The sequence below is a fragment of the Lygodium microphyllum genome, chromosome 19 (genome assembly GCF_053477565.2).
Source record: "Lygodium microphyllum isolate KBCC chromosome 19, Lygodium_microphyllum_v1.1.10, whole genome shotgun sequence".
NCBI classification, from domain to species: domain Eukaryota; kingdom Viridiplantae; phylum Streptophyta; class Polypodiopsida; order Schizaeales; family Lygodiaceae; genus Lygodium; species Lygodium microphyllum.
This window is the reverse complement of record NC_141153.1, coordinates 73,430,495-73,502,583: the sequence shown is the minus strand read 5'-3', so window position 1 is coordinate 73,502,583 and position 72,089 is coordinate 73,430,495. Positions and strand designations below refer to the sequence as shown.

Here is a 72,089-nt window from a genome sequence, read left to right as displayed (position 1 = left end):
TGACTTGTCACTAGAAGAGGCACAAGGAGTGGCTAGATTTGTGGTTAAACTTGATAAAAGTGACATTCTAAAATGCACAAAACTAGAGAGGGTCTCTATAACTTTGATGAATAGAGCACTTTCATCAGATCATTGCAATCACTCAATGTCATTTAGTGTTCAATCGAAACACAACATCTAGTGGCTAGGAGCATTTGAAGTAGATATGGAGGATTTTGATATATTGTATTGGTTTTTCATTGAACACCAATACCTGATGTTATTAAGAGACAACAAGCACATGAGAAGAACTATTCGTTGAAGGATTTGGGAACTATAAGATTGAGTGGCACATAACTGGTGACTTAAAGACACTTAAATATATGTACAATGTATCAAAGGGAGCCAAATCCAGATCTCCTTGCCTATATTGCATGTCCCCAGCCATAGAGTTGAACTCAAGCAATTGAAATAGAGCTCCCTCTAGGCACAACAAGGATCCATAGTTTAAGCTAGTCCTAGATATTCCTTTACTGAATGCCCATATCTATACATTTCATGTGCTTTGCAGGATAATTAAAAAGCTTGCTCATCTTTATATAGGATTTGCATGGAAGTTGAAACCATTATCAGCTAGAATAGATGCTATAACAAAGATTGAAAAAGTCTTATCTGCAATTGGTTTGGATGGGTGGTAATGTTGTTATTGGACAAGATCTTCAAAAGTCTAAGGATGGCAATTATGTCCCCAAAAAGGCATCTATTGGTGGAGTGAAGGCTAGAAGGTTCCCAGGCTTTCATAGGAGACTTGGTAAGATAAACTCTAGGAATGGTGGCTCAACTATTAGATACAATCAGTGGAAGTCCCTACATAATGCAATTAAGGATCATGCTGATAATGGACGAGCTCGGAATAGAAAAGTCAATGTTTGGAAAACACTAGACAAAGTATTCTTTTATTGTGATAAAACTGAGTGGAATGATAATGATGTCAAAAGACTTCAAAAACCAATTGAATGTTTTTAAAAAGGCAATGACAGAAGTTTGGGGTAATCAACACTTCACTCACTATATGGTAAGAATTTTACATATATATGTCTCTTTATTGTCTGACTCATATAAGATTTTTAAATTAACTTTCTTTATTTGTTAACTATGCAGCATATTTTATACAACCATGCTCCATATTTTATCAAGAAATGTGGACGTTTATTTATCTAGTCAACCCAAGGTATGGAAAAATCACATTATCAAGCAATAATAAAATACTTTAGACACACAATACATGGAGGTGGAAGATGCGAAGCAAAAAATTTATCAGAGGTCTTTCAATGGTTCTACAGACAAATTTGGCACAAATTCAAGCTCAAAGACACAATTGCATCATGTAATATATCATCTTTGGCAAGGACTATATTCATTGTTACCCAAATAAGAAAAGAGGGATATTTAAACTCTTGTGCAAAGCAAAGATTTTCAGAATTGTTACAAACTAGACAAAGAGATGGAAAAAGATGGGTTTCAAGAAACCCTTAACATCTTTAAGTCTGACCCTACAAAAGAGTCTTTAGTTTCAAGCAATCCACTAGGTCCTCTAGAGGAATCTTTTGTTTCATCCCACTCAATGAGACCTCTACATTTCAAGAACTCTTGTTTCCTATAGCCTAGAAGGAGCTTCAAATTCTTGTCATCTCCAAATGAGAGCTAAGAACTCCAAAGTATCTTGCCCTAGATCCACTGTATCCGGGCAAGAAGCCAAAAACTCTTACAGCTTCTTCCTTCTCCACCAAATTTATCTTGTCTAAACCTCTATTGAAAACTTGGGATCCATTCACCTTGGAGATAGCTTTCAAAGCCATCATTGGTAATCTTAGAGAGCTTGACAACCTGCTATGATAAATTGTAACTATTTGATTATTTAAGCTTCCAATATAATGACCAAGGCCTTGACTTTTGCTAAGCTTCAATGGCCTTGAGCCCTTGGCTCTTCTAAGAAAGTTGTCTGCATCTTCAATTTCTATATGCACAATAAACCACAATAGTGTAAGATGTCAGTAGATAAATATCAAATAATATTTGTCTATAATGCATAACATGCTCTAATATAAACCGCAATGGATATCTTAGAATTATCTTTCATACCTTAGGGTTCTCATCTTCTTCAAGAAGACCATCATCATAAAGATTTATTGAACTTTTTGGTTTCTCCTCTAATGGAAACTTCAGTTTCTCTTCATACCCCACGTTATCAATACCAAGGCTCTATTGAATTTGTAATAACTCTTCCTCTGTAGGTATCCTCCCCCTTTTTATATTCCATAATCTAATTAATACATGAATGCAAGGCTACAGAGTTGTCTTGAAAATTCTCTCCCTCAACATCAAGACTTGCTAGCAATTCATGTTCATAACCTATAAAATTCTTATCATTTTGACCCCATGGTGCAAAGATTTCCAAGTAGTAATCTTCTCTAAAATCAAAAAGGTGTTGAATATCATTTAGCAATATATATCTCTTTTTTTAATGAGATAAGTAGAAAATGTTGGGACACATTAAAGAGGACCTATTTCAATCTTTGCACTCAACTCTATTTCCTTTTCTTCCACTTTTATAATATTCTCACTTTTAAACAAAGCAACATCAAATCCTTGCACTAACTGATTCTCAATATCCTTCTGAAACATTTCTCCCTTCTCTTCAACCTCTTTATCTTTGCTTGCAATATCCTCTATATTCTTCTCTTATATTGTATATCTAAAGAACTATCTATATATTAAAGATATATAAGAAATCCGATATCCTTCTGTACAAGAAGACATTCATGCTGATCAATAAGGCTAAACCTTGTTTGCAAAGTTGTTCTAGCAACATTGGTAGCTTCCATTACATCACTATAATGAACAAATCCCTCAATCTCTAGGCCTTTCACATGTCTATCATAAAACTCCCTATAATGGACAAATCCCTCAATCTCTAGACTCTTGCAAATGAAAGGGAACATTGAGCATATCTTTGATGTAAACAAATCCATATGAATTTTGTTGATATATTTGCAATCACACCCAACTTAGCCTCTTTGTATGGAGCAGTGTGGGCTCAAGATGTAGAATCCCATATGCACAACGGTGGAAAGTGCAGCCTAGTCTATCCCTATAAAGCATTGTACTTGCTCTCTTTTTAATGATATATCATGATGCTTTCCTCTTTCAATGTGTCATTGTCTGTCCATTACATAAGATTGTGTTTATGAATCCAAGCTTCCATCTTGGAACCCAATTCACTTGTGTAACAGTTGTCTACTCATTGTCTATGTCAACATGAATCTAACCTTCATCTTTTATCCACCATAGCTTCTGCCATGCTCTAGATCTGTCATTTCAACAAATTTCCAGTTGCATGGAGAAAATCAAAGAGCTTTTCATCACAGGCATCCTCCAAATCCTCTTCCTCCATTCCCTCTAAAGAAAACTTCCCTTTAGTCATCCTGATTACTCACAAAACCAAATCCTAAAAGCAACAAAGTCAATTTAGGGACACAATATACCAATCCACATCCAGAAGATTAAAGCAAGATTGCTTTAAAATTTTAGTCAAACCTTCATAAAATTTCTGACTACTTGATATTCTGTCAAGAACTCACTCTTGGCTTTAAAGTTTAGGCTCCTTATATTTGACATGCTCACTAACAAATTCTAAGGAAGGCTTCAATGATATCTTCCTCATCTTAAACCAACAAACACAAAATAATGTTATATTCCTCCTCTTAAACCAACATACACAGAAAAATGTGCAACAATGATACTTTACTTCATTCATCTTGCATGTCTAAATCCTTAAGATAGCACACATGTTAAATTGGTCAAAATATAATAGCACTACCTTGTAAAAAGCGAATTCGCCCTTTGAGCAGCAGAGGAAGCATGCAATTTCGTGTCTCATTGATCAAATTTTGTTTTACATTTAGGACTCATGAAATGCGACAACAATGATCCAAACCACTTTGCAATTTGATACATGTTTCATATGTCAGTCAATCCAAAAAACTTGATGAAATCATGTTTCATACATCCAAAAAATTTGTATAAGATAATGCGTCTAGAACATCAAAACCACGTCATTCAACATATGTACAAGATTAAACCAAGATTGATAGAAAAATTTAGTCAAACCCTTTATAGAATTTTTAACTTCTTAATGTATCTTTCTTCTCTTAAACCAACAAACACATAACAATGTCCAACAATGATACCTTATTTCATTCATCTTGCATGTCTAAATCCCTAAGATACCACACATGTTAAATTGATCAAAATACAATAGCAGTGCCTTGCAAAAAGTGAGTTGACTATTTGAGCAGCAAAGGAGGCATGCAATTTTGCATTTCATCGATTAGTTTTTATCTTACATTTATGGCTCATGAAACACGACAACAATATTCCAAAACTCTTTGCAAATGGTTAAATCACACTTCATACGTTAGTGAATCATGAAAACTATTTAATGCCTCGAAATTCAGGATTGCAGAGAAATTTTGACAAGAAAAAGTTTGATACTTGAGAATTGTATTTCCTTGTGTTGAGAATAAATGGATTTTTGTAGAAATACACTTGGTCTAGCCTTGTGATGCACACGAGATAAATGGTTTGTGGAAGACAAAACAAAATGCATGGAAAAAAATTTAACATAAATCCAACCTTGAGTTGTTGTATATATATGCCAACGGTCACCGCACATTTGTTCGAGAAATATTGAGAGCTCATGGAAGAGCTACATTTAAAATAAAAAAGAAGAGGCTAAAATTTATCTTTTACCTTTAAAAAGTGGAGCCATAAAAGTGTTATCATGCCAAAAACATCAATTATATGTGGCACAAGTTTCGAGGCAAAATGGACTACTCGTCACATGTGTCAAGTTAACTATGCATTATAGCAACCACATGTGCAAACAAACATCCTTTTAAATCCAATTTCTAAACCACAAATTTTTTTTTCAAAGATAAAGCTATTTCTATGCTCAATAACACTAACACAATGTGGCTTGTTGGGAAGATTTCATCACCCAAACCAGCATATGCACCAAGGCCTCAAAAATGTAAGTTTTTTGACAAATCTAAGCTAGCTCTGTATCAGTGTAATGAATCACCCTATATGCTCCCAAAAAGAGCATGATGTATGAAACGTGATTAGTCATGGCTCTCGCCATGGACAGTAGTTATTTTGCATTTCATGTGTTATCACATAGAAGGATAATTTTGCTTCTATTGATGTTGATAATAATTATGAGTGAGTCAACTATATGAGTAATGGATTATTCTACTTGAGGTTTAGATATTGATATTGGCATTCAAATTGAAAGTCCCACAAGGTTTTTTTTTCATTGTGGATAAGATTTAAATATTATTGATGTGAACATTTAGATAGATCTTCTCTCAAGGGTTGAACTCATTGAGAATAAGATTTGAGATTTGCTAGATGATCGTTTTTCTATCGCATGAGACTTGTAAAACTTCATGACATAAATAGTCTTTGATGAAATTTGTATCCAAAAAAAAAGGTGATGTGTGAAATGCGAGAAGGTGTAGGTTTCTCTTCTCCGAAAGGCCTAGTTCGTGTTCATACATCTTAGGCCTGCATTGTTTGATTGAAATTTGAGGTAGACTATGCGAGGACTATTTTTTACTACTAAGTGATTGTAGATGACATTATTTCAGAGATGTGGAGATTTTTTAGATATTTTTTATTTTTTCTGGATGTTTCAGATGGCTAAAATTAAGGCCACTACAAGGAAGCAAAACATAATCCTAAAGGTCTTGGTTCAAAGGTGAATTAGTTCTCCAAGACTTCCAAACTTACAAGGAAATCAAAGCCAAGGAGAAGGTTTTCACAGCATGTTAGATGCCTAAAGGAGATTAGAAGTGCAATGAAGGCTCTAGATAATGCAATCCAAAACTACCTTTTCAAAGGCTTGTCAAAGAAATTTGTGAAAAGCATAGTCTTGATAGTTTTAGATGGACTAGGGCATCTCTCAATTGTATTCATGAGGCTACATAAGATTTTTTGATTGAGCTTTTTCAAGATTCTTGATTTGTGTTGCTCATGCACATAGGCTTATACTTATGGATAAAGACACTATAATTGTCAGGAGGTTGAGATACAGGTTTTCAAAGGTCCTTGAGCTAGTCCCCCTTTTTTATGTGAAGGCTTTCAATATTTTAAATGTGCCTCCATATAGGAAAAAGAAAGCTGATCCAAGTCCTAAGGTTGAAAATATCACCCCCATGAAAAGGACACATGACTACATGAGAAAGAGGAAAAGGCCACAGAGGAGCAGGCGGATAAATGGAGGGAGTGTAAAAGAAATAAAGAAAAAAAGGAAGCAAAGCAACTCCCATCTTTTGAAGAAGAGCTATCTACCCTTCTTGAAATGGCTGACCCTAAGGGCTTCAATGTTTGTTGTTGCTTTTTACCTAGTGATATTAACAAAAGATATGATATGGTATTTATTTACTCTGACTGTGTTCAAATTCTCAAGAATAAAATGAGAAAAGTAAATGACTCTATTCTTCTTGTTGGGATGAGATATAGTATACCAAAATTTATTTTTACTCACTATATTTTTCTAGCAATAGACTTTCATGTTAATGCTTACTGTCTCCATTCCTTTGCTAGGTATGTAATGCATGAGTTCCCCTTTGATATACAACAAAAAATTGAGATTCTTGATCCATCCATCTCATACTATATGAGGAGTGAGCTTGATGCAAGTGCATGTGATCATTGGTTCAATCCAATTGACTTTGAAACTTTGGAGATTCTTCTAATTTCATACGATGAAAAGTAAGTAATTTGATGTTTTGTTAGATTTTATGAGATCTTGTTTTGCTAGATTATTGAAATATGATTGTTTTCAGTTCTCATTAAAGCCTAATTGGAATAGACCATGTGAAGAGGTAATGTTTCCTCATCAATTCTGCGAAAGGAAGTCATGGAAATGCCAAGTTGTAAGTTATATAATCTAGGGTCTCCTTGATATTTTGATATTTCTTTTGCAATTACTCTAAATTTTATTGTCTTTTTGGTATAGACCTATAAAAAGATTGATTGAAATGTTAGAGAAAAAGCCTCCCATGCCTTCTGATTTACTTGCAATAATGCAATATACACAAGTTGTGATAAGGTCTTGATTAATATGGTTGGAACATAATAAGAAAATTTATTCTGTAAACTACCATAAACAAGTTTCATAGTTTTACTTATATTGTTGATTGCAGTGTTCTCATCGAGATGATAGTCACTCTTGTGGTGTGGCTGGAGAGTAATTGAAAATGTCAAAAGATTAGTTAAGTTTATTTATCTCAATGATGATAAACTTATAACGGTAATGTAAAAGATACTAAACTTTAAGATAGATGTTTATTGCAAAATAGTCCATTGATCATAATAATATAGTCCATTGTAAAAAATCACAATGAATTAAAAATATTTTCTTACAAATATATGCCAATTTACAAGGGATTGCTATATAAGTGAGCATGTTTGGTATATAAGAGCAAAGGTCATGAAGTACATAATGGTCAATTGTATACAACTGACAAGAATGGACAATAGTGGGGGCTTGAACATTGAAGAAGAGGAGGTGCATATAACTACAGCAAGTGAAGCTATGCCTTCAACACCCAAGGCAAGCAGAGCATCAAAGAAATGCAAATGGACTCCTAGAAAGGATGTCCCTTCTCTTAAGAAAAGTTCTCAAAAAAAGAACTAGCTTTGCCTCATTGCTTATAAGCCCTTGTTGTGTGTATAAGTCATGGAGATAGCTAACAAACATTTACCACAAAAAATTTGTACATGTATTTTATATTGATAGTAAATAGATATTTTCTTCAATATCCTTGCATTGCGTATTCTTCTCTCTCCTCATTAACATCTGTAAAAAAAAGTTACAAATGTTTATTAATCAAGAAGTAAAATCAGATATACATCTAAGTGGATATAATATAATATAAAAACTTACTCGTTTGTTATTAAGTTGGAACACAAATGAGTACGGTAGTTCAATATTTTTATTCTGTAAATCCATCCTCACTTGATGTAGCATACATGATGATCTAACCTTTAGGAATGCAATAATGTACTCATTGTACCAAACATCAAGATCCACCATAGGATCTTTGCTAAAATTATCAAAATTTTGATCTAAAGCAATCAGACTACCACCAACATAATTCCATCTACTATAATAAAATCTAAGGATGAAATTTTGAGTAGCAATCATATATTTACAACCTATAGAATCTTGATCTATATTACATATACTTTTTCCTTCTATCCTAGTGTCCTATCCCTCATCAACAAATTGTATAATGTGATCATATGTTAGTCTCTTCACTGAAAGCATGGCCTTTGATCTTCTTATCTCAACACTAGAGTCAACAAATATATTAATAGGCATGAATAAAGTTACTTTGCTTAGCCGACTTGAGATATTAGGTTTTAATGCTCTATGTATCTTAGAAAATATTTTACATCTATAGCCCTCACTAGTAACTGGACTTGGCAAAGGCCACTCAAAGCTTGAAAAATCGAGCAAAGGAAGGGGGGATATTGATTCCCATTGGCTATGCTAAAATACATGGGGACAATGTAAGAACGGTCATAGAAGAATATTACATTCTCTATAAGCTTTGTCTTCTTTCTTCCTTTGTACATCTCTTCTCCAATCGAGCCATGCATCACATCAATAACATCAACAATATACTCGACCAGCTGCCATTCCTCAAGATTAGAGGGATAGACAAGACAAATGAACAAATGTTATAATGGAAAACATTAAACCAAGTTCAAGAAAAGAAAGACTTTAAGAATCAAATCCTTACAATCCGGTCTATGTATTGGAAGATTTGAAGTTCCAAGTTCCAAATATAGCTCTCTATGCATAAACACATGCCTTCCTCATCTGTAGAGGCATCAGCTCATTGTCCTCCCACTTATTGTTATCATCTTTGACATCCTCTATTGCTCTTTCCTCTTCAGAAGAGTATTGTTGCTTGTGAGCTCTTCTCAAAGTCTCCAAGGCCAATTGAGGTAGGGTCTTTGAGACTTTGGATGGACCTTTTTGGGGGGGGGGGGGGGGGGGGGGGGCGGAGGACATGGAGATGATGAGGTTATGTTGCTATTGGAGTCACCCTGTCGATTGAAATTGGGGATCTCTTTGCCTTGCCATGGTGAAGTGAAAAGTTGTCCTTGGCCTTGACCTGGTAGTGGATGTCATCGCACAATTTGCTTGGTGCAGGCCATGAGGTGGATTAGAAGAGAAGAAGAGAAGACAATAATAGAAGTATGAAATAGTAAATAAACTAAAAGAGCTCTATTGATATGAAACCTGGTATTAGGATTTAAGGGTAATTCACACATAATTTTATATACATGCCCATTGAGACCCTTCCCTTTACCTTGTTATGCGCCATATTGCATGTGTATTCATTGTAGATCTGTTTCGCCACTTCTTCTTACTATGTGCATGGATTTATTACCTCAGAGATTTAGCCAATGTGGTAGCCTTAACATTCTCCAATGTGATGGAGCGATTGAAGGTGCATTTATAAAACCAATCAAACATTTCTACAAGGTAGCTTTTCTTGATGTGACCACATCCATAACAAATGTTCTTGAAATATTTACCATGAGCCTAGTAATGAGACTTTTTCATACCTTGGGTACTCCACATTTCCAAAGACCCATATTTCTCCAAAAAATATGATCCATAAGGATATAATATGCTACAAAGCTATAGAGCATTGATATTAGATTTGGGGCGTCAACATATCCAAATATTTAAGAACATGCAAGTAATAGAGTTGAAGGTATACCATGTAGTGGTGGGTGATGTTGGTTTCTCCCCATGCATTGACAACTAGCTTTGTAAAATCATTAACCACTTTATGAAATTCAACTTGAGTGGAACAATCTGTTGATGGTTTTAGCATTATACACACTAGCTTATCAAAAGAATGCCAAGATGCATTCTTAAGACCAGGGTCTCTTTCCAAACTTGTACTGTATTTGCATAAATCTTTCCATAGCTCCCACTTTAAATTTGATGGCTTGCTAATCCTATTTCTCATATATCTTTTCACCTTCATTTCACTCATTGATATTTTCTATGTTACATGCATGATTTTTTCTGGTCCTTTTTAATATTTATCTTACCTCCATATACACCTAATGAATTTAATAGCTCCTCGACTTTCTCAATAGATGTTTTACATCTAGAGGGAGGATTCATTGTGTATACATAATTGGTATGCAACTTCAATAACTTGTCAGATATGTGCATGAGGCAATGCAATGTGAAAAAATGGACATTCTCAATGTTAATTGGGCATATGACTTTCCAAATCTTGTCAAGATGTGACCTATTTAGTGGTGCTTTTCTATTACAAGCCAGGGCTTCTCCCTTCCATGTAACAATATCTACAGTCTCAAAAAAATTGCTTGTTTTCATGCAAAATGGACAAGGCAATGATGATGATGCCTTAGTGTCACAATTAAACATATATTTAAGACTCTTCAAATCATCGCCTAAGTGCCAATCAATGTTGAATTCTCTAACTCCTTCCACATAGAGCTTCTCGCCACTTGTTTGCTTGGAAATTCTATCTAGATATGGAGTACGTTGAAAGACCCAAGAGAGAACATTATGGGTCTCCTTGGGCAGTTCGGCTCTACTGCTAGTCACCAACTTTTCTTTTCTAAATGCACACTAAATGGTTGGACAAGCATGTTATATTTTGCATAGGCCATGGCATAATTCATCAATGTAAGGCCCACCCTCTCCAACTTGCATTCATTTACGATTTAGCATTAGGAAAGCTTGATAACAAACTCCAAGATTGAAACAAAACCTTGCAACCATAGTTTGTACAAACTTAGGAGAAACAAGTGTACTATACTGAATCCATAATGTAAGATTAGGACAAGTCAATACCTTCCAAGCATTGCACCTTATAGAAAAAAGCCATGGCACATTGCAACTTAACCAGGTCAACAAAAATATTCTTGGAGTTATCATAGTCATAAGAAATCTTTCCAGCTTTAGTTCCCTCCACTTCCATTTTTTGAGTGATAAAAAAATACTTTCCCATTGAATTAGCAATGGATATATTTCGTGCTTTTCTTATAACTCTTAGCTGAGATGGATGAGGCAAAATCATGTGCTTTATTTTGCTATGAGCCAACATAGCTGCTACCATACTATATATAGCCTCATAGCCTTATCGACTAACCCTTACTGTATCACATGCTATTTGAACTTCGTCTACAGATAAACTATTAAGAATATCTATAAGAACCTTATTCAAAGCAACAAGCTAGAGGACTCGATATTGAGGGTCTCTCAAAATTCCAATAAAATACTTGCATTTTAAGAATGCCTTTAGAAGCTCCATTTGTTGATCCTCACCTTGGCCTCTAACATCATTGAAAATTTTTCTCAAAAAATATAGATATTTTTAGGGAATAAAGTAGATTCAAATTGTCTTTCAATAGAAAATAACAAACCTTAATACTTCAACACATATTTTCCATGCTTCACCATTCAAGGATAGTGATAGCATTGGAAGTAATCAACGTTTTTTTACCTTATAACCCATGGAAGTTTGCTTTCAACTTTGTAACTTTACTTCTACAATGTTTGTATCCTTCTCCATTTGCTCCAAAAGTGATTTTAATGAAGCATTCTCCTTTTCCAAGGTTGAATTTCTTTACGTGTCCATTACCATGTCTTGTTTCTTATCTTTATATTACTTTAATTCTTTTTCAAGCTTCTGCACTTTGATTTGTTGATCTTGTAAGGCTTTTTGCAACATAATTAAAGAAACTTTGGATTGATTGATACTATTGATGCATATAAATATTTCCATCTAAGTGTTTGCAATAACCTAGTAGACCATTTTCACAGTCCCCGACAAAAGTAAGTAATAAAATAGTGGAATTTAAAGGTGGATTTAGTCTGGTGCTAGGATCATTAGGATACAAGGAACTATCCACCCAAAGATCAACATTTTTCTTTTCCTCTAAATGATATTGAGAAGCAGTTGTTACATCTAGCCCATGCTTGCTATAAGGGGACTTTGCAATAGCATAGTCTTCATCTACTCGAACATACAAATCCACCTTTCTCTTACGATTGCTTATGTCCCTAAGTGGTTCCATTAGAGCAGGAGAGAAAATGAAGTAGATTAAGTTTTCATGGGATAATACTAATTTGGAAGGGTTAGAGTGCAAAAAAGTGCATGAAAAATGCTTAGATGGAAAATACCATGTTTTGAAAATGGGAGAAAAAAATTTACTTTTTAGTGTCAAAATTAGTCCACCTTGCTGATATAGCAATTAGGAGGAGTAATCAAGCATAAAGTAGGTATGTAACTACCTCTGAAGGGTCCCAGGTATCACATATGTAGATATTAAAAAATATGAGCTAATTTTGAGGGCCTTCAAGTATATAAAAAATAAAAATTTCAACTTGCAATATGATTGGGTGCCTTTTGAGAAAAAAACCCATTTTTTATGAAGATCTTTAAAAAGTTATTTTTGGGACAAAAATAAAATCAAGTTACTAATGTGGCACTTTTGAAAGAGTGATGATCCCTTCTTAGAGGATAAATTGACTTAGAGGGCCTTTAATGCATAAAAATATATAGAAAATAATTATTTCAACTTGCAATATGATTGGGTACCTTTTAAGAAAAAGAAATCTAATTTTTGCATTTAAAAACAATTAAAAGCTATTTTTTGGGGTAAAAATAAATCTGAGTTGCTAATGTGGCACTTTTGGAAGAGTGATGGTCCCAACTTGGAGGATGAAAAGGGCAAGTTATTAGGGTGAAAATAATGGGAGAACCCCCTCCTTTCTAGGTAGAGGAATACCACAAAAAGTGGATGAAGCCTAGGAATGTAGAGGGGCAAGTGACAAAAAGGCATGAAATGATGACCATTGAAGAAGGACTAATCTAACATTAAGGATTCCTAAATCAATTTCTTATGAGGCCCTATTTGAGTCCATATTCCCCCTATTGCATGGAAACCCTCAAAGATGCCACACAGATACTCGAGTTGGTGTGAGTATAGTTAACTAGAATATACTTCAAGCTTAGGAAAATCCACCAATTAAGCTAATACACTTTAATCTGACTATAGCCAAGATTGTAGCCAAATCTAATCATAGTCAAATGGATTCAAAGTTAGACCTCTAAGAGTCTTAAGGGATTGGCTAGTCAAGATTTTGAGAGTCTAGTTCAAGCTAAACTTTGTCATCATGTAAGGAGTTGAGTATGACCTTTTGCTTGGTCAACCTTGAATGCACAATGTACATCTCATCAAAGACTAGAGCAATGGTCTAGTCTTTCTTAGTAATCAAAGGGAGGTAATCTGTATTAAGATGGATCTTAAAAACCATGACTTGCCCCCAAGCTTCATAAAGTTTAAGAAGAGCAATCTGATATTCATATTGCTTAGGGCAAACTGTGAAGGCAAATCCAATGAGCCCATTGAGGGGCCTAGAACAATCAAAAAGGTGAATGTTGTAGAGCATGGAGAATCCCCTAAGCTCATATACGTTGCCAAAGACCTTAGTGAAGAGGATGAAGGAGAACTTGTGGACTTGTTAAAGGAATAGTGAAACGTCTTTTCTTTGAACTACTCAGACCTTAAATGGGTACCCTTGCAAGTCCTTACACACACAATTCTACTCAAGCTTGATGCTAAGCCGGTGAAGTAAAGACCATATTCCATGAATCCATGCTATGTTCAACATGTCAAAGGAAGAGATTGAAAAGCTATAGAAAGTAGGATTCATATATGAAATTGACCACATTAACTAGCTATCAACTATTGTTGTGGTGCCCAACAAGAATGGCAAAATTTGAGTTTGCATCAACTATAAGAAATCAAATATTGCTACTAAGAGAGACCATTATCCTCTACCTTACACTAATCATACGATTGAACTAGTAGCAATGAAGGAATCTTATAGCTCTAAGGATGGATTCTCAAGGTACAATCAGGTACATGTCCATTCAGATATACAATAAAACTACCTTTGCCATTAAGTGGGGAGTTTTTACATACATTGTCATACCGTTTGGATTGACTAATGCTCCCACAATCTTCCAAAGACTCATGTGCACTATGTTTAAGGACACATTATGGAAGTGTCTTGAAGTATTCATTGATGATCTTTGTGTCCATTCAAGTTGGGAAGAACACGTTGAGAAGCTTCAACTTGTCTTATAGATATGGTAACAGTATAACTTGTCACTAAAGCCCCTGAAATACCAAATTTGGGTAAAATTGGTTACACACACACACACACACACACACACACACACACACACACGAGATTGAAATTGAAGATATATTGCTAGAAGTGCATGGTGGCATTGTCAACAAACACTTTGATGCAAATACCACAACATGCAAGGTACTTCAATCCCAATTATGGTCACCCATACTCAAAAAAGATGTAGCTTGTTTTGTCAAGAAAGGTTACGAGTACCAAATGACAATACTACCTAAAAGATAAAATGGAACTCATGCCAATAATTTCCTACCTCCCTTTGAAAAATGGGGAATTGACTTTACAGGACCCATTAGCCCAACAACTGCTCAATACTCACAGGCTCGATACATAATTGTTGCCAGGGACTACATGACTAAATGGGCAAAGGCTAGGGCAATTTTCAAAAATGATGCATGGGCCACTACTCGATTTCTCTAGGAGTAGGTCATCTCACAGTACTTTAGTTGCCCCATTGAAATCATCAATGAGATCAAGGAAGATACTTCTTGAATGAAGTAATTGAGCATTTACTATCCACATTCTTGGTCATCCATAGGAAGTCCAACCCTTACTACCCACAAAGAAAATGGCCAAGTCAAAGCTACTAATAAGATTCATGTTAATGTCCTAACAAAAACTATATCATCATTATGCTCTGATTGGGATTATAAACTTATGGAAGCACTTTGGGCCTATTGTACAAACTAAAAAAATACATTGACCTAAACCCCTTTCAGACTTACACATGGTATTGATGCCATTATGCCAGAGGAATTCATGATTTCAAGTCTATCCATGGCATGGCAACTCCACCTAATGCCCAATAGAGACCCAATTAGTAGCCAAGATGCCCAACTTGTTGTTGTTGAAAAGGCTTGACAAAAGGCTTGATTTGACAAACATGTCAAAATAAAGATTCTTCGATGAGGGGGATCTTGTTCTTCTCTATCCCATAAGGAAAGTTGAACCTTTGAGGCCTCAGACTTTTCCATGTCTACATAATTAGCAACACAAGGAATGTGGAGTTGAAGACCTTAGATGGCCAACCCATTGGCTACTTCAATGGCAACAAGATTAAGAAGTACTACCTACTAGTGGACATCCCTCACATGACCTCACTTAGTAAAAATGGAAAAAATCTCTGAGGCCTCAAACCTCTTCGTGTCCATGTACTTAGCTGGACAAGGAATGTGGAGTTGGAGACCTTAGATGTAAAAAAACTCCAAGCACAAGTGTATACTGCATTATATGATGTCAAGAAGCATAATGTCAAGACTGTTTATCCATCGAGACAGACATAATCATGAAGTGCAAAGAGGCACCCTGTAGAGAAAATGTAAAAGAGGTTCAAAAAACCATAGAGGAAATGGTAAGAGACTTTAGTGCAACTCGGCCTCGACACTTACAAATGGTTATGGCTAGAATACTCGTGGCAAGTGCCTTGGTTTACGTGCAAGGAGTTTCCATGTCTTACACTAAATGCTTGAGGAACTTCGACCACTATATCGAGGAATAGGTAACATATTCTTCCATTCAAAGAATATATCCATACCGTAAAATAGCATTAAAAAGCCCAATATATGATGTTCAATACATGTATGTAGGTTTAAACATATGGTTTAGTATTCCATGTATGTTGGTCCAAACATATGGTTCCTCATTTTCAAGGTTTCATTGGCAAAATTGAAGGGCAATATGCACAATGTTCAATGGTTGTTCCGAAAAGCATAATGCAAGGAAGAGTGAGATCTTACTTGTTTCATTTGAAATGAAGTCTCCAAATACACACATCATAGTATGTCCACAAGAGCTACCAAGACAAGCACAAGCATTTGTGCCATGGAGGTGTGTATCCACTGAAGATAATGCAACTATGCAATACCGATTCATTCGAGCCTAGTGAGCCTCAAGCAAAGTTACAGATTGTAATATTCTTGCAATGGATTATTGGCTTAGTTGGTGGAATATTAGATACCCACATCGGAGACAAAACTTTGTCAGGATAAGACTAATCCATAAGAGTAAGAAGTGTGATATGTGGTGCAATTGTTTCCTCATGCTCCATACACTCTCATGTTGGTATTTGTGCAAGTGGTAGAGGACATTGCTCATATGCCAACCATGAATCTAGTAGAGTTAATGCATACAAGTCATTGGTTGGTGAGGGATCTAATGGGACTATCAACTTGTATGATGCATGTGTTAGTTATTGGTGTGATTGAGAATGTGCTCTACTACTACAAAGCACAAAACAACATGCATTCATTAGTAAAAAGTTCCACGGTGCAAGACCAATTTAGAGAAGCTTTTGAGTTGACCCGAGACTAAGAGCGATAGGATGGATGGTGAAGGACATGGAAGCTTGAACTGAAATGTATTAATAACCCAGTTTTAGCGACAACAATATAAATGTAGCAAGGAAACAAAAGATTAATGGAGGAAAGTGGGGTCAAAGGAAGAAAACACCTCTCATAGGCTTGAGTATGTGATTGAAAACATGCCTAGAAGAAAGGGCACAAGAAAACTAAACTTTAAGGGCCCTTTACCTTCCAACCAATCAAGGACAGTGTCTTTAAATTCTTATAAGAAAATGGTGGTGGTGGAGATACTCCTTCAGACACTATTTGGGCTATAAGAAGGATTCCAGCTCATAACCTTGTGCAATGTCAAGGTTGGTTGGAAGCCAAACAAGGAAAATACAAGAAACCAATAAAAAATATGACACATGGGGTGCCCGCATCTTCATTTTGGAGAATCATGGAGTGGTCCAACCAACTCAAGAGAGGAAGCTAACACAAATCAACATGGAATGCAGTGCCAATTCATGTGGTTCTACAATGATAGTGTGGACCGTACACGAAACATTTGTTCTTCCATTCATCATGCACAACCTAGTGTTCCACAAGTATGGCTAGTGGAAGGAGGCACAAATTTGACTACAAAACAAATCCACATGTTGGAGAGTGGTAGGTTTATTTTACAAAAAGCAGCACAACAAGTGGACGCTAATGAGGGCTCACGTAAATATTGAAGCAGTGTTTCACAAATCTCATGCAAAAGAATAGATTCAGCATTGGTTCTAGATGCAACTATGAAGGTTCACACAGTGGGGAAGCCCTTGAAACATCTCCGTCTTCCCCTCTCTTCTTCTCCTGTTCTCTTATTTTCTCTAGCTTGCGGCAATGGAGCTTGAAGCATGGAACTTGAGGATCGAGCTCACTTGAATCTTGCACTTGGATCGTGGAGCTACTAGAGTGCTTAGGAGAGGAGGCAACTCTATCGAGCATGAAGGTAAGTTCACTACGCTCGTAGAGAGAGATAGCGCGTCGGCTATATGAGAGGTAGCCATTAGTGCTTGACTTGAAACACTTGAACAATAAGTAGTCCGTGGGTCTTGGCGGTTGAGCGTGAGCTCCCAACACACGCACAGAGAGAGAGAGAGAGAGAGAGAGAGAGAGAGAGAGAGAGAGAGAGAGAGAGAGAGAGAGAGAGAGAGAGAGAGAGAGAGAGAGTTGTTTATGCAACATAGAGAGCTATTCATACATACACACACTCATAGAACTCATAGAATCATTTATGTAACATATAGAGTTATTCACACATACATAGAGAGAGAGAGAGGGGGGGAATGAGAAGAGAGAGAGGGGGAGAGAATGAGAATGAGAGAGCTGTGTTCATGGGTAGAGAGAGAGGAGGGAGAGAGATATAAGAATGAGAGATGAGAGAGGGAGGGAGAGAGAGAGGGAGAAAGAGAGGGAATGGAATAAGAGAGAGGGAGATTGAGAATGTATATGTATGTGAGGGGAGAGAGAGAGAGAGACGAGGAGAGCATGCCATTTATGGCTAGATAAAGAGAGACAGTGAGAACAGGTTATTAATGAGGAGAGAGAGATAGAGATAGAGATAGACAGGAAGGAAGAGAGAGGGAATGGAAAGAGAAAGAAAGTGGGTGAGGGAGAGAGACTTAGAATGTGTGTGTGTGTGTGTGTGTGTGTGTGTGTGTGTGTGTGTGTGTGTGTGTGTGTGTGTGTGTGTGTGTGTGTGTGTGTGTGTGTGTGTGCGAAGGATAATAGGCTATTTATATGTAGAGACGGAGAGAGATTGGGAGAACAAGTTGTGTACAAGTAGAGAGCGAGAGAAGTTAAGAGAGAGAAAGAGAGATAGATAGAGTGAAGGTGGCAGTGCTGGTGGTGGTGGAGCTAGCAATGGTAGTGGTGGCAACAACAACTCTAGTAATGGTGGAGGTGGTGGTGGTAGTGATGGTAGAAGTGGAAGTGGAGGTGGATATATCTAAGGGTGGAATAAGTGAGCTATGTGGAATGAATAGAGGGGCTACCTAGAAAAGGTAGCTCAAAAATTCATTTCTTGCCCTTCCCTAGGGCAAAGGAGAAGATAAAACCCACGATTGCATTTACAGAATGCATGACTATGTTGTGTGCAAGGAAGCAAGGATGGCTCAAGCTCATATGTTGTGCAAAATGTACGTAGTTATTGATGCAATATAGCTATATATGACTCTTATGTTGGTATTGCAAGGTTTAATCCATAAAATTCAAATCCATTATCACTTACAAAAGGCTTACCTTGCTACTCTTGAGGTGGCATACTAGCATTTTTGACATGCACCATATAGCTCCATGTGGGCATATCCATCACATTTGTCGATGAGTACCTTGGTAATTTATGGTACTCCCTCAGTGTAGTGTGTTTGTACGTCATTGTGTGCATGCCATGTCATGGAAGAGAAGGACACAACTCCTTGCCCAAGTAGATTGGCTTATGGATTTAGTTCAAGAAGAGGTGTATCAAATGATGACTCAAAATTCGTTTGCCATAAATAACTAAAATGTTCATGTTACAAATAAGAAGATTTAAATAAATTGGTGGATTTCAAATCAAAGAGCTACAATCTTTGAATATGAGGATGGAAAAATAAATCTACTTTAGATTTTCCTTAATGTTTGAGAGTTTGGGATGTGATGTATCTAGTTATTAGTACTTGGTTTATTTTCACACCCCCTACCTTGAAACAAGATGAACAAAAATGTTAGATTTATAGGATTTTCAAGTGCTCAAGTCAAGCTTTAGCCCTCATAGTTCCAAATGTGCATTCATACTTACACATGTTAGACAAATCAATCGTGAAATAGGTGCACACTTTGAGCTTGATAGAGATGGACATTCAAGAAAAGCACAACTTTACGTAAAACCATATAATAGAAATTGCTATTAGAGAAAGACATCACCATGTGGATATTTGATGTTCATCAAGGCTATCTTAGTTGCATAATTTACTAATATAAAAATTTCAACAAAAATATTACTAATTTAAAGTTTAATTTTTCTTCGAAGTCAACTTAAAGATTGAGACTTTATAATCACCTCAATGTTACATAATTATATTGTGAAGGAATAAACTAAAAAGATCAAAAGATTGTTGCTTGAGCAAAAGTTCTTTGCTAGAGATTGAAATGAGGAGATTCCATAAGCCCAACAATTTATACAAGTTTCCTTAGAGCAATCATAGAGTTTGAGATATTGCCGATCATTTGAATCCCTCAACAATGTAATTTATGCAATGAATTAGATAAAGCCCAATGTTTTGATAGTGTTTTTTAGGACAAACTTATGGATTAAGATTAAAATTTCTTTGAGTAATATATAATCAACCAAAACAAAACTTACATCTAATATATGCTCACTTTTGGCATGCATGTGTTGATGAGGTCTCACATCCACAAATGGAAAATGAGATCTCCTCCAAAATACACAACTTGGTCAAGAAGATCAATTTGATGCTCTATACCTAAGGTGGCTATGCATATGCATGAGATAGGAGGTGGTGATGGAACCTGTGGCAAGAGAAAGGTGGTGCTAATGGCGCCAATATTGGTGGTATTTCTAAGTAGGTAGAACAATAAAAAAAGGTCACAAATTCTCTCTCTTTTTTATCTTATTAAATATTTATATAAAATTTCATACCCAATTTGATGACAATAGCTTAGAACTAGGCCTTAGCATTATAAAGTTGGGACCCTTGTGTCTCCATCAAATTGAGATCCTATGAGAGGTCTCCAAATCTCCTATCTATTCTCTTCTTGGTATTGGATTTCACAAATATACTGACCAAGGGCTATTGGCCAAAGAAAAAAAGCCAAGCTATGCAACATTGCTTGCATCTCCTCGACCCAGTAGTGTGGAAACCTAAGCCATATTCTCTATATGCTTTGGTGTCAAGCATATCCTTTCTAGAATCCTAAGAGGCTTGCCTTTGCATAGTCACACATGCTTTACTATGAAGCAATCAAGTAATTTATTAGTAAACAATAATCTAAATCTATATGTGTACTAATCTATAGACCAATCTAGCTTAGATACTAATCAATCTATCAATGTATATAATATACCCACCCTTTGATTTTATATTTGTAATGAGAAAGATGCACAAGAACTAGAGGTTAGATACCTAGTCACACTAACTAGGGGATAAAAGGTGTAAGAGACCCAGTTTGGGGCATTGAAGTATAATTAGATTTGACTCTTCATCTTCTCCTTCGACTTCTATGGCTTCCTTCCTCGATCTCCCTCCCTTCTTGTCTTTCTCTCTCCTCTTGTAGTCTTTCTCTCTATTTCCTTCTTCCTCTCTTTCTCTCTCTTTTACTCATTCTCTCTCTCCTCTCAACTTCTCTTCTTTACAATTTATATTAGAGCTTAGTGCTTTGATTACTTTCTCTCTCATTATTTCAAATCTCCTCTCCCTTTTGAAACAATGAAAAACCATGTCTTATTACATATACATAGGAGTACTCCAAGTAAGGATGACAATTCTTGAAGACCACACAAGCTATGGCAAGAGACTTGGAAAAATCTAGATGCAAGGAGACAAAACTGGTAGCTCGTTTTCAACCCACGGTCAAAATTTAGAGGTAAACTTGCCAAGAAGGACTCATAGGAGTTGTGAAAGTCAAAAAATCTATTACAGTCTTCTTTCTCTTGTTCTTGCCAAGATTTTTCTCAAACAACCATGCCTTCACCTTGTCTCTTACTCTTCACGCTCAAGATCTACCTATGGAACCTTGGGGCAAGCATCCCATAGACCTTGCTCAACATATAGACTACCATATGTGTCATTTTCAAATAGGGATTTGGGTGATAATTTCAAATTGTTTTCCTCATAAGGTTCACCTAAGCTCCATAAAAGGCTTCAAGCTTTAGTAAATGGGGCACTAAATGGGATGAGAAGCAGACAAGGCACCAATATTTACAGCCCAATCATAAGGGAGGACTACTAAGACAACCGGTTGTGATTCAATTTGTTTACTCAAGTTGCAATTGAGGCCACTCGAGTTCTAGATCTTTCTTGAGAATGGACCATTTTTGTAATGCTCCAAAGCAACCTTAAGATGAAATAGCTTGTTGCTAAACTCAGATCACCTTCATCGCCGCTATCATTCCTTTGGTGCAGATATGGGTGAATCCTAGCCATTGCTAAAAGCCTTCTTATCTCCATTAGCTTCACTTGCATAATCAATATAGTAGAAATGTTCCAACTTCTTGACTTGCTCAAGAGTAAGTTTCATGCATGATGGATGGAACCATTTCTTACATTCCTCGCACTACACTATCGAGTCATCTGGATTGTATGGCATCTCACATTTATAGTACACAACAATATGATCATATGCAAATGCTCCAGTGGATGCTTTTCATTCAAAACAACAAAAACATTCATTTGAATCCACATTCTCTAATTTGGTGTTGCTTTTGAAAGTGTGCACAATGCATTTCCCCTCAATGGTGTTTGCACTTTGCCTATCAATATGATTGGACACAAAAACCTCATTGGAACCATGAAACTACCTTCAACCACCTACTGACTAGCCCAAGCTCCTGAAAAGCTAGAGGAGGAGGACCTTGTATTCCCATTCTTTGCATTTGCTAGATAAGTCCACAATTGAACGTGATGCTGACATACCAACTTGAACAAATCCTAATTGACCGATTGATGAAATGCCCATGTAGCTGGCTTGAGGTTGAGATGGTTCCTTGATATATGGAATACTATTTGGCATGTAGTAGAGGGACAACATATGGGCATGCTTGGCCTACTAATCAACAAGAGGTGAAACAGATCTTGGCATATGATTTAATTGCAATATAGAAATTTTGCAGGCTTCTTGCCCTCCTATTTGGCATATTCTACTACAGTGAACCCATCATTCAATGCTAAGGATTGAGCCTCTAATTGAACTAGGTTAAAAAATGTTGGCTAAAGCTATGAGAGGTGGTAATCTAAAAGAGAGGTGACCCTCCCTTACTACTCAAGACCTTGAAAGGGTGTGCACCACCTGACTTGGGGGAAATTTTGCCCACCTCTCATTGATCCAATTGATACTTGTATGTAGGTGTAGGTACATTCCATGCTCACCCCATTTTTTATGATATACCCCTAATATGAGGCACATTCATTGATAGAGACACCCATGTATGGCAATTGACATGTATGCAGTCAATGCTAGATGTATGGCACTACGGCTTCCATATGTGGTGTTGGCAAAGCAAACTAATCCTTGAATGTGCTTGGGATCATGGTCAGTATGCTATGTATGCCGTTTACTATGATGCTTAGACTCCTTAGCCCTTGAGCCACTCATATAGTGTGAATTCAAACCAGGATAGGTAGTGTTTTAGTTGTAGGAATTCAAGATAGTCATAGAAATCTTATAGTAAATTTGTATTGAATTTGTGAGGAAATCCTATAGCTCATCACAAAGAGGAAATCTTTCCTTTAATTTCAATTAAAAATATCTAAAGGGTATGGCTATTGTTGTGCATTGAGGTCACTATGGATAGGGTGGAGACCAACACAAAGATTCAATTATAGAATTCTCTTATCATTTTCTATCACAAGCCTTAATAGCTCATCTCAAATAGGGCTTTGTCCCTTGGATTTGAATGAAAAATCTCCTCAATTGGAGTTTCCTACTAGAAGTTATGCCTACTTTACTAATAGTGAGTCCTGTGGATCACACTCATATGGCTTGGTAGAAAGGCAAGAGCAAAGCCCATGATGAGGTTTAGAGGGAGAGTACTCTAGGGCCTCAATGAACGAGAAGCCCATCTTAGCACAAGATTTTAATGGTGATATGCATGAGGAGGTGCTTGATATGGACCCCTATATCATGCTCAATGACACCCTTTATCACCATGAGCTTCGTCACATGAAAAGGTACAATGACATGATTGCTAATCACCAACAAATGCTATCAAAATTTGATATTGCGATCAAGAAAATGACCTCTCCACACACCCTGTAGCACCTCACCACTCTCGTAGCCCAATTACCTACTACCTCAGCCCAAGATCCAGAAAACGAGTCCAAGCACAAACCATGGTGACTTCTCCCATTGGAAATGTATCATGGCCCATAGGGTATTATCGGAGCTAAGGGCATTCCCCCTACTACCACATATGAGGTGGGGAGCCCTCTCATATTGATGACAAGCCTCTCTTGAGCTCTCCCATTCTTCATGTAGCTAAACCCCCCCGGTCAGACCTTCACCCACCATTGGCAAAAGCTCCCCCACTCTCTCTAGGAGCCCCAATGGCATTTATATGGCCCAGCCCACTAATGGACAATATGGTTATCATGGGAAAAATGGGGTAAATGCACACATGGCATGTATGGAGAGCATGGTATGTATGGCAACATGGTATATATGGATAGCAAGGCTATCATGGGCAGCAAGGCCCCAATGAGCTCCATGACAAGATCATTCTTACTACGTACAATGGGCAATCACCATCCCCATTGGACTTGGAAGAATGGACCTCTAAATTGGAGTCATGCTTAAATTTACCAATGTACTGATGATCAAAAAATTATATTCACCTTGCTCCATCTAGAGGGATTTGCCCACACAGGGTGGTGCTATATCAGCTGTAAGAATCATTCGTTTATTGATTGGGAAAACTTTAAGATGCATATGATTTGACTGTTTGTATCCCTGGTGGAAAAAGAGTAGTTGGCAAGACAATGGTATCAGCTTTGACCAACGTAATCTCATAATGAATGAGTATATAAATTTCTTTATGAACTTGACCATGTATGTTGAGAGTAGTAGAAATGATGCAAATTTGAACAAATACATCTACGGGTTATAGCCTAGCTTGTTGCGGCTAATATAATGACTCAAAATCATTCTACCTTATTCAATGCAATTGAATTGGCTAAAATATATGCAAGTACTTTAAAGATGATAATTTTCAACAAGGTTTTGGACAGTCCCACACCCCAATGAGGCCAAGTCCCTAGAGGTGTTTTTAGAGGCAACCCCACGCCTAGTAGCAACCCCAAAATCCTTACTTGCCCCCCCTTCCATGCTACAAGAAAACATGGCTTTTTTGGGACAACACTTAGCTCTAATGGCGAGGGTAAAAATGCTAAAAACTAGCCCCAAACTATATCAACCCTAAGTGGTCCAAGTGGCCAAAAATTCATTTATCTAGATATTATGAAGGATCGGAAAGAAAAAGGCTTGTGTTTCAAGTATGGTGATAAGTACATGGCAGACCATGCCTCAAAATGCCCCTACAAGACAATAAAGGTCAAAGTTCACATCATGTATATAATGGAGGATTGGCAAAATGATGAGGAGAAATTATATGCCTTGCATACTACAAATAACTTTGCACATGCTTAAAATGAGGATTATGTAGAGAACTTGGACCAGGAGTATTTCTATGATTCAGAGTATGGGTTTTCCTTTGACATAGGCAGCTCCTCACCTCATGATCTTGGTTTGATCACCTCTACTATACCCCCCCTTTGCTCCATCTCCATGGACGTATGGATTGACTCTAGGAACCCCAACACCCTACACATTCAAGGAAGCATTAATGGAAAGCATGCATTTATCCTAGTAGATAGTGGTAGTCCACACAGTTTTGTTAATAGGTCAGTCATTGATCCATTGAAATGCATCCCTGTGGAGTTACAACATCCCCATAAAGTTAAAATAGCAAAAAATGCAAAAGAAATCAACACACATGTATGGCCCCAAAATTCCATGTGCTTGGCTGAAAAGTATGTGGCATCAGTTGATCTAATTGCATTCGACATGGGTCCCATTGATGTTGTCTTGGGTTGTGAACACTAGGGTAAAATTGCTCTGGATTTCTCTTAGCTCTACATGGAGTTTATGATGCATGGACAGCTCCTCTACTTAGAGGGAATTTGTGATAATATTGATTTTCAACTAATTACAGCAAAGTAACTCAAAAGGGAGCTCGAGAAATGTTCATATCAACACACATGTATGCTCCCAAGTTTCCCTGCGCTTAGCTAAAAAGTACGTGGCATCAATTGATCTAATTGCATTCAACATGGGTCCCATTGATGTTGTCTTGGGTTGTGACTAGCTAAAACACTTGGGTAAATTTGCTATGAACTTCTCTTAGCTCTACATAGAGTTTATGATGCATGGACAGCTCATTTGCTTAAACAGAGTTTATGATAATATTGATTTTCAACTAATTAGGCAAAGCAACTCAAAAGGGAGTTTAAGAGATGCTCACAAATCTTTGTCTTACACTTGAATAACGAAAATTCAAATAAGCTCTCAAAAGTCTCTAAGAATTCAACTTTGAAAGCCTTACTAGAGGAGTATAACCATTTATTTTAGATGCTTATAGCCCTTCCTTCCCCCTAAGAGGAAAGTGGACCACCCACTTGATATAGAACCCCATTCTAAGCTAGTGAACAAGCCACCTTATAGACTCTCCAAGTCTGAACGCAAAGTTGCAAAGCAAGTCAATAAGTTACTTGAGATGGGGTTTATGAAGAGAGTTCCTCACCCTATGTATCTCTGGTCCTATTAGTCATGAAGAAATATGGCTCTTTTTGCATGTACATTGACTGCTACTATAGGGACTTGAATAAGATCACATGCAATAACTGGTATCCTATCCCAAGGAGGATCAATGATTTGTTGGATGAGTTGAAAGGGGCATGATATTTCATTAAGATTGATATGCACTTTAGCTATCATCAAATACGTGTGCGGGAGGGTGATGGGGTCAAAATGGCTTTCACAATTGATTGTGTGCTTTATCATTTTCTAATGATGCCTTTTTGATTGAGTAATGCCCCCGCAACATTTCAAAGCCTCATGAGTAAAATCTTACAGCCCTTCCTTTTCAAGTTTATGCTCGTATTCTTTGATGACATTCTTATTTATTGTAGATCACAAGAGGAGTACTTGAGACGGGTGTTTGATGTCCTGAGAGAGCATAGGCTATTTGCCAAGGAAGTGCATTTTTATGCAAACCTCAATGGAGTACTTGGGGCACATTGTTAGTCAAAATTGTATACATACTCATTTTATAAATGTTTCATTAAGTATTATGCCACCATTGCAGCACCTTTGACAGACCAGTTAAAGAAGAAATCTTTTTTTTTGGGATGTTGTTGCAGATCACAACTTTAAACAATTGAAGGAAATGCTTACTTCATCCCCCATCCTCATATTCCCTAACTTCTCAAAATAGTTTACCATCTACTATGATGCTAGTGGGAGAGGTATCTGTATTGTCTTGCTACAAGAGCATGGTGTGATTGCTTTTGAGGTCGTAAGCTTGATGAAAAGGAGATAGAAATGAATGTTTATGACCAGGAGATGTTAGCCATCCTCCATGCTATTAAGAAATGGCACCATTACTTATATGGTAGTCAGCTTAGAGTGAAGAGTGACCATCATGTCCTCTAGTAACTTCCTAACTCAGTCTACTTGGACTCCTATAAGCAGAGGAGATGGGTGGCAACTTTGCAAAATTATGATTTTGACATCTCTCACACTAGGGGCAAAGACAATATAGTTCATTATCACAGATGTGGGTATGTAGAGTATCTTCCATTTCACAATTACATAGTGATTGGATTGAGGAGCTTTAGGAGACCTATTTCTTGAATGAGGAATTTAGCCACATATGTCAAAAATTACAACATAGGGTAGTGAACAAAAACTCCCAATACTAAAAAATGGCCTTATTGGCCCCATGGCAAGATTGTCATCCCCCACATTTCTCCCTTCACATGGAAGATCATGAAAGAAATGCATCCATGCTCCACATTTGGAGATTTTCAAAACATATGATAGGATTTTCAGTAGCTTTCACTGGAAGGGCCTATGGAGGGATGTCAAGGATTTTGTGGCCAGTTGTGTCCCATGCCAACAGAATAAGAACAACACATTAGACCAGCTAGTCTCTTATAGCCCCTGCCTATTCCTGAAGAGAAACTGCCTATTCCTAAAGAGAAATGGGCACATATCATTATGGATTTCATACTGGCCTATCCATCACCAAGAAAGGATGGAACAACATATATGTGGTAGTTGAACGACTCACTGACATTGCACACTTTATTCCCACTAAAACTCAGTATACTACATCTTAGATGGCCACTTGGTTTATGGAGCAAGTGTTTAAATTGCATGGGTTATTGTAGGTCACAGTGTATGACAGGGATGCTAAGTTTATGAGCAACTTTTGGCATGTAGTTTTCATATCTATGGATATCCCATCCATTGCATACCACCCACATGCTAATGATCGGATTGAGAGGGTCAACATATGGCTTAAAACCTACTTGTAGCACTTTTGCCATGATGTGCAACACAATTGGGATATGTGACTCCACTTGGCTGAATGCATATAATAACTCCACTCACTCTAGCATTGGAGTTTCTTCTTTTAAGGCATTATATGGGTATAAGATTTCCCTTCCTACAATCCTATTCAATGACAAGATTAACCTCCAAAGTAAAGAGGAGTTAGAGCACATGCAATCCCTTTGCAATACAAAGTGAATCTTTGAAAAGCACAAGATCATAGAAGGTTTATGATGATGAGAGAAGAAGGTATTTGGAATTCCAAGAGGGAGAGCCGGTCCTATTGAAAGTGTCTGAGTCCCACTACTCCACTCTCAAGGAGGGTAGCAGTAACAAGTTGGCCCATCATTTTTAGGACCCCTATCAGATCTTGAAAAGAGTTGGTTACTTGGCTTATCAATTAGAGCTTCCCCCCACCGACATGATTCACAATGTGTTTCATATCAGTCAGCTAAAGCCCTTCATTGGCATCTCAATGGACTATATGGAAGAGTTACCTCCCATAGACGAAAAAGGCATCATTTAGTATATCCTCAAAGCAATCATTGGGTAGTGAGATAAATACTTGAGATCTTGATTCATCAAGGAATACCTCATCAAATGGCAAGGTCTACCCCTTGAAGAAGCCTCTTGGCACCCAGCCACTATTGTGGAAGAGTTTCCTCACCTATAAGAGGTCCAATGAGCTAAAGACTAGTTGGATATGCCCTATTTTGACCCCTTACTACATGTAGAGTGCAGATTGTTTTAAAATGGGACATGTGGCATGTCCCATTTGGAGCAATCCATCAAAAGTTATGGCAGATTTGCCTCACCAGGCATGTGGTGGACAACATGCTGGTCCATAGTCTTCATGCCCTTACTTAAAATGAATTGGTGGCACTGTTCTCTTGTGACTATACCCACCACAATATGCATGTTAGCTATACCTAGCCTTATGCCCCGGATATGTGCCTCTCACCCCTACTATCAAAATTTCTCCTTCTATTGCTGATCAGAGTAGTAGTCTATAGCCCCACTGACTACCCACTCTAACAAGTCTATCTAGTAGTCTTTTGTTTTTTAGAGCAAAAACTTTCAGGATTCGGGATGGAGTGTAATGAGCAAGACACATGGGAACTAGAGGCTAGATACATTCTCTTCTTTACAATATTGATATATAATTACATATTGTCTACATTTATAAATTTCTACTCTATTTACCACTTTAAATATATGCTAATCTATATTCTACAAACTAAATCATAATCTCTAATCACACTCACACACACACACGCACGCACGCACGCACGCACGAGCTTAATCTTCCATCAAAAAGAGAAAGAAGCTTGGATATCACCTCTTTAAAAAATAACAAGACTCAATATTCAAATTGAGCCATGCATACAAGTTTCAAACTAATGTTTCCGTGTGAAATGTGAATATTATGAGTTCAAGGGAGCAAAGCATGAGAAGGATACATATGATCTTTGCCATCAATCAAAGCATTTAAAAAGAAGGCAAAAACAGAGAAAAGTAGGAAAGTGGAAAAGAGAACAATGAGAACAATGAAAAACCTACTATTCACAAGGAGGCACAAAAGCTTAAAGCTTGTGTGGAGCTATAGAAACTTGCTAATGGAGATAAGAATGAGAAGGGAAGTAGGAAAGAGAATAAATATGTCAAATATTCCAAGAGAAAAGAGAATGAAGCATAGTTCAACAATGAGATCATTCACCCTAATAAACCTCAAATAGCAACAATAAAGGTGGTAATATCTATAGGCCCATGAAGCCAAGACTATTAAAAAATCTCTTAAGAAGCTTGCCATAGGGTGCAAGAATACCTATGCACTACTTGGAGAGTTGATGGTAATATATAAACTATAAAATGCTATGGAGAGATCATCAAGTAGGAGTACTAGCACCATTACATGGTATAATAAGCATAAGGACAATTTGTGGAGGAGAGCTCATCTAAGTCATGTCAATGCATCCAATGGAGCAGCAAGTGGCTACCCTTCAAAAATTAAAGTCTCTCGTGCTATTTGATATTTTGGATTGTGATAGCTAGTGAAAAACCTCCACATTAAAGAAAGATCATTCTAAGAATTGGAAGCTCTACATCAAATCTGTTGCTAGGCCATCAAAGCAACATGGGAGAGATAAAGCTACAATGGCATGAGTTAACTGTGATACAATTGCACTTTGTAGAGATTATCTTTCCAATTCTATTCTCCTTGCTCCTACTAAGGATGGGTCTAATTACATCTCAAGAAGGATGCCAAGAGGGAGAACACTCGAGCAAAGGGCATGGAGTCATCTCTATGGTAGTCTTGCCATCAATTCCAACTACTATGTTAAGAAGCAAACTCTTATGCTATTGAATTCAATGAGAGGCACCCATAATTTTAGCACCTGCAATTGTGTATCAACACGACAGAAGTCTCAAATGGTTTTAAAGACTAGGAAAGGTGTTAGATCATCCATAGCTCTTTCTTCTTGTGTTTTCTCTAGCCTTTTTAGAGACAGTTGTTGTTGACAATGGACATTTCATACACTTTTTAGCAATGTATGAAAAGAGATGCTAAGTCTCCTCTACTACTATTGCAATATGTAGGATGTACAATAGACTAGATTGTTGGCACATGACCAGACTTACCAACCTACCTTTATGGGTTGTGTTGTGGCTATAGAAGCATCCAAGTGAGTCTAATTGACATTGAGCATACCTCTCATTTCCTATTAAGCCATTATTTCATTTAGGCTTCTTATGATTTGATAACTCATGATTCAAGCATTCAAGGCTTCCATTTCCCTCAAATACCTTACAAACCTCTTGTGGGAGTACCTCTATAGGCTACAATGATGTTGGAAACCATTGGGCCGACCAAGGTCTCTAGCAAGCATCAAATGTACTTTTTGCTTTTATTGACTCACTATGGGCCCTTAGATCCTTGCCAAAAATGTAACATAGCCTTGGTTTCTCTTTTTTCCAATATGCAACACCCTAAAGGAGGCCTGGTAGACACCTATTGTTTAGTTTATAGACAAGGTTCAATGATTGGGATGGTTAAAGGGATCAACTACTAAGAAAGAACAAGGTATGCAATCAGATATGGTGAAAGGGGTGGCAACCAAGTTGCACTTCTACCACTTGCAACACAAGTTTCTTTTCATTAGTCATTACTAATAGCAAGCATGCAGGTAACAAAATGTTATGATTCTCAAAGAATGCCTTACAGGTAAGAAGCCCAATGTATCACACTTGAAAGTGTTTGGTTGTATTGCATATATTCATATGCCAAATGAGCTGCAAAATAAGCTTGATCCAAAGGTTGAAAATTATATTTTCATTGGATACTCTTTAGAGCAAAAGGGTATTGTTTTTTCATAAGTGAGTTCAAAGTGAGCAAAGATGTTATTTTTTATGAGAGGAGCAGTTGGTATGCATCTAGTGGTGATGCATTGGATAATGATGATGATGATGATGATCATCATGGTAGTCATGTGCAAAAAGAAAAGCAAGAATCACAGAGTCTTAGTGGACAAGAAACATCATCTGGTACTAGATCTACAGTTAGCCCTTTGGTCATCTTTAAGTGCATCTACTAGTGTTGCGGGTAAAGACAAAGGGAAGAAGAAACTGTCAGATGGTAATGATGCATTTGCCAGTCATTTAGGGTTTGATGGAAATTCTAGTGATTCAAAGAATTTGGACAATAAGCTTGGTATTCGTTTAGTTAGGACACCAAGTATACATAGAGCACATGGTAATGTAAAGGGTCCACTGAGTGATGTAGTGGTATGCAGATCTAATAGGGCCACATACCTTGGAGGTGTATTGACGTCTGTGTCTTAGTCTAGGATGCCTAGATCGGCTCAATTGGACAACTCGCTCAATTAGTAGCTCTCATGTATGTGTAGATAGATGGGGTTGTGGCTATGCTGAAGCCTCTTGGGTCTCCCTTGTGAAGAAATTTGTAAGCTGTCTCTAGGTAGGGCTTCAATGTCCTATAGCTCCTATAATAATGAGAAAGGTGTCTTGAAGTCACTGTATCTCGAGGATGAAGAGGCCAAGGCACTATTGATTAGTGAAATCCATGATTTTAGTGAGTGGGTCAAAGCTATCTCTAAACAAATAGTGAAATCAACCTTGGATCTCATAGTATGTTGAGCAGAGAGAAGAAATAAGAAAGATATAGAGATGAGGAAAAACTAAAGGAGCAAGAAAGGGGTAAGAAAGAAAAAACGAGTGTGTATAAAAGGGGAAGAGAGGGGAGTGAAAAAAGCAAGGGGAGGGAGGACAGAGACAAGGGAGAGGAAAAACACACGCACACGCATACATGCGTATGCGCACACACAGGGAGGAGGAGAGAAAGGGCAAATATGAGAGAAGCAAGAGCAAAAAAGGATAGAGATCAGACTAAAAAGTGGGGCAGGGGAAGGGAGAGAGGAGAGAGAAAAAATAAAAGTGAGTAGAGAAAAGGAGAGAGAGGGGGAAAAGAGGAGAGGACAAATAAATGTGTGTGTGTGTGTGTGTGTGTGAGAGAGAGAGAGAGAGAGAGAGAGAGAGAGAGAGAGAGAGAGAGAGAGAGAGAGAGAGAGAGAGAGAGAGAGAGAGAGAGAGAGAGAAAAGAAAGAAGAAAGAAAGTTATATTAACGTCTACAACAGGCCAAGTTGGCCTATGAGACCAAAATGTTGCATACAAATGTCTGGGAGATTTCAAAAGTCCCAGTGAAGCTAACATTTATGCTATGTCGAACTAAATTGAGTAGGTACAAAATGATATCTGGACTAGATACAATCTAGAGGTACTCCCAGTGCGGTGTGGAACTGCTCCTGGGGTGTTCATCCTAAGATGACCCGCATGGGTCGGTCTAGCATGGAGAGGCTAAAGCGGCGGGGCAGGGCCCTCCGATGGCGGCGTAGTATCCCTTGTATCTTCGACCAGTGTCTTCTGCGGGGACGGGGGCGGCAGGGCATGGTCGCCGGGCTTTATCCCTCGCTGTGGCTATTTCTAAGGTGGTCCCCGGGGGCCGGGAGGCTGATTGGGCTGGTGGGGCCTCGGTGGTGGGGAGGGTAGCTGGTATTTGGTAGAAGTCATTGAGTGTGCGTTGGTTGGTGGCTCCTTGTCTTTGCTCCGTGGTTCGTGGGAGGTGGTCTCTGTGGCATCGTATTTCCATTAGAAAGAGCCCCAGGCATCTCTGGTCTTTGAATTCCATCACCTTGGAGAGTGGTCCGAATCCTTCGTTGAATAGGCAGTGGAAGCGTCCCCGGATTTCGTAGTACACTGGGCATCTACAGATATAGTGTTCCTCTGTCTCTGGCTCAAGATGGTAGAGCTGACAGATTCGGCCTTCTGGGGGGAGGGGGTTGGCCCCGTATCTGCCCGTTTCAACCCATAGTTGGTGTGAGGACGTGCGGATCTGTCCGATGGCACTTCTGACCCCGTGAGACAGGTGTGTGTCCATGTAGCTTGGGCAGGTGATGAAGCTGTCCGGGGAGATATGCATGAAGTGTTCTCGGTAGAAAGCCTTATTGGTTCCTAGTTCCGATGTAGGGGTCACCCATGTCCTGGCGGTGTCTGTCTGGGTGATATCCATTCTGGTGATGCGGTTTACCTCCTCTCGGCTGAGCTCCAGGTGTGGGCAGGCTAGGCTGTATTGTAGTGGGGGGAGGTGGTCCATGTGCAAGCCATGGAGCCGTAGCCAGGTCTCTGTTCAGGCATACCAGCACTCAGTGTCCCCTTGTGTTGCTAGCTGTTTGGATGACTTTATGGCGAGTCTGGGGTACCGGTGCCGGGGCAGGTCCCATATTCGGCGCAAGAAGGTCACGGTCTGGAAGAGGGCCTCAGCCACGAGGGGCGGTGCCCCCAGCTCTGGGTGGATGATCTCGTGTGGTACGGAGGGCTTGCTTCGGATCGTCCGTGAGATCATAAGTACTAGGGGTCTCTCCATCTGGTCCCATCCCTCATAGGTGGCCTCCTCCTCAGGCAGTGGGGCTGATCCTGTGGGGCCCTCCGCGTGTGGTAGAGATTGGACCCCCATATATGGGAGCCCCGTACAGGAGGGTTGGTGTGACCAAGGTGTCAAAAAGCTAGAGTTTTGTCCGGGGTTCCTGGAACTGTTTGCGGGCACATTGGTTCTCCATTGACCCGAGGGCTGCATAGCCTCGGGTTAGTCTATCTTCCATGGCTTTTCTCAGGGTAAATCTCGGTCCAGAGAATGTAATCCCCAGATAGATGTATCTTTGGGCCACGTCAACGGTTTCTCCACCGTATGTGAAGGGGGGTACCGACCGATGGAGCCATTGGGTTGACGTGTTGAACACCATGACCTTGGTTTTCCCCAGGTTCACAGTTAGATCTTTGTCTTGGCAGAAGGCCTATAGTGCGTCCAGTTGGCGCTGCAGCCCTTCGAGTGTGCTGGAGATGAGGACTATGTCGTCCGCATATAGTAAGTTAGGTATCAGTGTCCCTCCCAGGCTCGATCCCACCTCGCCCAATCTATCTTCTGGTGATCTCCTTTGACAGCCCTCCCAGTGCCCGAACTCGGCCTGTTACCGATTCGTATAGTGCCAGTATCCCCCATCGTATTTCGGTTGGTACCTCCAGTTCCTGTAGTCTCTACGTGAGCCTCACTCGTGTCCTGTTGAAGACGAAGCCGGGTTGCTATTCTGTGGGACATTCTTGTTTGGAGGGGTGGGGTGGGGGGAGGGGGATGTGTGGGGGAAGTATTCGGCAGCTGAGGTGTGTAGTGTGCCCGCCAACTGTGCTGTGACCTCCTCCAGGGGTGCGTGGGGGTTCATTTCTTGCAGGCTCCAATAGAGATGGTCGGAGTATGCGCTCGCAGTTAGCTTGGTAAAGTGGTACCTGGGGAATCTTGGGGGGTTGCTTGCTGCGGGGGTTAGATCATACCTGTAGGTTATATCAAATTGTAGGTATGCATGGTCGGCAGCCACTGCGAGTGGGCGAGGTGATATTTTGAAGGACTAGACGTCGGGGATAAGTGATAGAGGGCCGAGGATATAGTCCACTGTGCTTGCTCCCAGTTTCTGTGTGGGTGCTCCATGTGCCCCCCGTCCGATGCAGTTGGCCGCGTGCTTGTGTGGGAAGCATGTGAGGGCATCTGACTCGGGCCATCTGTCGAGGCCGTTGAGGATGGCTAGTCCGTGTGCCCCCCCTAACACCAGTTAGGTGTTCGCCATATTTGGTGCACTCAACTGTGTCCTGTGACGCCCGGTTGAGTTCTATCTCCTCCGGTGCAATCTCTTTGTACATGTGGTCTTCGCTCTCGAAGAAGGGGGTCTGCCTTTGTGCTGTGCGTGCGTTGAAGTCTCCAACCAACATGCCATCCCCCAAGCTGGAGTAGTGCATGATATCTTCGTACAGTGGTAGGTATGGTGACTCGCCCTTCTGTGGTGCGTATGGGGAGTGTGCTGGTGGGAAATAGCACACCGCCATGTATATGTCTCGGGGGCGATCTGTGTGTATCTGGATCCACATGAACCGGGCTTCCTCATCTTTCCGCATGACTTGCACCATGGGCTGTAGCTCCTCCCTGTACAACACAGCCACCCCTCCGGACCCTCGAGTCCCTCCTTTTGTTCGGGCTCTAGGGTGGCATGCTGTCTCCCATCTATATCCCCTCACTTCTGGTAAGTAGGTGCCTGGGCTTTGGTGGGTTTCTGTGTAGAGGACGATGTCCTTGCCGGTGAAGGTCTCCTGGAATAATCCTGCATTTGTCTTCATAGCTCCGTTGCACACTGCAAAACTTAGGTGGGTCTCATAGGCCGCGCCCCGTCATTGGCGCTTATCTGTGATGATGACCCGACCATCTCTGTATACTGCCCATTTTCCCGCTTTGCGAGCCTCCAGGATCTGTGGCATGCATTCTTTACGGTGTGCCACCTGTGCGGGTGTGAGGTCATCCTCCAGGTAGAATTTTTCCCTTTTAGAGCTATCTTTTTAGAGAGGAAGGCTCGTCTGGATTCTAAGTTGGCAAATTTGAGGATAAGAGGCCTTCCCTTGGTGAGGTCTTTCCCTACACGCCATGCATTCTCCACTATTTGAGGGTCCTCTACTCCCAGCTTTCCACATATCTGTTGGGCATCTGCCAGGGGGCTATCCCCTTCCTTCCATCCGACCACCCGGATGTGGAGCGCTCTAAGCTTTCTCCTTTTCTCCTCCTCCAGTGCTGCATTCACAAACTCCTCCTTCTTTGTTGGCGACTTCTTGGCTACCTCAATCCATTTGGAGTTCTCGGCCACTTTGGCTTGTGCTTGTTTCACTATATTCGCCCACGTGTTGAGCTCCTTTGTTACTTGTGTCTTCAGCTTGTTGATCTCGGATTGCACCTTGGTGGGAATTGTTTCGGTGATTTCTCCTTCCTCCTTCTTGAGTAGGTCCAGCTGGTTTCTATATTCATCGAGCTCGTGCCTCAGTTCTTCGATCACCCTGTTTCTCTCCTGGAGGGACGTTTCAATGTCCACCTTCCAGGAGGTGAAGTGTTGTGTGATCTCAGCGTAGATTTCGTTCGTCCATTCTTGCACTTTCGTGCTTATTTCCTCCTTGATTTGGTGTGCAGTTTCCGCGCACATTGCTGCCATGATTTCCTTGATGTTGCTGATGTCTTGGTCATGCACCTTGCATACATCTCGGAGGGCCTCCATGCCTTTCCTTGTGTGGTAGTCTGTCACCTTGTCAATGCTGCTCCAAATCGCTGAGTATTTCTCATTCTTCTCCCCCCTTGTGCGGCTGCTTGGTGACGGGGATGTCTTGTTCGAGCCCATCCCTTCCTCACGGTTCCGGGGCTTGCTCAGGGGATGTGGGCATCCGGCCTCATTGTGGTTGAGGATGCGTGATGGGCGGTGGTGGGAGGTGGTGAAAAAGTCGGGTATGGGCAGGGCTAGTGGCAGTGGGGTGATATGGGTGCCGAGGCCGGGGTTTGTGAGGAGAGGAGAGATGGCGACTACTCCTGTCGAGCATCGTCCGATTGTGGAGACTTGGACAGTTTAGTCCACGTGGCAGTGTCCGAGTCGGACGAGAGGGCGTCCGATTTTCAGTGGACTCGGACGGGATTGTGGGGGGAACTCGGACGAGGGCAAGGCAAGGACGAGAGACGTCCGAATGTGGGGGGAACTTCAGACGAGATTGGGGGGGGGGGGAACTCGGACGGGGGCTAATCTCGGACGAGGGCCTTCAAAACAATCCCAATCTCATCTCCTGCAATACATCTTCTGAGCACTTCAACTTTGCCTTTCTTGTACAATGCACTGCCTAACAGGGTATAGGGGACTGATTCTAACATAAGCTTCTTCCTTTCTCAACTAGAAATGCCAGGAGGGTAGATCTCGGACGAGGGCGGGACTCGGATGAGGGACGGACGGCGAGGAGAGACGGGCGATGATGGGGCGCTGAGAGAGAGAGAGAGAGAGAGAGAGAGAGAGAGAGAGAGAGAGAGAGAGAGAGAGAGAGAGAGAGAGAGAGAGAGAGAGAGAGAGAGAGAGAGAGAGAGAGAGAGAGAGAGAGAGAGAGAGTGTGTGTGTGTGTGTGTGTGTGTGTGTGTGAAATAGTGAGAGAGAGAGTGTGTGTGTGAAATAGTGAGAGAAGAGAAAAAGAAAGGGGAAGAGAGAAGAAAAAAGAAAGTGAAGAGAGGAGAAAAACAAGGTGAGGAAAAGGGAGGAGAGAGGAGAGCGAGATAGGGAGATAGGAGAGAAAAATGAAGAAAAGGAAGGAGAGAGGAGAGAGAAAGTAGAGTGAGGTGTATGGTGTGTGAGTGAGTAAAATAGGGAGAGGAGAAAAAAGAAGAGAGAGACAGAGAGAAGAAAGAAGAAAAAGCGAGATAGACAAGAGAGGAAAAAAAGGAGAGAGCAAAGAGAGAGAGAGAGAGAGAGAGAGAGAGAGAGAGATGAAATAATATATTAACATTTGCAAAAGACCAAAGTGACCTATAAGATTATGAGTTACAATCATCTACACGTCAATACAATTGTTTGAAGAGAATAATAAATGAAAAGTGTAATGAACAGTACAATAAAGCTATTTCATAGAGGTGTAGAGGGCCTAGCTCTAGCCTTAGCGACCTCTTATATCTAGCCACAAAGGTGTCGTCGACATTTGTGTTTGGGTCTACGATGCCTGGATTGGCTTACCTGGGCAACTTGATCAATTAGTATCCCTCATGTATGTGTAGATGGCTAGAGTTGTTGCTATGCTGAAGCCTCCTGGGTCTCCCTCTTGAAGAAATTTGTAAGTTGCCTTTGGGTAGGGCCTTGATGTCCTACAGTTGCTATACTCTTGAGAAGGGTGTTTCAAAGTCGCCGTATCTCGAGGAGAAAGAGGCAAAGGCACTGTTGATTAGTGAAATCCATGACTTTAGCGAGTGGGCCAAAGCTACCTCTAAACAAGTAGTGAAATCCGTCGGATCTCATACTATACTGGGTAGAAGAAAAAGAAGAAAAAAGAAACAGGAAAGGAAAGAAGGGGGGAGAAAGAAGAAAGAATAGAAAACAAAACGAAAACCGGGGGGGGGGGGGGGGGAGATGGGAAAGAGAAGCCAATATCCTAACATTCTAAATTCCAATACGTAGGGTTGGAAGAAGTAAGAGAAGTAGAGCTATATTACGATATCACTTTACGGTAGTGTTGCAGAGTGCGCAAGGAAGGCTAGTTGCTATAAAGCCACTAGTGAGGGATGAGAGAGAGACTGAGGACCTAAAACAAAAAATGTGGTATATTGCTATAAAGCTTAAAACAAAGAAACATGGTTTATTGTTTTAATCCATTCAAATTATGCCATGGCCTACAAGGACTTAGCTTTCAATTGTGAGCAATTCTAAGGACAGCTTTTAATTATCAATGGTCCTAATGAGACACACACACTTAGCTTTCAATTGTGAGCAATTCTAATGACTTAGCTTTTAATTATGAACGGTCCTAATGAGACACACACACACACACACTCTCTCTCTCTCGCTCTCTCGCTCTCTCTGTGTCTATCTCGAGTAGGGCTTGTATTTCTAATGCAGAAACTTGAGCCTGATTATCAAAACCAAACAAGAGATAATCCACTCTCACACACTCTCTCTCCTGTGTGTATTTGTATAGTCCATAAACTTTTGTATGAGCCCGAGAGTTAAAACCAAACAAGAGGTAAAGCCAATGCACTTGGTCCTCCCTCTCTCACTGCTGCAACACTTGTTTGTTCCTCTTCTCCTTCGACCCCTTTTCCCCCTCACTTGTTTATAGATCGCCATCGCCCACGACCATCGTGAATTTCCTGTTCGCCAAACGCAGGGAAGAGATCTGAGCAGCCGCCATGGCCCTCAAGTCCGTGGCCAGATCCGCGACCGTGGCCTTTGCCCCGACCGCTATCGATGTGCTCGCCACAGGGACCATGGCTGGCGCCATCGATCTCGCCTTCAGCACCTCTGCCTCCCTCGACGTCTTCAAGGTCGACTTTGCGAGCCCCGATCCGGAGCTCCCTTTGCTCAATTCCTACTCCGCCAGCGAGAAATTCAACAGGCTTTCGTGGGGAACTGCTGGAGCTGGCGGAGAGGAGTATCCTTATGGTCTTATCGCAGGCGGCCATGCAGACGGCAGTATCGGGATATGGAATCCGGCCCCTTTTATCAGGTGGCTAACCTTCACTGGTTATAATGTAGTCCACAATTAAGAACGATTGTGATTGCCTGTGCAGCTGCAAGACGAAAAGCAGCATGGTATTTGTGGACAGTCATCACTAACATCGGCATCTTTTTTACTGAATCTTTCGAGAGCATTGGACATTTCACGAGTAACCAGGATGCGAGATTTTGAGCTAATGTTTCACTCTTTCTTGTTGCAGCAATGACCAAGATAGTGAGAGCTCATTGCTTGCGAAGATGCAGAAACACACTGCCCATGTAAGTGCCTAACATATCTTTTTTCCCATCTGGAGAAATCGATCCGTGCTCATTTGTGTTTATAGTTTCATAGTTTCAAGTCGAGTATGCTGGAGGCATGGGGAAGAATAACAGTAAGTTTATGAGTTGAATTTGTAAGCATAATCCAGCTTGATGCTGAAGTCTCATTGTTGCATGAGCCTGTGGAATTGGATTTGCAGAAATCACACATGCAAAGATCTGTAGTTGTTTTGTGTTTTCTACCTCTCTATACAACAGACTCGGCTGCTTTTTTCTATTTATGTGGGAAAGCACGACACATTTGATTCATAATGATTGCCAAACTTATGCAGGTCCGTGGTTTGGAGTTCAATGTGATTACGCCTAACCTTCTTGCTTCTGGGGGTGATGATGGAGAAATTAATATTTGGGATCTTGTAAATCCCAGTTCACCTTCACATTTCCCCCCTCTGAAGGTATGAATTGGTTGACGATGAGCATGGTCTCTGAATTGCTTGATGACTAGGAAAAAGCTGCTACTTTGTTGTCTGCTTTGGCTATGGTGCCAGTGTGGAGTCTCTCTGATTGGTAATTGATCTTTCAGGCTCAAGGACAAACAGAAATTTCTTATGTTTCTTGGAACCGTAAAGTGGGCCACATTCTGGCGTCAACTTCCTACAGTGGCCTCTCAGGTGCAATTTGATAACAAAAGTTTGATTTAAAACAATTACTTCCTTCCTACAAGAGAGTGATGTCAGGATATGGTTATATTGCAGTGGTATGGGATTTGAAAAGACAGAAGCCTGTGCTAAGGTAAACATTTCTTTGGGTTCCATTGCTACTTATAACTTACAACAATGGGTTTTCAAGGCCTCTGAATAACTGTTCTTTATGTATAGAATAACCTGGTTGTTTTTTTGACTGACATGGCTAGATCTTTAATCAATGAGAATTCATGCAGCATATGTATAGATATGCATGCAACAGGAAGTGTGATGCCATTGGCTAGAAAGAGGGCTGAATGTTAAATAGCTGCATTCACAGGTTTTGTGAGGGAAGGACGGTGGGCTAGACTAATGTCTGGCCTTTGAGATCAGCAAAATAACTTTCCTCCGAATAACGCTCTTTCTGAAGGAGATTCCAAAGCTATAGCTGAGAAATTTTACACACGGTGGTGTTTTGTGTGCGCTTCTTTTTGGAGTCCTGCGGGGGCGGGGGGAGGGGGTGAAGGTCGTGTGGATCCAGATTCCAGTATGTGGAGGGAGGAAGGAAGGTGGAAGAATCGGTGAAGGATGGGGGGTCAGCAGTGGATTTGTCGGTGACTGGTCATATGGCAGGTCTCGAACAGTAGACTGTCCTTGAGAGGAAGTGGTGAAGGGAAGGATGGAAGAACCCGTAAAAGATGGGTTGACAGCAGCAACAGAATTGTAGATCATGATATGGCAGGTCCATCTGATTCCCTGCTGCTGTTTGCAACAGATCAGCCTTGTGCATGGGAGATTAGCTCCATCCCTTGTATGTGTAGGGCCTCAGGCATTGAATGTCGTTGCAAGTTTCATGGAGTTCCGTTTTACTCATTCCCCTTTGAGTTGAGTGCCAAGTTCTAAGATTTGGTCGGTGTTATGTTTGATATTAGAGCCAACCCCATGTACCCTTTTTCCATACAGTTGCCATGAAGGCACAGTTTCAGCAATGAGTGGCCTGAATAGAGATTCTTATGGACTTTATGTGGCAGACATGAATACCAAATTGAGAAGGAGGCCTCTATGATGGTGAGCTAGTTTCAAGCCTTGGAACACACCTCTAGTGCACCTCTCTTTCATCCATCCAAACGGTAGCCAACCCTTTTGGAGAGAGGGTCATGGTGGGTCTGCTCTTATTACTTCAACTGTCTTCAATTCCTACTCACTTGGGCTATTTATGATGGTGATGAGTATGGTCAAACCTTTCCCTCACTCCTTGAGTTTTCTTCGTGAAAAAAGGTATGACTAATTATATTACTCAAAAGGAAACTCAATGAAGTACAAGTGCTCAACAGTCCAGCTAGGGCTGAATTCAAATCAAATCCCTTTGAGTCAGATGCCAAGCTGCAAGCATTTGGTTGGTGTTATGTTTCTTCTTAGAGCCAAAGACACGAACCCATATATATTTTTTCCCAAAGTTGTCGTGAAGGTTTGAGGGGCGGTCTTCTCTTCAAGAACTGTGGATTCCACTTTCCACATTTGCTCAACATCTGGTAAAGTGGATGAAGATAAGGGGGAGGATGTGTTGTCCTCATTGAGCATAATACTGCCTCAGGGACTCCAGTGAATGAGAAGCCCGAGAAGGTATGATGGGTTCCCAAGATAAAGGTGTCTCAGCCATCTTGTAGTGGTTATGTGTCCTTGTGTCACTCATACAAACCAAGCCTTCATGATAGCCAGAGTATACTCTTCAGAAGAACACTGTATCTAATACATGTGAAGATATGCTAGGGGTTTGCATTGAGAAAACACACAATCTATGACCACAACTAAAACTCAATAACTCAGACAAAAATGCAGAAAGTGGGAGAAGAGTAGAATCTAATGAATGTTCAATAATAACCTCCTCCTCATTACTACATGAGCTAACATGCCTTAACACCAAGCCTCTCCATCTGAGAACAAGTATTGCTAGCACACACGGAGGTTGTTCAAATAAATACTACGGACTCTACACACATATGGGCTATATCACCAATGCTATTTTTCATTCATGACCCCAAAAGCAACATCTCTTGTAACATCGTTTCTTATGTACTTGATGCAGATGTGTTTGCACCTTCTACCGTTGCAACGTTTTGGTTGTCTCCATTTGCATGTGGTTATATGGATTCTCCATTAGCGCCAATAACATTGGTTAATGGCACTATTGTGAGTCCTAAAAAGATGAGATTTAGGCTCAGAAGTCATATTTTTCTGTATTATGTGACTTTTGATATCACTAATATTGTTTGGAAGCTATGGACTACATAGGTGGTGTGGTGTTAAGTTTGTCTCTCATCTATACAATGGACTTTGCAACAAGAGCAAGCATGTTTGACCAAACAAACTTGATCAATGTTTATGTGTTGATGTAATTTCACCCAAGACAGCCAACCTATCTTTTCGAAAGCCATAAGCTCACTAACACTCGAGAGTGAGATCTAACATACCATACCCCGACTCCCCTCCACAAAAATCCTCAACTAAGAGTAAGGGTAAGGGCAAGGGCAAGTCATCTAGAAAGACTAGCAAGTTAAACTCCAAAAAGAAAACACTTTCTCCTATGGAGTCTCTTCAATCTCCTTGTTGGTTGAAGAGAAGAGGCTCCTTGTCCAAGTCAAATTCTTCCAGTAACCATACCTGAGAAGAGGCTATTGATGGCCATGCACATGCTTAAAACTTTGTTGTCATACAACACTTAGATCCCTTACATGGACGCATCACCATTTCCTATATCCTCTCTAATCAGCCCAACCTTCATGGTTGCAAAACAAGGTGGACAAAACACATGAGGATGCAACTACCCAATTGCTAATGCTTGATCTTTTTCGATAACTAGCAAGTATCTTTCTCTAAGAGGGCATTGTCAAAATAAATCCTCACTTTGGTAGGATCTAGCAGCTAGCTCAAGATAGAACCTATAGTCTACTAAGCTTAGGCGGTCCAAAGGCACATAGCTTGGTTGCTAGGAGAAAGATGGTGCTCCATCAACCATTGATTAATTAATTAATGTCTAGTTCCTATCGTCATCACCGACATTAAGAGCTAATAAAATTATCTAAGCCAAAATTTGTCACTAAGTACCACCTAGTACTTATCAAGTACAACTTATACAACTTACATCACGTGCCTCACATTTGCACATTTAATAAACACTTATCAAATGCTAAGCAAAGCATCAAAATTTCACATCCCCATGATAGATATTGCTAAGGGTAACAGTCATTTATAAGGGGGGAAAGCTATATCTGTGGACATTGTGCTAGGTATGAAAAATATCAAGGCACTTTAGGGTGAGCTAAAAGGTCTTGTAGTGTGACCATGTTCAAGGCATTTTAGGGTTTGGACACTATATTCTATAAATAGACTCCAGGCTCAATTGTACAACACTTTTTGTGCAATCACTTTTGGACTCTAGACCTTAGGTGGCTCCATCCACACACTAGGACGGTGTTCATTGACCATATGGAACTCAACCTTGTGATGTAAGCTTCACTCGACGTGCTACTAGTTCCCTAGCTCAAGGTGTTAAGAGCTTGACATTCCCTGAGTGCAGCAAGCTGTCCACTTCGTAGTTTGACGTTAGTAGGCGATAAGCTGGAGACATGTGTCAGGTTAGGGAGTGGGGCTGCGATCGAACTATGCTTGCATTATTTTGGTGTATTTTTGTGGTCTATTTATTGACCCAAGTTTCCACATTCTTTCATAGTTGTGCTACCAGTTGTTAGGCTGCAGACCGTGGAGATTGCCCTTGGGGTTCATGGAGTGTGAGATCTTCGAGGTGGAGACATACGCAGACATTCTCTCTACACCCATGTATATATCTGCATCCTTATATAGCATACTTCATTGTAGATTTTCTATGTTTCATTGTCTCTTTCTCTCTTTCTCCTCTCTTTGTTCACTCTTTGTTTTGGTCATACGCTTTTGCATTGCTTCACTTTGACATGGTATCAAAGCATTGAAGGACTGACCAATGGTAGATATACTTAAAGAGGAGATTTCAGCACGACACAAGGCTGCATTTTCAGTGTTCAAGGGTAAGCAACAGGGCTATGCATCAGAACAAGGTTGAGGTGAGCGTGGCTGTGCGAGAAAGGAGAAGATTTGCTGAAGTTGTTGTTGGTTTTTGTTGTTAGATAAGAAAGAAGGTTGTGTTTTGGGCCTTCAAGTGCAAATTTTACCTTTTTATCGCCTCCGACGGGTGATGAAAGAGTGGGACACGTGGCAAAGAGCCCTAGTAGGTTGCTATTACACAGTCAGAGGGGGTTGCTTTTTGTGTTTTGTGCAGGCACTGTAGATGAAGATGTCTTTTGAGGCTAAAACAGAGTTTCAGGTGAACATGGACTGAAAAGTGCCTGTCTTACTGGCTCTTCCATGAGATCAAAAGCTCGTTGGTGAGAACTGCTATATGTGGTGGGTTATGATGCTTGCCATTTTGGAGTTCTATGATTTGGCGGAGCTTATTACGAAGGCTATTCATTATTCTTCTTCACGAGACAAGTCCAGACTCTCTTCTAGTGAGATAAGATGGAGTTGACAAAGGCTCAGGCACATTGGGACAAACTCAATACTTGCATCCACTCGTCTTTATTTCTCTCATGCACTACAATTGTTCTCTCTTATGGCTAGAGCTTGATCAAATGTATTGTCATGAGGATGTGAAAATTTAATGCTTTGCTTATGTTTAATTGACATTTGATTAAAGGATTAATCAAATGTGCAATTAAAAGATGCACATGTGTTGCACATGTGAGGTGCAAGCTACTTTGTTACAGTTGAAGGCCCAAGGACCTTGTGAAAAAGATGGATGTCAAAGGCAAAAGTTGTAACAAGTTACACTTGTTAGATTCTAGGTGAATTTTGGTGTCAGTTCACCCCTAGGACCATTAGTGGTGACACTAGGGACTAGGCATTAATTAATGGATTAATGCTTGTCCAAGGGTCAATTAATACATGGGACCACTTTGGGTTGCAAATGGCCTAACCAATTAATTTTTGGATGGGCAAGGTCAATTTTCTGGGCAGGATTAAGGGCTGAATTAATTTTCAGAATTAATTAATTCTGAAAATTAATTAAATGGCTGGAAATTACTGAAAATGGATTAAGAAAGCTGCCACTTGGCAAAACTTTCCCATGCAAGTGGGGGAAAGGCTAAATAGGGCTGAAGGGAGAGGGAAATCTCGTTTTTTTCATTTTGGAGTCGTTGGGAAGAGGTGTTGAACTGTTGCTGCCAGCTTTTGGGGCCCTTTCCCAGCCATTGGAGACCATTTTGGTGATGGAGATTGCATATTCTTGACCCTGGGAAGCTGATAATTGCTGCTGATGCACTTTCTCCTGAAGATCACAGTCTCTGATGCTCCTATTGTTGTTGGTGCATCCGTTTGGGGCTGGTACAGCAGGACAACTGCTGATTTTTGATTAGTTCTTCGCAACAGATATCAGAATTTTCTCTCTCTACACTATTCCTATTTATGGACGGGGTGACATGCATCTTATTTCAAATGGGGAGGTGGTGCCTATACATTTTAGATGCTTTATGTGTCAGCCTTGGGATACCATCTCCTTTCGGTGCACAAGATTTGTGCCCTCGGCCTCTTGGTTGAATTTGATGTGGATTCTTTTCGGATTCTTGATCATGGGTTGAGACAGGTTCTTTCTCCATGTTATGAGGAGAATAGAGTCTATAAGTTGTGGTCTTTTTCTGCCTTGACTTCTCTTCTTCTTACCTCACAAACTTAGTCCTAGCTTTGGCATGCTCGGTTTGGCCACCTCAACTATGATTACCTTCGGAAGGCGTTGAAGGGACATCTTGTTCGAGGTTTGCCGGATATTGTGGCTTGCCAACAGCCTTGTGTATCCTGCATCTGTGGGAAGCAAACTTGTGATGCTATTCCCAGCAAGGCTTCGAGGCTGTCTTTAATAACCTTGGAGCTTGTTTCTATCGATCTTTGTGGACCAATGAGAATGGAGTCTCTTTGAGGGAGCTTGTATTTTATGCGAATTGTGGATGATTATAGCAGGATGATATGGGCTTATTTCTTGAAGGTGAAGTCGGAGGCTTTCTTCAACTTTAAGGATTGGTTACTCTTTGAGGAGAACCGATCAGGTCAGAAATTGAAGACCTTACGATTGGATGAGGGCGGGGAATTTGTTTCTAATTAGCTTGTTTGTATTGGTAAACTTCTATGGACCCGCATTAGAAGGCTATCACTCATTCTAATTCTCCTTTGGTGGATGCTACCTGTTATAGGTAGTTGGTTGGCGCCTTGATCTGCCTTCTCAATACTCGTGTTGACTTATGTTATGCTGTAGGTGTGCTGGCCATGTTCATGAGTGAACCCAAGATGGTGCATTGGCAGGCTGCTCAAAGGATTTTGCACTTTCTATGGTGGACGACTCCTCTTGGGATCCATTATCTAGCAGGTATAGGTGCTATAAACTTGGTCCTTACAGGATGGAGTGATTCAAATTGGGCTGGCTATGTGGATCATTGGAAGTCCATGATAGGTTATTACTTTACCTTGATTGCTAGTGCTTTTTCATGGAGCAGCAAGAAGCAACCCATGATTGCCCTATCTTCGACTGAGGTGGAGTATTGGGCGGTGGCTTCTACTACATGTGAGACAGTGTGGCTTCACAGGCTCTTGGAGGAGCTTGGTTGCCCACATAGAGGTTCTACTGTTCTTCAATGCAACAATGAGAGTTGCATTGCCTTGGTCACGAACCTTCTGTTTCATGCTTGGACGAAGCATATAGAGATCCAGTACCATTTCATTCGGGAGAAGATTTGGATGAGACTATTCCCCTGGTCTATTGCAAGATAGAGGACAATCTTGGAGACTTGTTTACGAAGGTGCTTCCTTAGGCTTTACTTCAACACTCCAGATCCCTTAGCCTTTTGCCTCGTTGAGGATCTAAGAGGGGGTGTTAGAGCTTGACATTCCCTGGACAGGTAGGTGCATCAGGTGCAGTAGGCAGTCCACGTGGCAGTTGACGTCAGCAGGCGACAGGCTGAAGACATGTGGCAGGTCAGGTAGTGGGGCTGCAGTCAGGCAGTCCACATGGCAGTTGACGTCAGCAGGCGACAGGCTGAAGACATGTGGCAGGTCAGGCAGTGGGGCTGCAGTCAGGACTGTGCAGTTGGACAGTTTTCTGTCCAGTCGGCTGCATACGTGCATTATTCTGGTGTATTTTCTGTGGCCTATTTATTTACCCCGGTTTTCACATTCTTTCACAGTTGTGCTATTAGTTTTCAGGCTGCAGACCGTGGAGACTCCCCTCGGGGTTCTCAAGTATGAGATCTTCGAGGTGGAGACATACGCAAACATTCTCTCTACACCCATGTATATATTTGCATCCTTATACAGCATACTTCATTGGAGATTTTCTGCGTTTCATTGTCTCTCTCTCTCTCTCTCTCTCTCTCTCTCTCTCTCTTCTCTTTGTGTTCACACTTTGTTTTGGTCACACTTCTGCACTGCTTCACTCAGACACAAGGGTGACACCCTTTGAGTCTCCAACTGGGCACATACATTATTGCTGTAAGAAAAAATCTATGCCACTTTCATTTGATAATTGATCATTTGTCACACTACTAGACTTGCAAGAACTTAAATAAAATATTGGCATTGCCTCTAGTGGATGTGTTAGCACACAGGTCTTCATGTCTTTCTAAGTGTTCATCTTCTACTTGTGAAGCTCAATCTAAGTTAGACAAGGACATTTGGAGCTTTGAAACAATCTTTGTCTGTCTATCTTGTCCTTGTGTTAGTGCCTTCATCATACACACATCATGTGGAGATTAGGATTCATATTTCTTTTAATAAGGTTTTATTTCTTTGGTTGTTCAAGTCCTACTCTCCTCCTACAATAGATGACATCCATTGACCCATAGGCATGTAACAAGGTTTTATTTCTTTGGTTGTTCAAGTCCTACTCTCCTCTACAATAGATGACATTCCATTGACCCATAGGCATGTAACAATAGCCATCTTTCCTTGTTGCAATTTATGCATATTGAGCCACACTTTCCCTAACAGGGTTGACATTTTGGACAGGCAATTTATGGTGTCTTTTTGAGTGGGCAGGCAGGTCAGCGAGTTTTAAGGGGCATTTATACCCTTTTTAGGCTATTGGCACTTTTTGGCAGCTGGTTGGCCAGGATCAGGAGCTGGTCATCTCCTACCATCGTCATGTGCATCTGATTCTCCTTGACAACATGAGATGCACCTCTTTCACATGTTGCCGCAGTCATTATTGCCAGCCATTTGCATCTTCTCTTATATTCCTCCATCAAATTCCTTCTTCTGCCATCAGTTCGGTGCCTTCACTAACATGGCATCTACACGCGCAAGGGCTGATTGTTCACAACCTTGTATGAGTTCAGGTCAGAGTGTTATTCCTTCAGCTTCTACCTACGTTTCATCTTCTCTCATTCTCTCTTCTCTTCTCTGTGCTTCCATTGCTCATTCACATGATATCATCCCAAGTACTATGCAAGGAACCCCGTGCTGCATTCTCTCTCCTCAGTCCCATCTGTTGAGCTACCAAAAAAAGCTGCAAAATTATCCTATTTTTCAGGCATTTTTCAGGTTGCTAAGTGGGCTGCCAACAAGTTGCCTAAGGGTGGCCAAACAGGCTGCCAATAGGTGCCTAACGGGCTGCAAATGGACTTCCAAACAGGCACTTCTAGGGTGCCACTCCAATGGGACTCTCCACTTGACCAAGGCTATGGGTTCTTCCTGAAACGGGTTGTCCACGGGTGCTGCTGCCTGGAAACTAGGGAGACTGCTTCTCCATTAGGGTGCTCACTGTCAACACAATCAGCCTATTTGGATTATGAGTTATTGCTTGCAGGGCCATAATGCTGTTCATTGAGGTGATACTCACCTGATTGTACAGTTTGGAAACTTGCTGCCTTGCTGGTGCCATCCATGTGTGCGCATTTGAAATGAACTTAAACCTATCTTGTGTTAAAATACCAAGAAAATCAAGAAACAACATATGAGACAATTAGCCATAGCCGAACCTTGCATTAATCTACATCACAATGTAGCCATAGTTGAATTGAATCAGATACGATGAAAACCATGATGAAGGTTGCTGCAAGAAATCCACCTCTTGCAATGGTGGGTATTGAGTATTCATCCTCAATGTTGGTGGGGAGGTAAGAAATCCTCAAGCTCCAAGAAATGGATAAATTTACAAATGTGAAAAGATCCTTACATTGGCACCCTCTTACCTTTTATACTTTAGCCTAAAGTAAGCCGATCCTTTAAACTAAAGGTGTAAAATTTGTTTTATTACAATCCATCCGTACCCCAAAAATTTTGTCCTAAAACTTTGAAGACTGAAATGATAAATGGATGGTATAATCAAGAATGAGACACCAATGTTGAAGTAGCCTTGTAGAAGCATCATCAAGGGTCAAATATTGGAAATTCGGCATGCTGTCCTAAACAGAGTAGCTATAAAAAATGGCCCATAAATTTGGATAGGAATGTCGGATTGATCGATATGAGGTATACAAATGAAGTATACTTCATAATGTATCCATCCATATTATCAAAAGTCAAATTTGATCACAATAGACCAATTATTTTCAACACAGAAATTTAATACAACAAGCTTTCCATTGCTCAGTGTACTAAGTATCTTCTTGAAGAAGCCATGGAAATTGTTTTAAATATGAAGCATGTTGTCATGAAGACTCTTCCACAAGCAAACCCTTCCATTTGACAAGATATTCCATGACAATACGGTTTCTTAGAACCTTCTCTCACTTGCCAAGAATCCTTTCAGGCTCATAAATAATCAACCCATCTCCATCAAGGGGAGTTAGTTCTTCAAGAACTTGAATGTCAGGGTCAATATTCTTCTTGAGTTGAGAGACATGAAAAAGATTGTGAATGCATATCAAGTTGGTAAGCAAGATCTCCAACTTTCCTTGTAATTTGATATGGACCATAATAATGATGAGTAAGCTTATTATGTCCTCCCTTAAGAGATGCATAATGAGATTTAGGTACCTTCAAGAATGCACATTCTCATTCTTCAAAATCCACATGCCCTTTTTTATAATCCACATAAGATTTCATAGTCTCTTGTGCCTTTCGAATATTTTCCTTGCATTGCTTCATTAAGGCTTCTATCTTTTCTAACTCTTCTCGAGTAAGAGGATTCATATCATCGTGAAACAATGTTGAAGGTACTTGGATCTTGTATCCATACAATGCCTCAAATGGTGACATGCCTATACTCATGTGATATGTATTATTGTAATAAAACTCAGCAAGATGAATCTAATGATCCTATGTATTTTGTATGCCATGGCAAAAGTGTATCTCAAATAGATTTCTAACCATTTATTGATCCTTTCAGTATGTCCATCTGTTTGTGGATGATAGCTGTACTTGGAGCTAATTTGGTTTCCATGGAAGCGAAGAGACTTTTTCAAAAATTCCCCATGAACTTTGTATTCCTCTCAGAAACAATCTTCATAGGCAACTCATGAAGTCTGAAAATTCTTTCCATGAACTGATTTGTCATTGACTAAATACTGGACTTTGGTAGGTATGAAATGGATTGATTTGATAAGACGATCAACCACAACAACAATTACTATTCCAACCCTGCTTAGTGGTAGGTAATCTTGTAATAAAATTGATGCTTATGATAGTCCATTTACCATGTGGAATAGGTAATGGCTGAAGTAGACCACCAGACAACAAATTGACATCTTTCCAAAGTCCTTTCCAATAAAAGCATTTATAGATTTTATCAAAGGTCTTGAATAATCTAGTATGTCCTGCCAAAGGAGAAGAATGCATCTCTTGTAAAATGTATTGCTTAAATGATGTGTGAGGAGTTAAACACACTCTTTCTTTGAATTAAAGAAGTCCATTTTGCCACTTGAAATAATGAAATTAAAACTCATTGCCTTGCTATAATTTCTTCATTATATTGGCAATGTGCTCATTCAACAAATATTCCTCTTGAATATCTTGGATCCATGCAACATGACTAGTCGCAATTTGATAAAAATCAAAGTAGAAAGAGAAAAAGAGAAATTTGTATTATAATTTGAAAGAAACAAAGGAGCAGTGATAACACAATCAGAACATGTACTTTGATATGGAGCTCAAACCTCTTGACCACCCTCGAGCTGATATCATGTACATAAAAAGAATCGCAATCTCACTCTCACTTACAATCTCAATCCCAATCACATTTATAGTCTCAATCTCGGATTTTGGAAAAAGAAGAAGATGAAGATGATAGTTTGCTAAGTCGAAATGGCTTCACATGTCAAAATAGGCTTTTCCAAGAATGATGTGTTTTTCGAGAAAAGCGCATACAAAAATTGATGCGATTTTTCCAAATCGGCACTTGCATGGAGATTTGCTAAAAATGGAAAGAAAGCACAAACAACATGATATGTTTTTAAAATAAAAAATAGAAAATGTTGCAAAAGTCTATTTTTTATTTTCAAAGGCTCATATCTTCAAACCTGTGAAAAATTGGACCAAGCTTGTGAGATAACAAGATATTCTTCTCGATCTTCTCTTCAAACTCCGTGAGAGAAACTTTGACCAAATTTTGCTCCGTTTGATCACAAATCAGGTTCTGAGATAAGTTGTATGTCTAAAAGTTAAAAAAATTTTGACAAAAAATGGCCATCACCAAAATTGGTTAAAACACTGAAAATGACCTAAAAATAATTTTGAAACACTATTTACACATGTTAGAAAAAAAGTTCAATATGGCTTTATTAGGGCATATTACAATCCAATCTTCATGAAGGGTAGAAATAGTAGAAATGGAACATGCCCACATCCTAGATAATGCATTCACCACTACATTATCCTTGCCGTAGGAAATCTCAAAGTCATAGCCTTGTAGTGTAAGTAACCACCATCTTTGCTTAGGAGAAAGATTAGATTGTGAAAGAGAATATTTCAGCACTCGGTGATCACTCGACTTTGAAATGGTTGCTATAAATGTAGTGATGCTACTTCTTAATGGCATGAAGTATGGCTAACATTTCCTGCTCATAGATGTGGAGCTTTCTTTCTTTATCATCTAGCTTCTTGCTTTCATAAGCAAAAACACCATGATCTTGGCATAAAATAGCGCCAATACCATGACCACTAGCATCAATATATATACTAAACTCCTTTGGAAAAATCTAGGCACACTAGAGTAGGTATTGAAATAAGAAGACTTTTCAGCTCATCGAAGCTATTCATGGCTATAGTATCCCAAAAGAAGGTTTTTCCTTTAATCTATCAATAAGAGGAACATGGGCATAATTCTTGATGAATCTCCTATAGAAAGAGGATAGTCCCTAAAAATTCTTGCAATGAAGTAGAATTTTGTGGTATGGGCCAATCCTTGATGCATTGTACCTTCTTTGGATCCACCATGATCCCTTTTTCTCCCACAATGTGACATAAATATTCTATCTCATTGGCCATAAAAGTACACTTGCTTTTCTTTGCAAAAAGCTTATGTCTTCTCAATCTGTGGAAGATTTTGTGGACATGTTGTAAATGATCCTCTCTATTCCTACTATATATAAGGATATTATCGAAGAATACCAAGATGGATCTATACAAGAATGGTTATAAGACTTTGTTCACGAGAGTCTGGAAAGTAGCAGGTGCATTGAAAAAGCCCAAATGGCATAAGCAAGAAATGAGATAGACCCCTTTTTGTCGTAAAAACCATCCTATACTCATCACCTTCCTTTATCCCGATTTGGTGGTATCTTGATCTCAAGTCAATCATGGTAAACACCTTTATATCCTTGAGTTCATCCAATAAATCATCAATGTGGGGGATTGGGTACCTATTCTTTATGGTGCTCTCTATAATCAATGCACATCTTGTAGGAGCTATCTTTATTCTTGACAATTAATACGGGAGAAGCAAAAGGTGATTGACTAGGCTGAATAAATCCAATTTTCAACAAGTCTTTAACTTGTTTCTCCACTTCTTCTCTTTCATACTTTGACAACCTATTAGGTGGTTTGTTGATAGGTTCAGTGTCAGGTTCAAAATCAATAGGATGGTCCAGTTCTTACTTAGGAGATAATGATGTAGGAGGCTGAAATACGTTTTTAAACTCTTCCAAAAGTTTACATAGACATGGATCACACTCCTAATGTGAAGAAGCTTGGTGCTTTTCATCTGTCTTCGAAAGGAGAAGTGTAAAAATACAAGACATAGCATTAATTTTCTCCTTCATCTTCTTTTTGTTAATTATTTTCACTTGTTTTCTCTCTATGCCATTAAGTGTTACTTGGTGCCCATTCCAAGTAAACTCCATAAGCATACAATTGAGATTCACTGAAAATTTACGTGGCTTTTTGAGTCAATCACAGCCTAATGATGACATTGGGATCCATATCTAGGACAATTAAGTCCATCATAATGGTGCAAGACTGAGATAACTCAATGGGAGTTTGTAGGCATATCTCTTTGCTCAACTCTTGAGCTCCATTTGCAACTTGCACCTTTAGTGGAGAGTTCATTTCTCGAGGCAATAACTTCAGCTTATACAATAATTTGGCATTGACAAAGTTGTGTGTGTTGCTCGTATCTATTAGAATATGAGCAACCTTAGAATTGATAGTGCCCTTGAGATGAAGTGTATTCGTTTCTTTGCAATCCATCCAAGCATCTTGGGATATGGAACATAGCATGGGTGAATATACAATAATGGAAGAGTCATCCATCTGTAATCCACCTGGATCAAATGAAAACTTATTGACTGGCTCTAAATCCTCCTGTGTGTACTGGTCACCATGGTTATGCGTCTGAGTCCAAGTAGGAACTGCCTCTACCTGTAATAGACTTTCCTCATGTGTCTTATCTTCATCAGAGTTTTTTGTGATCACCATGTTAAACTTGGCACTGTTGGCTTTGCATTTTTGTTTATGATCGGGTGACCATTTCTCACTACACTTGAAACATAATCCTTTCAGCTTATCATTAGAAAAGAGCTTGCTACTGATGTTATTGGGTGATTGTTTAGTTCCACTTTCAACTCTCTAAAAATTCCCTTTTGGTTCAACATTATACGTAAAGTTGTTGCCTTGTTTAGAAGTATATGTTGTAGGATAAGTGGGAATCTTGCTGAAAGTATTTGGAGCCATGTTCTCTTGTCTATAACCCTCTCTCTGTTGGTTGAACTGCATTCCAATTCTCATTCGCTGATTTAAATGAAAAGTAGCTCCTGTTTTGGGCTGAAAAGAGCTCAGTTCTCTTCTATATTTTTGACTATATCATTCAGCATATTGTATGGCTGCATGTACATTTGTAGGCTTTGCTGCCCCAATCTCTACTGAAATGTTTGGATTAAGACAAAAAATGTTTTTGTTAAATCAGACATACCCTCAACGTACATGGAATGATTTGAAAATTGGTTGGAATACTCTTTGACTGTAGAGCTTCTTTGCCTAAGATCATACCATTTCCGTTCTAATCTCTCTTTTTCCATTGAAAACACAAATATTTGAGTCATGGCTGATTTAAAATCTTTTCAAATCTGAAAATTTTACCCAATTTTTCTCATTTATCTCCACCACGTGTGTATAATCTCTCAAGATGTAGGGTTGTATGGCATATCTTTGCTTCATCATTAGGTGGATAGAAGGTAAAGTACATTTTTGGTTGTCGATTCATTTTTCTAATTTTGTTGGTGAAGGGTTATCTCCTTTGAACTGAGGTATGCTAATCTTCTCCTTGTATTCTTTGTCATGGTAATAATGCTATCCATTATTGTTGGGTATACTGATTGACTGCTGTTTATGAGAGAAATTGTCAAATGTTTGTTGTTAAAGGAGTGTTGTCCATTTTTCTTGTTGCCAAAAGAATAATGACCAAGTGAATTAGTCCCATGTGGCTGATGATTTTGGTAGGGCTGAACATGTGGCATCATGTCATCTAAGTCTTCATCATGCTGAAATTTGTCATCTCTTCTTGTGGATGGGCTGTCTGACACAGTGCTGTCAAATGGGGTTGTCAAAGTGTGACAGGAGGTTTGTTGCCCCGCAAGCACCCAAATAGTACACTCCTTTGCCACATTGATTGCATGGGCTTTGTCTTGGTCTTCTGACCATGTGCAATTCATTGGCTTGGGAGTAGCTTGGGAACAGCTGACTTTGAACTATTCATGTGCATAACTGCCCAACAAGAGTGCACTAGCTGTTGTCACCTGCAATTTGTCAGATCGGGGCTGTATGTCAAGAAGAGGTCCATTTAGCCTGAAGTTGGGCTTTCAAGCCAGTTGGTGCAAGTACCAAGATCCTTAGGCTACCTCATGTGCACTTTGAGTAGAAAATGGGAGGAGATTACATGCAAACTACTATATGAACCAAATCATGAAGCTACAACTAGCACAATCTCTGCACACAAGTAATGAAAAGTAAGAAATTCAAGTGGAATAAACTCATTGAGCATGGACCATAATGGTCTCATGAGCTTCCAATGTTATTGTGCATGTCATTGTGTCACATGGTAGAGAGCAGGTTGCTGGTTTGACGCCCATGAAATGTCCTCGTAGATCTCCAACCTGCATCCATGACGTGACACAAGCCATACAAGCATGAAAACAATCATAGAGGAAGGACATTGAACTCATGTCTTTGTCGTAGACCCAAACCTCTTGGCCCGAGCGCGGAACTAGTAGCATGTTGAGTGAAGCTCCCGTTGCAAGGGCTGATGTTTGATATACCTTCAGCCCATACTATCAGTGTGTGGATAGAGCTGCCTAAGGTCTAGAGTCCAAGAATCATCACATAAAAAGTTTCTCACAACTGAGACATGAGTCCTATTCAAGAACCTAGTGCCCCAACCCTAGAGTGCCTGGTCAAGGGTGGACTATCCTCATTTGAAACCAGCTTGTCTGGCCACTACATGCCCTCTTCTCTCCTCTACCTGCTCTTTTTACATTTTCACAAGAGTGCCAAATACTTGGCTATCATGGTCCTCCATAGTTGCTGGGTTTGAACTTTGTGGGGTGTCGTTGTGGATTGGGGAAATGGTGGCCTAACTCGGGAACGCTTTACACAGTTCTCTATTGAACATATATGCTAGCAAGGTGCTAGTAGTCCCTTGTATCAAGCATGTAGTTGTGGGAGGGAGGCCAGGGGCAGGATGTGGAGAGGGAACTGGTTCCTTTTTTCTTCTGTGGGGTGGAGTGGGATGGAGGGAGTGAGCTTCCTGTGTTGAAGGTGATTGGCCTCTAAAATTTGTTATTGACATGGCTGAGGCTCTGTTTGTCCTGTTACTTGTAGCTTCACAGATCCTAATAGCAGAAGACGCTGTTCAGTATTGCAGTGGAATCCTGAGGTGGCAACACAGCTTATAGTTGCCTCAGACGATGATAGATCTCCTTCTCTGCAGGTTAGTTTTTCGTTTCTCTCTTTCGAAAGCTTTTGACATGCAAATATGAAGCACTTGTGAGCTTCGAAGCATTTTGAGACAGGTGTGGGACCTGCGTAACTCTGTTTCGCCAGTGAAGGAGCTTCTTGGACATACCAAAGGTACAAGTAAACGGCACATTCTGGGTCCAGAATGTCTCTTTAGAGGACATAAAACATTCTTTGTAATCTATTCATTGTGGCAGGTGTCCTAGCAATGGCATGGTGTCCAATTGACAGCACTTTTCTCCTAAGTTGTGCTAAAGATAATCGAACTCTATGCTGGGACACAAGTTCTGGAGAGGTATTAATTTTTTCGTCCATCTTAACAGCATTCACACTTTTTGGTCCTTTGAGTTTATTTCTTTGGTCATTGTGCAGATAATCTGTGAGCTTCCTGTCAGCAACAACTGGAATTTTGATGTTCAATGGTCCCCACGCATTGCGGGTGTTTTATCCACATCATCCTTCGATGGAAGAGTGAACTTATATAACATCGAGGTAAAAGCTGATCTTCAAGCTGGATGATTGTCAGTGACAGTAAAATAGGTTATGAAGTTTCTGCACAATTGCAAGATCATGTCTGGTCTGTACATCTGTCAATGAACCCAGTTTCCAATAAAATAATATGGAAAAGGATCTCACATATTGAAAGTTAGGAGAGTAGACAAAGCTCCCTAGTTTACAAACTAGGTAACGATCTCTTGATTAACAGGATTTCCTTTACATCCAAATTCGAGATTTGACACATACAGCTAACTCCCTGCAATAGCCTGTTACTTCAAAGGGTTGATGCTAGCTGGATTCATAACTGCACGAATTTCTGTATCTGTCCTCACTTAAGAGCGAGCATCTGATAATCTTTGTAGTAGCAAGGTCATCCCACTGGAAAATTCAGAAAAGACTCAATATGTTGTTTGAAAGCAAAACTGAAGATTATATCGTTCAAAATATGCAACTGAAGACAGGTTTATTGTCTGATACATTTGTGGATTATAAAAACTTAATTTGTTTCTTGCTTGCTGTTTAGAGGCAAGGTTCCCATCAGGGCCTGCAAAAAATAGCTAAAATTTCTGAGGCATTTTTCCGCCTAATAACACATGCCCACCTCCTTTAGAAAATTTCCACCTCCTAAGAAGTTTGCTGTCTAATAACACATGCCCACCTTTGAAATTTTCCTCTGTTCCAATCTCATATGTAACAAGGCACAAGAGTCCCTTATAGTAGGTCCTGGCAGAAAGGCACTAGATATCCTTTCCTTTCAACTTCTAATCTTTACCTTTGCAATTTTGTTGATTGATAAAGGTAATTCATAGTTAAGTTCCTTTGAAACACAGATTTTATTGGGAGGTTTGGAGTCTGTCGCTTTCTTTAGCTTTTGTAAATTTGTGGAGGCACTAAATCCCTTCCAGCTTACATCCTGCATAAGGCATCAAATGGTTTTGTGTGTACGCTGTGAAGTGCATACTGTCCACTCATTAAGGAACTTGTGCACAAAGGAGAGGATGAGACACTATCTCTGAGCTTGTATTTGTCTAAACAGCTGCATGGAAGTAAGCTTTTTCCTGTAGAAATAGAGCTTTCAAATTGGTGCATGAATTTTTGGTCAAGTTTAAACAGGTTATCCATGATGCAGGCTGTTGGTCAAGGTGCTTGTGACATGTCTGAGTTTGTTTGTTCATTTTTTGCTTTTCCCCCAGCTCAGGCCTGCAGTAGAATGCTGCCAAGTGAAGGTGTATTTGGTGGATCATTAGGAGCTACAACGTATCCAGGTATGTGAAACATGATTGTATCTTATAAAATATGCTATTGAACGAAAAGAAGATGAACAATGCCTTCTGGTTCAGCATCTATGCGAGCTCCCAAATGGTTGAAGAGGCCTGTTGGTGTCAATTTTGGTTTTGGTGGAAAACTTGTATCTTTTGGCTATGGTGAAAAGAAGGAGAAGGGGCCTTCTGGACCGTCAGCAATACAAGAGGTGTTTGTCACAATCTTCATCTGGTGTTTAATGCATTCCCTGACCCATCCCCTCCTCCCAGTCTAGCTTCATTTTTTTTGAAGAACTCATCGATGATAAGAGTTCTCTTGTTGGGGAATTTATAGGTGATAAATTATGTTGTATTATTGGATTTTCTGGCACAGATAACTATACACACTGTCATCACGGAGGAGGACTTCATCAATAGATCTAAAGAGTTTGAAGCTGCGATTGAGGACCCTAGCAACAAGTCTTCACTGAGAAATTTGTGTGAAAAAAAGGCTCAAACATCTAGGTAGTTTGGCAGTTTCTATCCAGCTAGCTATAGTTTCTTTCAAACTTTCTAAGGTCATTGTTTCTAATCAGCACTCTGTTTCAGCTCTGAAGAGGAGAAGGAGATCTGGAGCTTCTTGAAAATCATGTTCGAGGAAAATGCTCGCACATCGCTTCTTGGTCACTTGGGATTTGTTGTGCAGACAAATGAGCAAAATTCTTTACAAGAAGACAAAAACATTATCAAGGATCTGAACACAGAGATGGCCCAGAAGTTAGACCTTGTCAATGGCAATCTTGAAACTCAGGAAGTCTCAGGTCTTCCCAATGTTCCTCAGCTAGGTTTACAAGGAGATCCAAGTGACGATGGGACAGATTTTTTTAACAACCTTTCAACTCCTAAAGGACAGGTTTCTCCTGAAATACTACCAGTTGTTGAAAAAGAAGTTGAGGAAAGTATTGCACTCAATGATGCAGAACAAGTTGAGGCAGATGATGAAGATGATTGTGACAGAGCAGTGCAACATGCACTGGTGATTGGAGATTTCAAGGAAGCTGTAAAGCATTGTCTCTATGCAAATAGGATGGCCGATGCACTAGTTCTTGCTCTTGTGGGTGGTCCAGATCTTTATGAAAAGACCTTAAGAGAGCATATTAGAAAGAGTCATCGGCGTTATAAAGAGGTATCATGCTTTTCTTTGCTTCTATACTTTGCAAATGTAGTGTGCCTATTATTTGTATGGAGGGCAATTAGGGTGTCATTTGCCAGAACATTAGTACTCAAGGGCAAGATGTTTATCCCTTATGTTAAATAATCTGTGGGGGATGTTTTTAGTAGGCTCTTTACTTTGTGGAGATTTTATTGACTTATCTGACTAATGTTTAAGAAAAAAGTCTGTGACATTTCCTTGTGGCAATATGAAATCTTGTGTAGAGGAAACAAGCCCTGTTGAGTATTAGAAAATCATTTTTCAGACTTAGTCTTTTGTCAGTATTGCAGTCTCTGTGAGGTAGATCTAGAATGAAATTGCTTGTATCAGCTATTCAACTATAAGATACCATGAACGTGATATAAATTATGCTCTCCTTTCAGAGGCGCTATTTATACAGTGCTTCATTATAAGACTTCCATAATTAGGTTATCCGTGCAGTGTTTGCTTTTAGTTTTCTTGAAACTGTTGCATGGAGCCTACAAGGATCCATTATATTTGGCAAAGTTCCTTTTTTCTGATTTGCAATTGGTTTTATTTCAGGTAATGGCAGCTGTTGTTGCCCGTGATGTTGGAAATCTGGTAGACAGCAGGCCATTGGCTGCTTGGAAGGAGACACTTGCTTTGCTTTGCTCTGTAAGCTTTCAAAATCACCTAACCTATCACACAATATGGTATTAACAATTTGAATTGTAGGCCATAATATGAGAAATCTGCAGTTTGCAGAATCTCAAGATTGGTCATTACTCTGCGACACACTGGCAGCAAAACTGGATGCAGCTGGTAGCACTCAAGCTGCTATCCTTTGCTACATTTGTGCAGCGAATGTTGAGGAGGTTGTGAAGATTTGGTGTCGTGAGCTTATGTCTCATTCAACAGGGGACATATTCATGAAGCTCCTCCAGGTTTTGCATCATATGCCTCTGGAAATTTTTAATAAAAAACTTAATGTTTGGAAAAAAGTTGTTTGTTTGAGGTTTGGGTATAAGTACCAGATGGGCTCAAGGGAGTGGGGATTCCTGTGTAAAGGAGTTTGGACGGAGGGAGATCTATTGAGGTGTTCAGTAAAGACTGACCTGACGTTTTACACCTATCTTCCTTGTCACAATAGATGAAAACTCTTGTTTATCATGCATTGGTAGTGGTAAAGGCTCTGATTTTGCCAAGGTTTTAATTTGACTCCTGTAACTGGTTGCCATGTGGTTTTTGGTGAAATATAGTTCAAGGTTTATGCTCCTCTAATGTTGGGCAGTAAAGGGTGCATGGATATGTGTGTGTGCGTACAGGCTCTTATCCCAGCTCTCTGCTCTCCCACATTGAGTCTCTTGGTGGTGTGTAGAAACTAGCAACTGGTCAATCTTATCCTCATTGAATGGGACACTTGTGTGAATAGGTTAATTGAAACCGAAGTGATTATTTGTTTAATCATTTTTGGGATCTGCTTCCAAGATAACTGAGTGGGAAGGCTTGGTGATTCTGTTTGATCTGCACATGGTTGACATTCAGGCTCAGAAGCCTATCAGAAGCTTAACGATGGGATCCCAAATCTTCTATAAGTAGCAATTCATCATTGCCCAGGCTATGCAATCCAGTTATCCAGTTCAACTTGTGCTAATGCTTGGTGGAAGGAATGTTGTGTTGTTTGTTAATGAGCAAAGTTATCTATTTGCTAGAGGATTACATAGCAGTTTCTTTCTTAGTGGACTAACAAACTAGTCAATAAGGAGATGGAGATAGTTTCTATTTTTTTGGCTTGGGAATATGATTGTGTAAAGAAGCTAATTCCCATAGCAAGCTAAAATACTGAAAATAAAAGAAACACACTAAAATGTCAAGAAAGCCATAACCAAGGTAGCTAGGCTGCCATGAATCATGTTACCACTTGATACAATGGTTGAGAATCATTCATGAAAGCTGCAGCATGATATCCTCCTCATGCTATGGAGAGGTAAGGAATTCACCCCAATGCCATGGTGGCCAAAGAGTGTGCACCCTCAATTGATGGTGGGAGGGGGAAACCTCAAATAAGAAATGTTTACAATTGGCAAAAGATGCTTGGCAAGTTACAACTTAGTACTTTTTATATCTAACCCTAGCCCTAAGGCTAAATATTGGCTAAGGTATTAATTTGCTTTATTACAAGCCATCCCGGTGTAAAAGAGTTTTGTCCTCAAAGCTGAAATCGGGACAAGATACAATGAAGATTACAAGGATAGCTTGAAGCATATAGATCCATGTTGAAATGAAACTTCAAGTTGAAGAAGATCATATAAGTCGATGAAGGAGAAGTATATATGTTGAAGAAAGTGTTGTAGGCTGTCCAAAACAGGCTGCAGTACAAATTTGGCCATAACTTGAAGTAGAAGTGTCCAAATTTCATGTGCGAACTATGGAAATGTAGATGACAATATGTAGTATCCAGCCATATTGTCAAAATGTAATTTTGATGAAGATAAGGCAATTAACTTTTGCACAGAAATTTACTACGGCAAGCTGTTTGCTATCAATAAGTGAGGTATCTTCTTGAAGAAGCCATGGAAATTGTTCCAAATACAAAGCATGTTGCCAAGAAAACTCTTCCATAGGCAAACCCTTTCACTTAATGAGATACTCCATAAAAATTTGGTTCCTTAGAACCTTCTCTTGCTTGCCAACAATCTTTTCGAGTTTGTAAATAATCAAACCATCTTCATCAAGAGGAGGTATTTCTTCAAGAACTTGAATTTCAGGGGCAACATGCTTCTTAAGTTGAGATACATGAAAGACATTGTGGATATGAGTAGTTGAAGACAAATCAAGTTGATACACAAGATCCCCAACTTGCTTGATTATTTTGTATGGATCATAAAACCAATGGGCAATGGGCAAGTTTATTATGCTCCCCTTTAAGAGAAGCATAATGGGATCTTGAAACCTTCAAGAAAACCCATTCACCTTTGTCGAATTTCACATGCCTTCGTTTCTCATTTGCATAGGATTTCATTGTCTCTTGAGCTTTTCTAATATTATCCTTGTATTGCTTCATAAGAGCCTTCATCTTCTCTTACTCTTCACGAGCATGAGGATTCACATCATCATGAAACAACGCGGAAGACACTTGAACTTTGTAACTATATAATGCTTTGAAAGGAGATTTGCCAATACTCATGTGATGAGTATTATTGTAGCAAAATTTTGTAAGGTGAAGCCAATGATCCTATGCATTTTGTGTATCATGGCAAAAGTGTCGCAAAGAGATCTCTAGCCATTTATTGACCCTTTCGGTTCGACCGTTCGTTTGTGGATGATAAGCGGTGCTAGGAGTCAAAATAGTCCTCATAGAAGAAAACAAACTCTTCCAAAAGTTGCCTATAACTCCGCCACGTGACTCTTCAACTCCTCCTATATTTGTGTAGTCATCCACTCCCTTGAGTTAGAGGACTGAAGAAAAAAGGCGTTGTTTGGTTCATCCGGTGGTGCTAGTAGATGGACCTTGCCCTTCCTTGACTTATGAACCACAAAGATCCCCACCTCAAGAGGTAGTGGGAACTCTCCGCGCTCCGCAACTCTCAGGTAGGACCATGGGCCACTACGGAAGAACTCCTGTGGCAACAGCTGTGCTTGTCTTGGGAAGGTGTGATGGGCGGCAGGGGCGAATGAGCTGGTGGCTATATGGGAGGGGGAAGACTGCTGGTGCGAGGAGGTAGGTGTGTGTGGCTCATCACCTCGTGTGGGAGAAGGGGGGGTGGGTTTGGGGGGGATCACCTGAACCGGGTGCGGATCAAGGGGGATGCTCGGTAGGGAAGGTGGTGGGGGGGAAGAGGATCGAGGGATGGTGGGATGGAGGGAGATGCATGGCGGGTGTGGGGGGGGGCTGGTGGCCTTGGAAAGGGGGTGCTGTGGGCCAAAGTCAGTTGGGGGGGGGGGGGGGTGCATGGGATGTTTGGGGGGGGGGGTGAGGGGGCTGTGGGAACCTAGGCGGGGCAGTTTGTGGCGCGGGTGGAGGATGTGGGGGGTTGCGGTCCTGCCGGTTGGGATGGACAGGGGGGTTGTGGAGTGCTCTGCCGGGGGGGGTGTCGCTCACCTGCTTGCTCCCTGCTGTCGAGGTTGGATCTGAGGAGTTGGTTGCGCGCGCGCCCCCCCCCCCCCCCCCCCCCCCCCCCCCCCCCCGCTTGTTGTCTTCCTCTCTGTCGTCTCTAGACTTGTGTGAAGCTATCAGCGTCCACCTGCAGGCTTGTCGGCAGAGCCGCCTTGGCTCCAAAATGCGTACAAACTCCTGCATGATGCCCAAAGTCGTGGCAGCGTAGGCACTGCCCTGGTTGCCCAGTCACAATGACTTGCTGCCTAAAGGAGTGCCCGCCTGCCTCAATCTCTAGGAACTGTGAACTATTCTTGACCTCTTTCACTGGCACCCGTACCTTTGGGACTCCTGTTGCTGTCACTGCATCCGTGAAAGATGCGGGAAGGATAGTGCCGAAGAGCCGTCCAAAGTCTTTCACCAACTGGCGATACTCTATCGCTAGGCTGGGGAAAAGAAGGGTGACCGGGTGCCGAAGGAACTTGTTGTGGAGTGCAAACACCTCACAGAAAAGCCACTGTACCAAGGGACCATGTACCCCTTCGTGGACGCATATGGTGAACTGGCGAGTAACTTGCAAACTGCGTCCGTCGAACTGAGCTGGACCATGAAGATCCCTTGGCCCATTAAGACCGCCTCCATGATTTGGGCTGTGCCGATGCGCAGTGTGCAGTGAAGCCGGTCCTGAAGCTGGGCCGTGGCTGGGGAATGCCCTACTACCTGACCATAAATCACTGTTTCCATTTACTCCAGCTCCTTAGCTCGGACGCCTAAGAGTTGCTCCTTAGAGAGGACGACGCGCAAGGTGTTTGACTGGGGGGCACTTGCTGAGTGCACCGGCGTTTGACAAGAGGTTTCCATTGCGCGTCTGGGCGGACAGGCGGAGAGATGGGGGACAATCGTGTCTGGGCGGACAGGCGGGGTAAAAACGGCTAGGCGAGGGGGAAGTGGTCTGGCGGGGCGGAGAGATGGGGGGGAAACGGCCCGCGATTTGGAGGGGGGCGCGATCAGACGGAGCGGGAGGTAACGATCAGCCGGAGTGAGGGGTGCGATCAGACAGAGCGGGGGGGGGGGGGGGGGGGCTTGCGACGTGACTGTGCTGAGCTTCAAGTATTCTCAGTTGCAAGGGTACATATGTAACATGTTTCTACACTTGATACTAACTTTGAGTGGATAGGATAAGGAAATATTAAACAGTCACAATCAGCCCTATCCTAGGCCCTATATGCTCTTTAATATCAAGTTTGATGATCAATTACTCCTAATCTCCCTTTTCCAACAATAGGATAGTAAGAGAGATTAAAAGCGTTAAGTGATAGTAATACCTCTTGTTGCTGATGAAGTGTAATGAATGGGCTTCAACCGATCAATCCTCCACATAATCCATCCCCAAACTGATCAAGATGCACCATAACGACAATCAGATTTGCTATAGGAGTTTGTAATGGTGTGACTACAACCCCACTTGAAGTGGGTAGACTTCTAACATTTTTGACAATTTGCCAAACACTCTCTCACTGCTCTCATCAAATCAATCAGGTGTTGGCCCTGTTACAAGTTAATGTTCTGTTTTTTGATAAAAACGCTGATCAAATTGTTCCTTTTGCATAGCTTCATATTCATTGTACAAGACTCACATTTCTTACTGCCTTTTGACTGAATGCCACTTCAGTTTAGGCAGTTCTCTGGTTCTGTTGCAAGCTGTTAGCTTGCAAATTCATCTGCTTTTTAAGCCTGTCCGAGATCAGTTTTATCAATGGGACTTTTCATTCTGAGTTGTATCAAACAACCCTCGACTTTTCTAAATGTCTTTTATGCCTTTATGGTTGTAGTTTACTTTGTTCTTTCCATTTTCTTGAATGTTTAATCATGAAAATAAGTGAATATTCTAATTGTGAAGCATTTTATGTTGTATAGGGTGCTTACATAATGTGTTTCTCACATGTGCATTGTTCCCCTTGATCGTAATAATATATCCCCATAAACAGTCATATTAATCAACATGACATACATGTCATAGGTGCCGATTCATAAAGAGAGATTTGGCATTTGGTTCCTTTTCAACTCACGTAAGCTAATTTACAATGGTGCATGGAAGTTTCTATATCTCTCAATGATTTTTAAGTGTGGTTTTATGCTAGCACTTCCCTGTTGTCAATGTGTGCAGAAAGTATATTGGTTTCAGTACTAGTACACAATGAATGCTGGTTGGTTTGTTGCTGCACTGGGTTTTATTGGCGTGCTGCTGGTCTGTGCACGTGCACTTGTGGCTTAAACTGCTGTTGGTGGTTTCAGGATGTGATGGAAAAGATGATTGTGTTGGCTTTAGCCAAAGGTCAAAAACGTGTTGCCCCTTCATTGACTAGATTGTTGGCAAGCTATGCTGATTTGCTCGCTAGCCAAGGAATATCAAAGACAGCCTTGGAGTATCTAGATCTTGTTGTCCCTGAAGAAGCACCTGAAGAGCTTTTGATTCTGAGAGATCGTATTTACAAGAGTGAAGAAGGTGGTCTTGTTTTTCTGACATTTTGGTTTTCTTTGTTCCAGCATTTATATCTGTTTTAACTTTCTAATGCTTGTGGCAGGACAAAGGAAACAGGAGAGTACAGTCGCTTCTCAAGCTGTCTATAGCGTGGGGCAAAATGTTTCTGGCTATGATGGGGGGCAGAATCTTGCTGCGCATCCACCTTTGGTAAGTGCTTTCATCATTTGTCCAGCATTGGTTGTCACATGCAAGCTACACTGATATTTGTACTTCTCTCTCCCCCCTTTCTGACACTTGGCTGATCAGGAAAACTACCCTGCTTATCCCTCACAAGAAGCCGCATATCAACCGACCCAACCAACTCAACCAACACATTACCAAGGTGCTCCACAAGACCAGATCAAGGTGAGTGAATAAGAGAGGTATGGCTTTGAGTTGTGGACTTTGTATGGGTGTCCCTTGCTGGCTCTCCCTCCTCAAGAAAAAAGAAAATATGCACCTGTGGCCTCTTGACTTAGCTAGAGTAATTCCCTGACACACTGCTACATACACATGTACACCATCATTATACAGCGTGTGCAACAATATGGACACATGTATGCACTCAAACAGATATATCAACACATGTACACGTGTGTGTGATTAGACTTGCATAAGCACTGCATCCAAGTTTATGCAGGTATTTACAAAGATATCTTATTAGCCAATACAGAAGGGGGAAAATGAGCATTGTCACCATGATCAAACTCACATGGGGCTTGCATGTGGGCCAGTCTGATTTGATCAATAGTAAAGTGGCTTTTCTTAACTCTGTTAACAGAAAAAGTGAAAACTAGGTATCTTATGCATCCTGCTGATAGGTGTCAAACTTTATGATAAGCTGCGGAGGAAGAAGAGGTCCTATGATGTCCCTCATGGGTATTCTATTCATCATCGATAGGCTAAACTGTTGGGGCTTGGCTGCTTGATGGCGTATGAGAGTCATATTTTTTTCCCAGTCATGTCTTATGTATCATCTGAAGGCTGAAAAAGAAATCAGTTCTAATCAAATGCTTCCCATATTTAGTCCCTATCTGGCTTGCTATAAGAGTATATGATGTACCTCATGGGTCTCCTATTCCGTGTAGATAGGCTAAACTGTTGGGTCGTGGCGGTTTGATGGCATATGAGAGTCATTCTTTGTTTTCCAGCCATGTCTTGTGTATCATCTGAAGACTGAAAAAAAATCAGTTCTTGTCAAATGCATAGCATATTTAGTCCCCCTCTGGCTTGCTATATGAGTTCAAACATGGTGAGACATTAGTAATCTTTATCTAACTAATATCGATTTTCTTCCTTTTTCAGGAAAGATCATACACACCAATGCCAACACCAGAGGCTCCATATTCTCAGACGGGGATGTTTTTCCCAACACCTCCTTCAGCATCACAGGTACAATCATGTGCTTTTGTAATTGGCTGCAGAAAACATTCTCTTGATGAAATAGGGATGAGTTTAGCAAGATTTTCTTCAATTCTAAAAGTGAAAAAATGAGCACTTTTACCCATGAAAAATAGACCGCTATGTCTTAGGCTGTTGTGATGGTATAGTCTTGTTGTATTATCAATTTACTCCTGTCCTTTGCATAGTTCACAAACTCCAGCACTTGAGCCCACTCATCTCTGCTCTGTTCTTCCCTCTTATTGATCCTGCTGGTGACTTTCCAGCTTCCAGACTTACCCAGCTGATTTTTGATCCAAGTGCTGAGGCCTTGTTTTACTGATCTGGAGTTCCTCCAAACTTGACTTGGTTTGAGCCATTCCATATCTCAGGCATTTCCTAAATGACACTTATTATAGGAGCGCTGAACAATTCTCCTTATATATAACCAGAAGGGGAAGTTGTCAGAATGACAGTACAGATCCATTCCTTACCTCAGGCATGTTCCTAAAAATGACAGTCATGGCAGGAGCTCCAAACAAATTTCCAGATATATTCTCAGAATGGGGGAGTTGTCAGGAAAGTAAGTTTACAAGAAAGCTGACTGTCTTGGAAGTTCAAATTGCCGATTTTGACTGTCTGTTATACCAGCTGCATTCATGATGAGTAATACCCATGGTACTGAATTGGGAGATGCGTCTCCATTCTTGGAGGCCACATTGTACTATTAAGCTGCAATCATATGACTGAATTTTTAGAAGCAAAGTTCAGGATCAGGAATATATATGGGTCGTTTCCTGAAAGTCTCCCTTAAATTACTCGAAGTGTTTGCATGCGTGTGCATGTGGAGCCTGGAGGCATCTTTAATTTTCAGAAGTTCCAATTTAATCGTGTAGCAAACATACTCGCAAAACCAACATTGATTCGTGTATATTTCCATGTTTGTTGAGTTTAGTAACTTTGAGTTATTTGGTTATGTCTGGCGGTGCAGATTTTGTAAATGTGTAGTGTAGCTAAGGCTGCATTTGCAGGTACCATCTACTTTGCATCCGACTATGCATCACACTGCATTTGCCCCTCCACCGCCACCACCCGTTAAGTTGCCAGCAACTACTGATCCATCAAGTTTGGCGAAGTTCATGCCACCATCTAGTAACCAGTTCTTTACGGTAAAACCTTGTTTTCTTTCTGTCTGTTCATCTTATAAGGGTAAGTGAAGTTAAAAAAGACGATTGCAAGTATTGTAACTTTTTGCGAAAATTTAGGCAACAAATGCTAGTCAACCAGTTTCAGCCATGATGGTTCCGGGTCCCAATCCAGCAATTACAGCAGCACCTCCGCCACAGACTTTTATGCCTGTCTCTGCACCAAGAGCTTCTGTAGTTCAACAGTCACCAAGCATGTTGACCCCTGCTATGGCACCACAAAGTCCAAGCAGCATCAGTACACCTACCAGTCTACATTCATCTGCTCCTCCAGTGGTGGCACCAAATCTGCAGACTGCAGATACTAGTAATGTGGCGGGTATGCTTGATAATTTCAAGTCACTGTGGTGCAGCTTTGTTATGCTTACACTTGATGCTAATTGAATGTTGTGGTGGTGAATGTCCAGCTGATCTGAAGCCTGTGGTTGCTACCATTTTAAGACTTTTTAATGAGACAGCAGAAGCTCTGGGAGGGCCCAGAGCAAATCCTGCAAAGAAACGGGAAATGGAAGACAATTCAAAGAAGCTTGGTATTCTATTCACGAAGTTAAATGCTGCAGATATTTCCCCAACTCCCAGAGCAAAGCTAATCCAACTATGCCAAAGTCTTGATGCAGGGGATTACTCAACTGCTCTACAGTTGCAGGTATTCTAAGCTTGAAGTATGTATGGAAAAGGTGTGTGTGTCTGTGCAGTGGTAAAAGATTTAAAGTGTGTGCTTGAGTGTAGTGCAGTGGCCTTTACATAATACCGGCTCGTGTTTGTTCTATGACCTTTTTCAGGTCAGCTTGACGACAAGTTACTGGGATGAGTGTGGAACTTGGCTTACGGCTTTGAAGCGGCTGATCAAGTCAAAGCAGACATTGAGATAGCATACTGGTGTGCTTGACAGCAATGCTTGATCTTTGTGGCTTCTCATATTTAGGAGCTTGAAACTTCATGATCAAAGTGAAGCCAATGACTGTTGATTGGGTAAGAAATGAGCAAGAGGGCGATTGCAGTATAATTTTGAAGTTTGCAATCGTTCTCTGAGAGCTGCAATAGGCAGCCAGCGGCCAAGTAGAGCTAGGTTTGAATGTACATCAACAAGCAAAGCATGTTATAGTCATAACAGAGAATCCATAGCCATTCAATTTATTGATTTTGCACGTCAGGTTTTTCATTCATCTCATTGAAGGAGACGAGATGATAGTTTACTCAATATATTTTAGAGGGTCGTTTGTTAGCTCTTCCTGCCATTTATATTTCGAGTGCCTGTGGTTTGACAATACAGCTTGTAAAATCCCAAAGTCAGTAAGATTTCATGTACACCTAATTTTGTCCCGCCTTAGTGTGGGCCTTGTAAACTTTGATGATAAAAGTAGCTTTGTTACTTTCACAAAGATGTCTAGGCTCTCTGTTATGATCCAGCATTTGTCTGTGTGAGTTTATATGGTGTGGTTTGCAAAGCAACTTCAGCTTAGCATGCTGAAGCATTTCAGGATGAGATGAACCTTTGCATTAATCATCCATGTAACAAATGAGCCTTTGCATTCTTTTGCAAAGTTGAAGGCTGATTGGTTCTTATGTAAGTCAAGATTTGGTGGTGCCTGACAGATCAAAATGTTTGATATGTGTGCTTTTGAGGTACTCTACCTAGCTATATGTATGTTGCACATGCAACAAAGAACATCATTTCAGATGATGTTCATGCAAGACGTTGTAATTATCCCAGAATGGTGCATGTCCTACCAAAAAAAAGAGAAAAAGTTTCGACTGTCTGCTGTAAATTAGGCACATGCAACAAAGAACCATCTTTTTTTCAGATGATGATGATGTTAGACGTAGTTATCCCAGAATGGTGCATGTGCTACCTAAAAAAAAAGTTTCCATTGTCTGCTATAATTCGGCCAAATTTTATAGTCCTACAAGCTGCCAAATTTCAAGGTGGTGTTGGGGATGATTCCTACTAGGGTGCAATGTATGGTGTCGCAGCACAGCTATCCACACAATTGCTACCTCTTTGGATGGGAAATGACTTTGGATGAAATAAATACCAGGGCTTACATTTATACTTGCAATCTCAGGATTCTCAAACCTTTAAAATACCAACTCCATGTTTGGTCCCGTTTGAACATCCATCCTGGTGACCATCCTAGTGGAACCATAATCACATTGTACAAGGTAAAAGGTGGCTTCATGGCTGCTTGTGAGAATGGAACCTTCTACCTTGGGCTTATTGCACCATCTCGCCACCACTTGAGCTAGTGTGTCTAGGCCAATTGTTACCACTCTCATGTTTATCCCTTGTTCCAACTTCCTAATGTATCCTTTCTGGTTTGCAAATTGAAGATGGGTTGTGATTTTACTGGACTAATTCCTCTTAAATATTTATAGTATTAAAATGCAACTTTGTCACTATATATGCTTCTATCTTCTGCTTTGGTAGTACGTTGGCCTTCTTTCCTTTTGCTACTCATACATCATGGTTCTATGTTTGTAGTCCCCTCATGAAGCCAGACATCCTTGCATTTGCCTTGATTGGAAAACTTTATTGTTGATGGGATTTTGCTCTTGAGAAGGCACTAGTGTATACATAGTTGAATATGTGCTGTTTGATAATAGTAGTTGTCACTTGTGGGAATGACCTAGTGCTATAGATGTTAACATCTCAACACAATTGATAAAATGTGATGGCAAGTGAGTCCAATTTTTTGTAATTAAGAAATGAGAACTTACAATGTGATTATTTGGTGTGCCACTCATGTCCTCTCATGGTTTCTTTATAAGGCATTCTCAATCCTTATACATTTATTAATAGATAATGTTTTTATTTCTTGGGGTTGTATTGGAGACGTATAGTATTAGGGTGGTGTTGTGATACTAAAGCTTTTTTGTGATTTAGCTTTTCATTGACAATGGTCTAGAATAGTATATAACCTAGTTCACTCTTTTTTGATTGAATGGCCAACTAA

The 72,089-nt window shown here is 40.4% G+C and overlaps 1 protein-coding gene across 1 annotated transcript; it reads left to right on the top strand.

The window, feature by feature from the left end:
* The first annotated feature begins 39,113 nt into the window (after positions 1-39,113).
* LOC148020033 (transducin family protein / WD-40 repeat family protein) lies at positions 39,114-70,618 on the top strand. Its single transcript, XM_087700303.1, has 23 exons — positions 39,114-39,604; positions 39,816-39,873; positions 40,206-40,328; positions 40,457-40,544; positions 40,629-40,665; positions 56,883-56,991; positions 57,074-57,131; positions 57,215-57,312; positions 57,390-57,509; positions 58,714-58,780; positions 58,856-58,986; positions 59,151-59,281; positions 59,366-59,942; positions 60,513-60,605; positions 60,689-60,874; positions 66,322-66,532; positions 66,612-66,718; positions 66,818-66,916; positions 67,856-67,942; positions 68,962-69,099; positions 69,196-69,454; positions 69,543-69,781; positions 69,918-70,618. The coding sequence occupies exons 1-23, from the start codon at positions 39,288-39,290 to the stop codon at positions 70,005-70,007; spliced, it is 3,423 nt and encodes a 1,140-aa protein (XP_087556429.1). The 5' UTR covers positions 39,114-39,287; the 3' UTR covers positions 70,008-70,618.
* The last annotated feature ends 1,471 nt before the right edge of the window (positions 70,619-72,089 follow it).

Bases quoted from the DNA above. Each gene is read 5' to 3' on its own strand.
- LOC148020033 (XM_087700303.1), top strand. From the start codon at position 39,288: ATGGCCCTCAAGTCCGTGGCCAGATCCGCGACCGTGGCCTTTGCCCCG. The intron at 40,329-40,456 runs GTATGAATTGGT...TTGATCTTTCAG, and splicing joins CACATTTCCCCCCTCTGAAG to GCTCAAGGACAAACAGAAAT. The intron at 66,533-66,611 runs GTGGTCTTGTTT...TGCTTGTGGCAG, and splicing joins TATTTACAAGAGTGAAGAAG to GACAAAGGAAACAGGAGAGT.